The following is a 72,089-nucleotide window of genomic DNA, read 5'->3' as shown; positions in this document are numbered from 1 at the left end:
CACGATATATTTTCTGTTTACTGGAAACAAGTTTTGTGGGAAGCTTCAGGGCAGGATATAACTTGCTGCCAACCTTTTTATCTAGGACTCTTGAGCGGTAAATAGCGCGCGCAATTCAATAGCGATCCCACAATACTGTGAGCCTCTCTCTGTTCAATACATGTTGGCCATTTATATTTTATCAGAGGATTTGAAATAAAAGTGATTTCAGCTAGATGGCTGCAGGTAAAGCAGTGAGTAGGTTATTCGGGAGTGACTATTGTTAGTAGGATGTACCTAACAAAGTCTGAATGATGGAGGATAACAAATGGGACACAGCTAAACAGGTGCCTTGCTGTGTAAAATAATGGCTACAATCAGGTGATCATAGCATGCATGTGCTTGTTCTTCTGTGTCTTTCAATCACCATACTTCAGTTGTAAAACCCAGAGGAGGTGTTGTAGGATCCCTTTAAAAAGTGACCTCCATCAACTTGAGTTGAGAAGGTATATGGTAAAGTGCATAAAGTGAAGACTGGAGTTAAATCCTGGCATCACCATTTAACCAAAGTGTGTGATCCTCGGGAAATCATTTACTCTCATTGGCCCTCATTACGACCCTTGCGGAAAGCGACTGACCGGAGCGCCACAGCGTAAATAGCGTTTCCGCCATTGTACGAAGGAGCAAAGTGCGGCCCATTCCGACCCATCGGGCACGAGCACCACGCCACGGCGGAAGTGCAAAGTCCGCGATGGCGGAAATGACCCCAAAACGGCCCACACCGCCGCCGTACGGCGCCCTAGGTGCAATACCGCCACCCCACTTAGCGGTCACCGCAGTGTGCGCCTACCGGAAAGTACGGTGCCCGGAAATATACGGAAACGGAAGTTAAAACATGGGCCCGGAACGGGAAACATCCCGGCGTACACCTATAAAAACACCAAAACCACACAACCACTAAAATCACTACCCTGAAACACACCCCAACCCGTCAACCACCCTAGCGAAACCACGAAAAATGGGAAAAGTAGCGAAGAAAGCGTGCGACCGCAAGCGGCAGGTCCACTTCTCCCGTGAGGAACTCACCGTGCTAACAGAGACCCTCCAGGAGAATGCAGCCGTCGTCTTCTCCACGCAAATGACCAGGACGGCACTTGCAAACAAGAAGGCCATATGGGCTCTGGTGGCACAGCGGGTAAGTGCGGTGGGGACCGCACCCCGCACCCCACAGCAATGCCGCAAGCGATGGGACGACCTGCGGATAAGCGTCCGCAGCATACTCTCTGCCAACCGCAACATTGCCACAGCCACCGGGGGAGGTCCTGAATCACCCATCAAGTTGACCCCCTGGGAAGAAATCTGTGCCTCCACCATCGGAATGGAGAGCATAGAGGGAGTCGGAGGGATGGAGAAAGGAGTGCAGACATCCGAAGAGTCAGGTAGGTGGGCCAGATAAAACAATGCCAAATCCACAAAGTCCAACCATGTGAAGTACCATGCGTCCACATAGTGCAACAGAAACACATGTCCAGGAGAACGTCCACACACATCGGCCTGAAAGCGCACGTCAAAACCCACAATAAATACATAAATAATTAAAAACCCCTAATACACGCACTACACGTGCAGCAGGCACACCCTAACTGCAGGCTGCCAAACAACTGCACCCTCACTCCACACACAAATCAAAGCACCTCCAAGACCCCGACCCAAATCACCCTCAGGTACCACCCCAATGCATGTGATACAATGCCATTCCAATTCCCACTGACCCATCAATAACCCTCGCCCTCCTTTACTCCACCACAGGGTCCGATCCAAACGACGAGCTACAGGACACCCCTACCAGCACACCTGCAAAGAGGGCCAAGACCAACGGCCAGAGACCCTCCACCTCAGCTGCATGCATCAAGACACGGCAGCAGCACAAATCAGGTGGCAGCACAGAGGAGGGAACATCAACAGGCACCCCAGCAGCCAGCATGGCCACAACACCACCACCACAGGTCCCCCCAATGGATGCCACAGAAGGCACTGCCTCTGGTGGCAGCAGCACCATAGGTGACACCCCATTGATGGCAGCATGCTCGGACACAGAAGACGGGGATGTCGAGGTCAGATCCATCCATGACCTGTCCCAATCCCCCTGTCTGTCCCCTCCCGTACAACATGAGGATACCACGCAGGTGCAGCCACAAGCCCTGTGGCAAGGCAACATGAGGACAACAGCCCCTCTGTGACACCACCGCAAATGGCCATGGCCCAGCAGAGGCAACAGTCCCTCGACAAGTTAATCGTCCAACAGCAGCAAATGGCCACACTCCTCAAGGGCCATGCCGATGAATGTGGGGGCACCAAGGCAGACATAGAAACATCAACAGAGACACTTAGGGCAGAAATGGAGAGAGGTACAGAGACGCTAAGGGCACAAATTGAGAGTAGCACCGAGAGCCTGAGAGTCCAAATGGAGAGTAGCACCGAGAGCCTGAGAGTCCAAATGGAGAGTAGCACCGAGAGCCTGAGGGGGGAACTGCATGCGACGTCCAAAGACGTATGTGCCGAACTTGCCGCAGTGCGCCGTGTGCTCACTGAGCTCTCGCAAACCCTTAGGGACATGCATGGACGTGAGCAGGCAGACACATCATCCGTTGCAAGTTCCGTCCAGGGCAGCCCCCAACGTAGATCTGGAAGGAACCTGCGCTCCACAGGCAGGGGTGCCCCTGATACCCGCAGAGGGGGCATGCAATAGCGACAGCCCACTGACAATGAGCATCTTTGGACACTGGTGTTCGGGTGGGAGGTAGGAGGGTGGAGGGGGTGTGTTGGGCTCACTTGGGTGGCGGGTCGATAGGGTGTTCAACATGATATCACATATGCCATAAAAAGTGCACGATCAACCAATGAGAAGTGTGGACATTGATCTTTGTGTACTAGGCCATCATAGGCGTACAGTCCATATTGTGCATGTCCCAGACACACGCAGTGCCACGAGTCCCGTGTCCATGCATCAGCCACCAGGCGTGAGTGCTAGAAGCATACATCAATGAGATGCTGACGAATGTCACGGCCCTCCGGTGCCTCGCAGACTCCATGAGGTGCTGCCACATCCCCACCCTCATCATGACCATCATCAGGTGCTTGCAGTTCTGCGTCAGGGGGCATGGGCACATTTCTACGTACGCACATGTTGTGGAGCATGACACATGCCATCACCATCTTTGCAACCTTCTCATGGCGGTACAGGAGTGCCCCGCCAGACCTGCTGAGGCAGCGGAAACGGGTCTTCAGTAGGCCGAATGCCTGTTCTATGACTACACGGGTACGTGAGTGGGCATGGTTGTAGTCCTCCTCATGCTGGTCCCGTGGGTTCCGGACTGGTGTGAGGAGCCATCTCTTCAGTGGATATCCAGCATCACCTGTATGTGGACGAGAAACGTATGATGTGGAATGCCATTGATACGTACGCACACCCCCCCCCCCCCTTCCTGGCAGGTCAATGCCAATTCACATACCCCACATCATCATGCATGTAATGAGACTCACCGAGTAGCCAGGATCTGTTCCCTGCGTGTCGTTCCATGTAGCGTGGTATTGTAGAGTTCCTCAAGACCATAGAATCATGGGTTGATCCAGGGAATCGGGCACAACAATGTGTAATGATCCTGTTGGAGTCACACACCATTTGTACATTCAGAGAATGAAATTGTTTTCGGTTGCGGTACTGGGCCTCCATGGCATGTGGGACGACCAATTCAACATGGGTGCAGTCGATGGCACCAATGCAGCCCGGTATGCCGGCAAGTGCATGGAATCCCACTTTTGTGTTGGTTATTTCCTGCTCCAAGCGTGGTAGAGAGATGTAGTCGTCTGCGTGCTTCAGGAGGGCATCGAGCACTTGCAATAGTGTCCGTGAGAACAGTGGCTGAGAAATGCCATGCAACTGTCCGACTGTGTGCTGGTAGGTGCCTGTGGCCAGGAAGTGGAGTACAGACACCACCTTCAGTAGGGGTGGGATGGCGGTTGGGCTATCTATCATGCTGACAAGGTCAGCCTGTGTCATGTCCACAATGGCGGCTATGGTGTCCCGGTCCAGACGGTAGAGGGTGTGGATCTGCTCATCAGTGAGGTTGAACGGATGTGCTCGGAGGCGTTGAATTGCGGGCTGCCTGCGTGGTGGTAGTGGCTGTGCTGGTGGGCCTTGTTGGCCCTGCCTTGGCCTCCTCCTCCTCCTGCGTCTCCTCCGTGCGGCTGGTTGTAGTTGGTGTTCGTCTACTTCTTGGAGTCGGAGCACTTGCAGTGCTATCAGGTCCCCCAGGGCCAACATCGCGAGTCCTGCCGGTAGCATTTCGGTGTGGTTGTGGGAGGAGACTGGCTGTGCAATTTATGTGTTTTCAGGCTGTATGGCCTCCACCTGTGGTGATTGATTCCACCTGTGCAAACTGCTCTCCCCTTTGGCCGAGCACGTCCCGCGCACAACGCTGCAATTCGGGGAATTGTATCTTGCTATTGCAATCATGTATTAGTACCCGATGGCCGTGTAAGATTGGTTGATATGTTCATTCTGCTGTGGTCCCATTGTTTCACATACTATCTGTGCAGTCGCGAACAGATTTGTGAGGGGTCAGTGGGACGTAGTACTCGAGTAACGGTGGGCCCTCATGCATCACTGTACCGAGTTGCAACGACTGGCGGGGCGTCCCATTCGTGGGTGAAGGCAGTTGCCATTTTCACACACAGCCGCACTCGATGGGATGATTAGTGATTTCAAACGGCCACAGATGCCTTTTCGACGTGATGTTGCAAATGAGGAATTCGAAGGGCGGCGCTTTCGGTTTCCAGCTAGCGGCGAGGAGATGCCCACAGGTCTGACTGCAAATGTAACGTTCTATTGTTCTATGTCCTTGAGACAGGGCCCATGGCGAGGGAGCAATGATTGATATGAATAGTTTGGGATGCGCAATAGCTACGTGGGCGATGAGGCCGTCCGTTCCCAAATACATGTTACTTCACAACACTGGAATTACGGGCTGGGGCACTGTGGATTTAGCAGGCTGCATAACGCACAGACTCAATGGATGTTTCTAATGTCATGTGAGTAATTATTCAGGCATTTTGATCCCGGGATGAGGGAATGATGGATGGATGCATGGGCAGGTGATTTGATACAGAGTTAGCCATGTACAGGGCTTCTTGGGATCTATCCGCCTCCCCTACGCTATGTGATGCAGGGCTGCCATAGTGGGACCATCGTCCATCTGGCCTTGTTGAGCCCTCCCTGTCTCGAGGCGCCCTCAGACACTCGTTTGCGATGGTGTTTGCACCTCGATATAGATGGTTATGAGTCGCAAGTGGTTTTGGGGTGGTGATGTTCCTTTGGAGTGGGCTAGCATGCATATGGCTGTGGATTTAGTGTGATCATTGAAGTGAGTTGTTGGTATGTAGTTCTGATGGCCATTCTGTTCTTTTTCTTTTCTTTTGGTTGACAGGTATCTCCTCCCCTTTTGCCACTGCCATCTGTATGCCACTCCTGCAGATGGATTTTACTCCCGACACCTGCTGCTTCGTGTTAATCAGTGGAGCAGCATTACGATCTTATGGGACGATCGCCAATGGGCCACATGCCCTTACGCAGTACTGGTGGCTCGGAGCAACATTTCGGCCTTTCAGCTGGACTAGTGCCTCCCCATTGGGACGGCCCTGCGGTTCTGTGCGCTTCCATGTTGCCTTATCGGACGTGAATGTGGCTCTGTGTACCATGGGGGAACAGGGCGACACACAGGTAGTGGCTGGTCATTTCTTGCGGAAGCAGCCCACAATGGTGATTGGTGTTTTGGATTTCATGGCCTGATGGCTGTATGTGCTTGGTGATTTTGATCTGCATAAATATCTATTCTGATTTGGCCCGTGTAGCGTTTTTCTTTGCAAGTGATGTGGCATATGCCTATTTGGGGGGCGATGTATTGTGAGGAGATCTGCATTGGGTTCCAGCTTCGGGGTTTCGTTGCGTGGTACTGTGCTGTGCGCGTTTGCCTACGAAGCCCAGTGAGGTCAGGGATGGGGGCTGCCAATATGCCAGTTTGAATGTTGTCATGCTCAGGGGCGGGGGATTGGGTTTTGTGTGACAGATGCCGGTCAGCCAGGTGGACTGGTTGAATGATGTGGTTTTCGGTATATTGCTGGTCACAGGTGCCTGTGTTTGCGTGCGTTTCTTGGTGGGGGACTGTGGTCATGTCCATTGGGATGGCTTCTGTATTCGTGCCATCTGTGCCCTGCAGCTCCCATTGGCCCCTGTTGTGTTTCTTTTGTTCGTTGGCATGCATGGGTGACTTGTACATTTCAATGGTTGCATTGTGGCTTCATTGCACCTACGGGGAGTTGTACTTTGTGGGCAGGGAGCGGTGTACAGGCACTCAGTGGGGCCGTTTACGGTTGATTCGCGATGCCGTACTTCTCGCCATGGCGGAATGGTACATTCCGCCATGCCTGATGGCGTTAGGTACATGTCCGCTAGGGTCGGAATTGGCGTACCGTTGCACCATGGTGGTGTTTGCGGTTTGGCATGGCGCGCGCGCGCGTGCTTGGTGCAGTTAGCGTTGGCGTTCACTACGGTGTCGCTAATGGCTTCGTACTTTGCGGTGACGGGTCATAGTCGCACCGAGCGCTATTCGATGGCGGTATTGCATTTCCGCCATCGTTTTTCGATTTCCGCAAGGGTCGTAATGAGGGCCATTGTACCTTATCTGACAAAGAAGTGATTCAGTTAGCCTCTTACTAGCCTTTAGTGTGGTATTGTAAGACTCACACCATGGCTTCTGGATAGTGAACACATTTTCTTTGTTAAAAATGCTCACCATACAAAAAATGTTACTGGCTTCCAAACGTGTGTGTCGGCCTGAGGATCTTAGTTACAGTTATTGATAGTTCAGCTACTAAAAATTGAGTCAATTAAAAATTAGGTGATTTTATATGGGGCAGAGGTTTCTAAAGTTTCCTCCTAGAAACTGCTCCCCCAGAACCTTTTTTATGATCAAATACAACTCTTAATTAAAGCATTTAACTAAAAGGAGCAATGAGTCCCTGTCCAGCACCTTCATGCTTAGTTGGAAAAAGCCCTTTCTTCAACGTGTTCGAAAAAGTGCTTTAAAAGAAGCAGGCACTGCTGAGATTCGAACTCAGGATCTCCTGTTTACTAGACAGGCGCTTTAACCATCTAAGCCACAGCGCCACATGCGCAACTCTTTGTACGTAGTGTTTCAACTCACCTCCGTCCATTTCAGATACAGCGCCAAAGGAAGAGTTGCTGTACAAGTAAGCTGGAAGTATATCACGGAATTCTTTTTGAAAAAACAAAAACGATATTGACCGAAAGCTCTGCACTTTCGTAATGTGAGTACAGAGGAACACAGCTGTCTAAAAAACATTGAAGAAGTTCATTCAGGAAAGTTATTTTTGGAGCCGCTGCCTTCGCCATGTCCCTCTTAGTGAGGCTGCTTACTCCAGTGTCTGCATAAGAACCTGTACATCTCAGCATCCTCTTGTGCTGGTCGCGCGGCATTGGCTGTCTTTTCTCTGGAGCTGTCTCTTCTCTGTGTCTTTGTGGCTCCCTCTCATCATGGGCCCTCTTATTTCAGTAACAGAAGCAGGCGCCCTGATGCCTTATATGAGCATGTTGGCCTGTCACTCACTCGTCCGGATGGGCTGGTTTTGATTCATGAAAACTTGTGACAGTCAGAAAACAAAAGTAGCCATTGAAGGCCCAAAGCAAAACATTCAAGTGTAAGACGATCCTTCGATTGTTGCATTACAATGATTTTTTTATATTTGGATTTGTACATATCTCATAGGGTTGAAGTGCAATATAGAAAAAAAACAGACCCGTAGTCGGCAGGATTCGAACCTGCGCGGGGAAACCCCAATAGATTTCTAGTCTATCGCCTTAACCGCTCGGCCACGACTACCTGTCCGTGATCTCCTGAATGTCCATATGACAGTGTGTGCAAGGTCAGACCATTTTGAACAGTTGGCCATTGAGTTAGGCACTTCACACAGTCATGATATTATCAACATAACTATGATTCACTCATGGTTTTCATCAACGATGGAGACATTCTAGCATTGTCAGACAATGTTACAGGAGCACATTCTCAGGGCGATCACTGTTACCCATACCAAGGTCACTCCTTCTTTTCCCGGAATCTGGTCAAGAGACTTGCCCTTGACAGGGAATGGGAAATCTGCTCCTGCTGTATATGTACACGACTAATGCTGTTGATATGGCCACCCACAATGAAGGTGGATTAGCACACACAAGACGGAGACAGAAGTAGAGTTGGATGGCTGCCTGCTCGTGCTCTAATGTTACACACATATCGTTCTTTATCTTGCTGACAGTTTTGACCTGTTAGTGAGGTTGTGATACAGAGGCTGAGTTGGTGGCAGATTTAAGGCAAAGGGCCCTGTGGTCAAAAAAGAACATAGGGTCCTGTTACGAGGGAGTTGGAGGACCTCAAAGGGTTAAATTAAGTCTGAGGCCGGAGGAGGAAGAGGAGGAGCCCGCCAAGGGAAGTGAGAGCAATTAATGAAATAAATGGTGAAAGAAGCAGACGTGTCATGTCATCCTTCCGTCGCTCCTAAGGGACAAATCCTTCTAACAATTGGCGGCCAGGATAAAGCGAGTCACTAACCTCGTTCTCGCAAGTCACAAACCTCGTTCTCCTTGAACCAGCACTACACTGTCCTTTCTGTGTGAGCTTCACGTACCACACCGCCACCCGGTGTCCTTTGGTCCGCAGGGCTGGCCTTGCAGCCTCCAGCCCTCCCTGCGGCACCCACGACGGAGGAAAGAGAACCGAGAAGAGAAGCAGCGCCGTCCGCAGTACCCTCATGGTGAGCGAGTTCACACGCATGCAGGAGATCACGCAGCATAACTTTGGGAAGCTGGCAGCATTAGCAACACAATGACAAGCCCCGCCCCCTCAGGCCCAAGCAACAGCGACAAGCCCCGCCCCCAGAAACAAGCAAGGCCGGGGAGAAAAGAAAAAAAAACAATACAACAGGGACACTGGCACCTGTAGCAGCACGCTGCCCCCAGAGCAGCCATTAATATTTTTTTAAAAAGACGAACTGGCAGGGCTGCCAGTCCTAGCACCGATAACTGAGGGACAAGACCCCATCAACACTAGGCACCTGTAAGGGGAAAGGAAACAAATGAAAACTAGTCATACACTGTTGTATGGCTCACAAGGCATGTTGTGAGTAAACACCCACCCCAGCTATGACAACCACGCCTGGTCCTGCGCTGGGGTCCTACTCCACTCTGTCCAGGCTCCCTGGGCACAACTAAGTCCCAAATGGAACACAGCCAGAAGGTGCCCATCCTACGGGCTTGAGACGCAAAGAACATGGTGGACCAAGCAGATGGACAAGACGCACCCATGCGCACCGCAAGCAGCTTAGCATTCCTATGGAAACCAGCACCATTCAGCCTCTTATCACAAGCAGAAAGAGGGCCCAGATAGACAATATGGGTCGATGACTTTGCCGGTTTCATCAAGGCAGTGGGGGAAGAAAAGTCTCCAGTACTCAAAGACATTTTCACGAAACTGGCTGGGCAGAGATAAACGGCATCATCAAGGCCATGCCGCCAGGAGACAGAAACACGTACAAGACACTTGTCACCGCATTGGACAGGAAGCTCATTATACATTTGAACAGGTACTATGAGCGATATGTGTTCAACCATTGCTGTCGGGCCTCCCACAAAACGGTGGAGGAGTTTGTAACGCGACTCCGACAGAAACTCGTCCACTGCCAATTTTCTGCTTTCTCGGATGAAGACGTGATCCGACTCCATGTCATAGAAGGTTGTCTGTCATCCGTACTCCGGAAACAACTCCTGAAAAAACCCCTATCGATTAACGAGGTGGTAGATATGGCGAGGATGCATGAGAGAGAGGAAATACAGGCCTCTGCCATTGAGACGCCAAAAAAGAAAATGGACTGAGAAGTGACGGTTGTGGCATTCACCGGAGGCAGAGAAGGGGAGAGAAACACCACAGGCCACCAGACTCTGCCGAAAACGCAGCAGAGAGAGGCATAAACCCAACCGAGAACAGGAACACGGCTCTAGCGGTAGTGTTATCGTTTTGGCTAACTGTTCCAATACACAGGGCCATGCCCGGCGATGACTCAGAGGTGTTCCAGATGTGACAGAGAAGATCACTTCCAGATAGTGTGCCGGTAAGGGAGACCGTTCTCGCCGACGTGCCAGCCACAGGCGACACGACTGAGCTGGAGGATGCCATACAGACCAGCTCAACTGTTCCCACAGTGCAGACAGTGCAAGTCCTACCTGCAACCATCGAGGCGGATGATAAGGTCAATGGTACACAGCGGAGAATACAGTGAAGCCTCCGTGAATGAGACATTATTTCAACTGGAATACTATGAAGAAACACATGGCCACCCCGAGGATCAATATACCAACTGGGACGAGTTCTCCTCCTAGACCCAGAAGTCCCAAACGAGTTTGTGAACTTCATCCAGGGAACTCATAAAGGCAGTGATGCTCCGAAGGTGAGGCTAACGATGGACACAGTCATGCACACATTCCTCATCGATACCGGAGTGACCGTCAACATCATGGGGGAAGAAGATTTTAGACTTACAGGGAACTCGTAAAAGTTGTTGCAGTCCAAAGCAAGAATCTTTCAATGGGGAGCCAGCATACCACCACAGTCAATCAGACAATTTGAGAAATCATTCTTATTCAAAGGGAAAAGGATCAACGCCATCATCCTTGTGCTGCGCTGCCCTGTCCAAGGTAAATGTCTCCTCAGCTACCGTACCGCAGAAGCGCTTGGCCTGATCGACATCCACTTCAACGAACGAGACATGGTGATGTGCACAGGCAGCCAGCCAAGCCGTGGGTCAATCTGCCACCTAGCGGGGTTCCCGCTCACCAAGGAACAGATCAAAGGAATGTTTCACAAACTGTTTCAAAGGCTGGGCAAACTGAAAGGAACAGTGATCATCCTCCACATCAACAGCCAGATCAAGCCCGTCCCACAACACCCGCGCAGAGTGGGCTTCCATTTACAAGCGGCCGTGTCGCAGGAACTGCAGCAGGTCCTGGACAATGACATCATTGAAGGAGCGACAGGGGCCACCCCGTGGATCTCACCACTGGTAGTGGTGCCAAAGGAGGGCAAAAAAACTACGCCTCTATGTTGACATGAGTGTAGCCAACACCGCCATAGAGAAGGAGTGGCACCCAGGGCCCAGAATTGAAGACATGATTGTCAGTCTGAACTGTGCCACAAAATTCTCAAAACTTGAAATCAATCAGGGGTACCACCAGCTCGAGCTGCACCTCGATTGCAGAGGGATAACGACATTCGCATCGCATGACGGCCTCGTTTGGTACAAAAGGCTACATTTTGGTATCTCCTCCGCCGCGGAGATCTTTGAAGGAACTATCAGGCACCTACTCCTCCCAGTCTGGAGAGCATTCAACTACTCAGACAACATCCTGGTTTACATTACCATGCAAGAGGAGCATGCAAAGCTCTCCTGGAAGTTCGTGAAATACTGAGGACAGCAGGACTCATGTTGAACTATGAGAAACGCAACATCAGCAGAGACAAACTTAGGTTCTATGGACATATGTTCTCCGGGGAAGGGATGAAGCCCGACAAGGTACGGGCGATCAACAAGCTCAATGAACCTATCAACATTGGGGAATTTAGATCTTTCCTGGGAATGGCAGGATACTGCGCCCACTATCTGGAAAGGTACACCATTACAGCCGAGCTGCTGCAGCGACTTCTGAGAAAGGACAAACCTTTTAGGTGGTCAGGAGATTGCTAGAGGGAAGTTGATGCAATCAAAAGGGAGCTGGCTAGCGCAAAACACCTAGCATACTTTAACCCAAGCTGGCACACCAAGCTCGTCATAGACACCAGCCGGGTAGGCCTATGGGCCATCCTAGTGCAACGGGAGAAGCCAGACGCTCCAGCGAGATGCGTCGTAGCCTAATTAAGCAGTTATCCCCACAGAGTGCGCATACTCGCAGGCGGTGAATAAAAGCTTAGCAGCGGGGTGGGCATGCCAGTATTTCCAGCACTTTGCAGTAGGAAAAATGTTCATGCCCGTGACGGACCACCAGGCCCTTCCATCATTATTCGGGAAGCCAAGGACAGAATTAGCCCCCGAATAGAGAGGTGGGGTATCCGCCTCCAAGTGTATGACTACTGCATCGGTCACCGACCGGCAGGAGACAACAAGCCGGCCGACTACATCTCGAGGCCCCCGACAAATCATAGGGAGTCGCCACGAGGGAGAGATGCAGATTACCTGTGTTACTTCACGGAGCAGGCTCTACCACCCACACTCACCATTGAAGACATAGCAACACAGGCAGATCCGTCGACTAGGTGGGCTAGGATGCTCACAATTGCAAACAAATGGAAGGACTACAAAAGGCTGTCGCCCCAACGCGAACGAGTTAACAGAAAAGATCTAAATACATGGTAGAAGAGATGGTAAGGAGCTGCCTTCCATGTCAATGCACCGCCATGAGTCATCCGCCACTCCCCCTACAGACGACAAGCATCCCCAAAGAGGTGTGGAAAGCGGTCGCAATGGACTTCTATGGGCCACTCGAAGAGGGGGGCCACCTGCTGGTGATCATAGACGAATTCTCCAGGTTCCCCATCATTAAGCAATCCCAGTCCACAGCCTTCACCCAACTGGTCGGTATCCTGGACGAAGTATTCAGCGAATGGGGCATCCCCACCACAGTAAAGACAGACAATGGATCGCTGTGTAACAGCCACGAATTCCAGAGATTCGCAAGACACCTAGGATTTAACCGCCAGCGGATAACACCGTGATGGCCGCAGGCCAATGGGATAGCACAGCGGTTCATGCAATCAATCAAAGGAACGATATAAAGGGCAGCCATCGAGGAGATACCAATCCAATAGGCCCACCGCTGCATGCTCCGCCACTACCGAAACACACCACATTCTGTGACCAGAGTGCCACCCGAGGACCTACCACATCAAGACACGTCTACCCAAGGGGGCCATCAAGACTCGGATGAGCCTGGAAGACCGAGCAACACTAGAAGACGAGATCAGAGAACGGGATGCTGCGGCAAAGGAAGCAGCCAAAGAAAGGACAGACCAGACCCAGGGAGCAAAGGAGAAAAACTTCGAAGAAGGAGAAGAAGTGCTAGTGAAACAATGCATGCAGAAGAGAAGGGACACACGGTTTGACAGAAATAAAAGGGACAATGATGACGGTCGCCATCGCACAGAAGGCCATCACAAGGAGTGTATCATTCTTTATAGACATTTCAAGCCAGAGGATAACATTGGGCAAGGGACAAACATACCCTGAGGAATGATCGAAGAGGCAGAGTGACATCCTCCAACCTCAGAGGGAGTAGGGAAGGATACCCAGCTTAGGGCCGCACCCAATGACTCATCAAGAGAGCATGCAGACTCATCGAAGAAGTGTAATTTGAATATAAGGAGATATGTGAGGGGGAGTTGTTACGAGGGAGAAGGAGAACTGCAAAGGGTTAAGTTAAGTGTGAGGCGGGAGGAGGAAGAGGAGAAGCCCACCAAGGGAAGTGAGAGCAATTAATTAAATAAATGGTGAAAGAAGCAGATGTGTCCTGTCGTCCTTCCGTCTCTCGTAAGGGACAAATCCTCTAACAGGGCCCAGGTTGGCGGGTCATGGAGGCAGAGCCTAGAGTGGGTGGAGTTACTCAATGAAGAACTTAACGGACAAATGCTTCATTTGTTTTGGCTATTGGGTGGCACTGAAAGCGCTACTTATAAAGCCTAAACTATTGTCATTAAAATAAGAGCGTTAACATGAGAACTTGAATAGGGACTTTAAATGCAGGTGTGTAATGCATTCAATGCAGGTTAACATATGAAGATGGATATATGTAGTTTGGCTGTATGTCCCACCCATTTAACGACCATTGCTAAGTGAAATCTATAGAATTTGCCCGCCATTCCCACCCATTTTCCCTCCAACCACACCGCTTTTCGCACTCTTTAGCTGATTTTCTACTATGTGGTGAATTTGTCAGCTATTTTCCTTCGAAAATGCCGGCTGTTATTTGTTCATGTTATTTAAAAGTAATTTGGCTTGATTGATGATTTTAAAAACATTTACAAAACCTTTTAAGTTATGTCACATATTTATATGCATTTTTTATTAAAAATAAAAAGCAGTGTAATAGTTACATTTCGTTCTGAAAAGGTCCATGGCCTGATTTGTTGGTGTTGGTTTAGTCTGCAGTCTACTAGTGAAGTCACTGTGATTTCATTGGGTCTGTAATAGATGGTTTTTCTGCAAGGTAGCCATTTTCTTTAACCGAATCGTGGTGTAAGTAGCATAGCTGGTTGGCAAGCGCTGCTAACTCCCTCCATCTTCGGGTAAGCATGAAATGGTATACCTGTAAAAATGCGGTGAGCAGTGGCATTCGTATTTCATTACCGTTACTTCGTTTGCAGCGGTTTACCGATTCTATTCTGTTGCAAACAAAGTAACAGTAATTAAAAAAGAATTGAGCCTTCCTTTTAACAGATGTGCGGCCTGCGTACCGTGTGCTGTGCTGTGCAGGCAGGCAGCCACTGGATTCCTTTATCTCTCCGAGGCTGGGCATGGGAGCGGAGCACTCCTGCGCCTTCTGCTGCTCCTACCAGCCGCTGCATGGCTCATAAATATGTCTCCGACTACGAAGAGCACGAAACAGGTTGTGAATTTCAAGGTTGGACCTGCCCTATAACAAAACCTACTTCATCTGATTGAATTAATTTAGACATAAAAAAGTCTATTGTGTTTTGCTAATATTTTGGTGAAGATTTACAATCAGATTTAATCAATTAAATTGGTCTTTAATTCTTAGTGAGTTCATTATCTTTGCCAGGCTTTGGAAAAAGTATCAAAAGGGCTTCAGTAAAAGACCTTAAGAATGTTATGATATGATATGATATGATATAGCATTTATAACGCGCCTATACACAGGTGTTTCACATAAGTGTTCCTATACTATAGAAGTAATTGAACAGCTTAACTGATTTTGGGGCTGAACTAGAAGCAAAATGTGCAAACCAATACATTGTCTGTCCATCAGAACCAGGAACTTTACCCTTATTTAAATCTTTAATGACTTTACGTATGTCTTCAATATGCAGGGGAGTATCTAGGGAACTTAAATCCATATGAGGGTTCGAATTTCTATTCATTTGCACAAAACAACATGTGACGTCAACTCACCTTTCTGTATGCTCTGATGCAAACAGTTTCTGATACTATTTATTGAAGATGTCTAATATATCCTTATCTGAGGAAATCATACGCCCAGAGTCATTCTTAATACCAGATATCCTAGACCATTCCTTTTAAATTTTTAGATACGAAGCAAGACCCCTTCTAGCTTTATTAGACGTTCGATATGTTTGGGATTTGTGTTTAAGTATAACACTGCAAGCTTGTTTGGATAATTAATTTGTAATATTAATACGTAAGGATAAAATATTTTAAAAAATACTATCATCAGGCTTTTCACTGTATTTTATTCAAGCTTATTTAGTTTACTAAATACAGTATATAACTCTTTCTTTTTTTCTTTTTGGCTAAATAGGAGAAAAATATGTTCTCTCAATGCTGCTTCATATGCATCCCAGTTGTTGACAGGAGAAGAGTCAGAGTCTCAGAGTCCTTAATAATTTCAAATAATTGCTGATGAAAGGTATCGAAAGAATCCTCAAATTTTCTGTAATTTACTCAAATGTTTTTAAATCTCCATCTAGTAGAGCCGTTTTCTGTGTTGTCAGTATCAGAAATGGTAATTACTGGAGCATGGTTCGATATAACAGCACTATCAATCGAAGATTCAACTATCATACTAGACTGAGACGTGGACATGCATAGAAAATCAATACAAGAATGGGTTTCATGTAGTGTAGAATGTAGCATATACTCAAGATCAGCAGACGCCAGGAGTCTACTAAACCAAGTGCTGAAATAAAACGTAAGAATTCCTTGTACATTTTATAACTCTTCACCTGACACTCGATTAAAAAGCTGTATACATTGGGATGGGCCTATGTGTAATTGTAATTAATTAAATGAAAATGGTCTGTGTGCTATCAGACTTTATTCTGCTATACCAATTCTCATGACATGTACAATGTTTAAGAGCACGCAAGCACCTTTTTCTCTCAGGATCCTTTCTTGTGGCAGGCAAAGTGAACAGTGGCCTGCTGGCACATGTGCTTTGTGGGAGCAGGGTGAGCTGTTCCCAGCCAGAGTTCAAAGACAAAGTTCTGAGCTAAGGCTGGTGAAGCTCTATTCCTGTTTTTATTCACTTATGTACTTATTTATTTTGATTTGCCTTTCCAGCAAATAGAAAGAAACAGAGAAACTGAGTGACACAGGCTCTGTTCAATACATGAAATTATATTGTGGTTCAGGTGGATCTCTTGCGCTCCAACCATACACTTTTGCTTTAGTAACAGAAATTATTATTTTACAAGTCCAACATCCTTATCCATAGATTCTTTCCAAGTCAATCAAAGAGTCAATTGACATAATGTATCTCAAAAATGAGTGGTTTTAATTCTTCATGTAAACACACAGCCGACCCGTGTTTCGACCTCAGGTCGTTCTCAAGGCCCATATATGCTTCCTATATCTTTTAGATTTTAGTTCTCAATGCCCGGCGATTTCTTTTGAGCATTTATTTCAATCCTGTAGGAATGGTTGTATTGGGTCAGAAATTAGGTGAGTATTGTAAGTTCCCGTAATACAAAGGGCCCTTTGGAGTGTTTTTCAAGATTGGAGCCTGGGATTCAGCCCACTAAATGGTATTTCTTGAACTTTGGAGCTCATAACAATTATAAGATTACGGGAGGATTGAAATAAATGCTCAAAAGAAACCGCCGGGCATTGAGAACTAAAATCTAAAAGATATAGGAAGCATATATGAGCTGAGGTCGAAACACGTGTCGGCTGTGTGTTTGCATGAAGAATTAAAACCACTCATTTTTTAGATACATTATGTCAATTGACTCTTTGATTGACTTGGAAAGAATATATGGATAAGGAGGTTGGACTTGTAAAATAATAATTTTTGTTACTAAAGCAAAAGTGTATGGTTTGAGCGCAAGATATCCACCTGAACCACGATATATTTTCTGTTTACTGGAAACAAGTTTTGTGGGAAGCTTCAGGGCAGGATATAACTTGCTGCCAACCTTTTTATCTAGGACTCTTGAGCGGTAAATAGCGCGCGCAATTCAATAGCGATCCCACAATACTGTGAGCCTCTCTCTGTTCAATACATGTTGGCCATTTATATTTTATCAGAGGATTTGAAATAAAAGTGATTTCAGCTAGATGGCTGCAGGTAAAGCAGTGAGTAGGTTATTCGGGAGTGACTATTGTTAGTAGGATGTACCTAACAAAGTCTGAATGATGGAGGATAACAAATGGGACACAGCTAAACAGGTGCCTTGCTGTGTAAAATAATGGCTACAATCAGGTGATCATAGCATGCATGTGCTTGTTCTTCTGTGTCTTTCAATCACCATACTTCAGTTGTAAAACCCAGAGGAGGTGTTGTAGGATCCCTTTAAAAAGTGACCTCCATCAACTTGAGTTGAGAAGGTATATGGTAAAGTGCATAAAGTGAAGACTGGAGTTAAATCCTGGCATCACCATTTAACCAAAGTGTGTGATCCTCGGGAAATCATTTACTCTCATTGGCCCTCATTACGACCCTTGCGGAAAGCGACTGACCGGAGCGCCACAGCGTAAATAGCGTTTCCGCCATTGTACGAAGGAGCAAAGTGCGGCCCATTCCGACCCATCGGGCACGAGCACCACGCCACGGCGGAAGTGCAAAGTCCGCGATGGCGGAAATGACCCCAAAACGGCCCACACCGCCGCCGTACGGCGCCCTAGGTGCAATACCGCCACCCCACTTAGCGGTCACCGCAGTGTGCGCCTACCGGAAAGTACGGTGCCCGGAAATATACGGAAACGGAAGTTAAAACATGGGCCCGGAACGGGAAACATCCCGGCGTACACCTATAAAAACACCAAAACCACACAACCACTAAAATCACTACCCTGAAACACACCCCAACCCGTCAACCACCCTAGCGAAACCACGAAAAATGGGAAAAGTAGCGAAGAAAGCGTGCGACCGCAAGCGGCAGGTCCACTTCTCCCGTGAGGAACTCACCGTGCTAACAGAGACCCTCCAGGAGAATGCAGCCGTCGTCTTCTCCACGCAAATGACCAGGACGGCACTTGCAAACAAGAAGGCCATATGGGCTCTGGTGGCACAGCGGGTAAGTGCGGTGGGGACCGCACCCCGCACCCCACAGCAATGCCGCAAGCGATGGGACGACCTGCGGATAAGCGTCCGCAGCATACTCTCTGCCAACCGCAACATTGCCACAGCCACCGGGGGAGGTCCTGAATCACCCATCAAGTTGACCCCCTGGGAAGAAATCTGTGCCTCCACCATCGGAATGGAGAGCATAGAGGGAGTCGGAGGGATGGAGAAAGGAGTGCAGACATCCGAAGAGTCAGGTAGGTGGGCCAGATAAAACAATGCCAAATCCACAAAGTCCAACCATGTGAAGTACCATGCGTCCACATAGTGCAACAGAAACACATGTCCAGGAGAACGTCCACACACATCGGCCTGAAAGCGCACGTCAAAACCCACAATAAATACATAAATAATTAAAAACCCCTAATACACGCACTACACGTGCAGCAGGCACACCCTAACTGCAGGCTGCCAAACAACTGCACCCTCACTCCACACACAAATCAAAGCACCTCCAAGACCCCGACCCAAATCACCCTCAGGTACCACCCCAATGCATGTGATACAATGCCATTCCAATTCCCACTGACCCATCAATAACCCTCGCCCTCCTTTACTCCACCACAGGGTCCGATCCAAACGACGAGCTACAGGACACCCCTACCAGCACACCTGCAAAGAGGGCCAAGACCAACGGCCAGAGACCCTCCACCTCAGCTGCACGCATCAAGACACGGCAGCAGCACAAATCAGGTGGCAGCACAGAGGAGGGAACATCAACAGGCACCCCAGCAGCCAGCATGGCCACAACACCACCACCACAGGTCCCCCCAATGGATGCCACAGAAGGCACTGCCTCTGGTGGCAGCAGCACCATAGGTGACACCCCATTGATGGCAGCATGCTCGGACACAGAAGACGGGGATGTCGAGGTCAGATCCATCCATGACCTGTCCCAATCCCCCTGTCTGTCCCCTCCCGTACAACATGAGGATACCACGCAGGTGCAGCCACAAGCCCTGTGGCAAGGCAACATGAGGACAACAGCCCCTCTGTGACACCACCGCAAATGGCCATGGCCCAGCAGAGGCAACAGTCCCTCGACAAGTTAATCGTCCAACAGCAGCAAATGGCCACACTCCTCAAGGGCCATGCCGATGAATGTGGGGGCACCAAGGCAGACATAGAAACATCAACAGAGACACTTAGGGCAGAAATGGAGAGAGGTACAGAGACGCTAAGGGCACAAATTGAGAGTAGCACCGAGAGCCTGAGAGTCCAAATGGAGAGTAGCACCGAGAGCCTGAGAGTCCAAATGGAGAGTAGCACCGAGAGCCTGAGGGGGGAACTGCATGCGACGTCCAAAGACGTATGTGCCGAACTTGCCGCAGTGCGCCGTGTGCTCACTGAGCTCTCGCAAACCCTTAGGGACATGCATGGACGTGAGCAGGCAGACACATCATCCGTTGCAAGTTCCGTCCAGGGCAGCCCCCAACGTAGATCTGGAAGGAACCTGCGCTCCACAGGCAGGGGTGCCCCTGATACCCGCAGAGGGGGCATGCAATAGCGACAGCCCACTGACAATGAGCATCTTTGGACACTGGTGTTCGGGTGGGAGGTAGGAGGGTGGAGGGGGTGTGTTGGGCTCACTTGGGTGGCGGGTCGATAGGGTGTTCAACATGATATCACATATGCCATAAAAAGTGCACGATCAACCAATGAGAAGTGTGGACATTGATCTTTGTGTACTAGGCCATCATAGGCGTACAGTCCATATTGTGCATGTCCCAGACACACGCAGTGCCACGAGTCCCGTGTCCATGCATCAGCCACCAGGCGTGAGTGCTAGAAGCATACATCAATGAGATGCTGACGAATGTCACGGCCCTCCGGTGCCTCGCAGACTCCATGAGGTGCTGCCACATCCCCACCCTCATCATGACCATCATCAGGTGCTTGCAGTTCTGCGTCAGGGGGCATGGGCACATTTCTACGTACGCACATGTTGTGGAGCATGACACATGCCATCACCATCTTTGCAACCTTCTCATGGCGGTACAGGAGTGCCCCGCCAGACCTGCTGAGGCAGCGGAAACGGGTCTTCAGTAGGCCGAATGCCTGTTCTATGACTACACGGGTACGTGAGTGGGCATGGTTGTAGTCCTCCTCATGCTGGTCCCGTGGGTTCCGGACTGGTGTGAGGAGCCATCTCTTCAGTGGATATCCAGCATCACCTGTATGTGGACGAGAAACGTATGATGTGGAATGCCATTGATACGTACGCACACCCCCCCCCCCCCCTTCCTGGCAGGTCAATGCCAATTCACATACCCCACATCATCATGCATGTAATGAGACTCACCGAGTAGCCAGGATCTGTTCCCTGCGTGTCGTTCCATGTAGCGTGGTATTGTAGAGTTCCTCAAGACCATAGAATCATGGGTTGATCCAGGGAATCGGGCACAACAATGTGTAATGATCCTGTTGGAGTCACACACCATTTGTACATTCAGAGAATGAAATTGTTTTCGGTTGCGGTACTGGGCCTCCATGGCATGTGGGACGACCAATTCAACATGGGTGCAGTCGATGGCACCAATGCAGCCCGGTATGCCGGCAAGTGCATGGAATCCCACTTTTGTGTTGGTTATTTCCTGCTCCAAGCGTGGTAGAGAGATGTAGTCGTCTGCGTGCTTCAGGAGGGCATCGAGCACTTGCAATAGTGTCCGTGAGAACAGTGGCTGAGAAATGCCATGCAACTGTCCGACTGTGTGCTGGTAGGTGCCTGTGGCCAGGAAGTGGAGTACAGACACCACCTTCAGTAGGGGTGGGATGGCGGTTGGGCTATCTATCATGCTGACAAGGTCAGCCTGTGTCATGTCCACAATGGCGGCTATGGTGTCCCGGTCCAGACGGTAGAGGGTGTGGATCTGCTCATCAGTGAGGTTGAACGGATGTGCTCGGAGGCGTTGAATTGCGGGCTGCCTGCGTGGTGGTAGTGGCTGTGCTGGTGGGCCTTGTTGGCCCTGCCTTGGCCTCCTCCTCCTCCTGCGTCTCCTCCGTGCGGCTGGTTGTAGTTGGTGTTCGTCTACTTCTTGGAGTCGGAGCACTTGCAGTGCTATCAGGTCCCCCAGGGCCAACATCGCGAGTCCTGCCGGTAGCATTTCGGTGTGGTTGTGGGAGGAGACTGGCTGTGCAATTTATGTGTTTTCAGGCTGTATGGCCTCCACCTGTGGTGATTGATTCCACCTGTGCAAACTGCTCTCCCCTTTGGCCGAGCACGTCCCGCGCACAACGCTGCAATTCGGGGAATTGTATCTTGCTATTGCAATCATGTATTAGTACCCGATGGCCGTGTAAGATTGGTTGATATGTTCATTCTGCTGTGGTCCCATTGTTTCACATACTATCTGTGCAGTCGCGAACAGATTTGTGAGGGGTCAGTGGGACGTAGTACTCGAGTAACGGTGGGCCCTCATGCATCACTGTACCGAGTTGCAACGACTGGCGGGGCGTCCCATTCGTGGGTGAAGGCAGTTGCCATTTTCACACACAGCCGCACTCGATGGGATGATTAGTGATTTCAAACGGCCACAGATGCCTTTTCGACGTGATGTTGCAAATGAGGAATTCGAAGGGCGGCGCTTTCGGTTTCCAGCTAGCGGCGAGGAGATGCCCACAGGTCTGACTGCAAATGTAACGTTCTATTGTTCTATGTCCTTGAGACAGGGCCCATGGCGAGGGAGCAATGATTGATATGAATAGTTTGGGATGCGCAATAGCTACGTGGGCGATGAGGCCGTCCGTTCCCAAATACATGTTACTTCACAACACTGGAATTACGGGCTGGGGCACTGTGGATTTAGCAGGCTGCATAACGCACAGACTCAATGGATGTTTCTAATGTCATGTGAGTAATTATTCAGGCATTTTGATCCCGGGATGAGGGAATGATGGATGGATGCATGGGCAGGTGATTTGATACAGAGTTAGCCATGTACAGGGCTTCTTGGGATCTATCCGCCTCCCCTACGCTATGTGATGCAGGGCTGCCATAGTGGGACCATCGTCCATCTGGCCTTGTTGAGCCCTCCCTGTCTCGAGGCGCCCTCAGACACTCGTTTGCGATGGTGTTTGCACCTCGATATAGATGGTTATGAGTCGCAAGTGGTTTTGGGGTGGTGATGTTCCTTTGGAGTGGGCTAGCATGCATATGGCTGTGGATTTAGTGTGATCATTGAAGTGAGTTGTTGGTATGTAGTTCTGATGGCCATTCTGTTCTTTTTCTTTTCTTTTGGTTGACAGGTATCTCCTCCCCTTTTGCCACTGCCATCTGTATGCCACTCCTGCAGATGGATTTTACTCCCGACACCTGCTGCTTCGTGTTAATCAGTGGAGCAGCATTACGATCTTATGGGACGATCGCCAATGGGCCACATGCCCTTACGCAGTACTGGTGGCTCGGAGCAACATTTCGGCCTTTCAGCTGGACTAGTGCCTCCCCATTGGGACGGCCCTGCGGTTCTGTGCGCTTCCATGTTGCCTTATCGGACGTGAATGTGGCTCTGTGTACCATGGGGGAACAGGGCGACACACAGGTAGTGGCTGGTCATTTCTTGCGGAAGCAGCCCACAATGGTGATTGGTGTTTTGGATTTCATGGCCTGATGGCTGTATGTGCTTGGTGATTTTGATCTGCATAAATATCTATTCTGATTTGGCCCGTGTAGCGTTTTTCTTTGCAAGTGATGTGGCATATGCCTATTTGGGGGGCGATGTATTGTGAGGAGATCTGCATTGGGTTCCAGCTTCGGGGTTTCGTTGCGTGGTACTGTGCTGTGCGCGTTTGCCTACGAAGCCCAGTGAGGTCAGGGATGGGGGCTGCCAATATGCCAGTTTGAATGTTGTCATGCTCAGGGGCGGGGGATTGGGTTTTGTGTGACAGATGCCGGTCAGCCAGGTGGACTGGTTGAATGATGTGGTTTTCGGTATATTGCTGGTCACAGGTGCCTGTGTTTGCGTGCGTTTCTTGGTGGGGGACTGTGGTCATGTCCATTGGGATGGCTTCTGTATTCGTGCCATCTGTGCCCTGCAGCTCCCATTGGCCCCTGTTGTGTTTCTTTTGTTCGTTGGCATGCATGGGTGACTTGTACATTTCAATGGTTGCATTGTGGCTTCATTGCACCTACGGGGAGTTGTACTTTGTGGGCAGGGAGCGGTGTACAGGCACTCAGTGGGGCCGTTTACGGTTGATTCGCGATGCCGTACTTCTCGCCATGGCGGAATGGTACATTCCGCCATGCCTGATGGCGTTAGGTACATGTCCGCTAGGGTCGGAATTGGCGTACCGTTGCACCATGGTGGTGTTTGCGGTTTGGCATGGCGCGCGCGCGCGTGCTTGGTGCAGTTAGCGTTGGCGTTCACTACGGTGTCGCTAATGGCTTCGTACTTTGCGGTGACGGGTCATAGTCGCACCGAGCGCTATTCGATGGCGGTATTGCATTTCCGCCATCGTTTTTCGATTTCCGCAAGGGTCGTAATGAGGGCCATTGTACCTTATCTGACAAAGAAGTGATTCAGTTAGCCTCTTACTAGCCTTTAGTGTGGTATTGTAAGACTCACACCATGGCTTCTGGATAGTGAACACATTTTCTTTGTTAAAAATGCTCACCATACAAAAAATGTTACTGGCTTCCAAACGTGTGTGTCGGCCTGAGGATCTTAGTTACAGTTATTGATAGTTCAGCTACTAAAAATTGAGTCAATTAAAAATTAGGTGATTTTATATGGGGCAGAGGTTTCTAAAGTTTCCTCCTAGAAACTGCTCCCCCAGAACCTTTTTTATGATCAAATACAACTCTTAATTAAAGCATTTAACTAAAAGGAGCAATGAGTCCCTGTCCAGCACCTTCATGCTTAGTTGGAAAAAGCCCTTTCTTCAACGTGTTCGAAAAAGTGCTTTAAAAGAAGCAGGCACTGCTGAGATTCGAACTCAGGATCTCCTGTTTACTAGACAGGCGCTTTAACCATCTAAGCCACAGCGCCACATGCGCAACTCTTTGTACGTAGTGTTTCAACTCACCTCCGTCCATTTCAGATACAGCGCCAAAGGAAGAGTTGCTGTACAAGTAAGCTGGAAGTATATCACGGAATTCTTTTTGAAAAAACAAAAACGATATTGACCGAAAGCTCTGCACTTTCGTAATGTGAGTACAGAGGAACACAGCTGTCTAAAAAACATTGAAGAAGTTCATTCAGGAAAGTTATTTTTGGAGCCGCTGCCTTCGCCATGTCCCTCTTAGTGAGGCTGCTTACTCCAGTGTCTGCATAAGAACCTGTACATCTCAGCATCCTCTTGTGCTGGTCGCGCGGCATTGGCTGTCTTTTCTCTGGAGCTGTCTCTTCTCTGTGTCTTTGTGGCTCCCTCTCATCATGGGCCCTCTTATTTCAGTAACAGAAGCAGGCGCCCTGATGCCTTATATGAGCATGTTGGCCTGTCACTCACTCGTCCGGATGGGCTGGTTTTGATTCATGAAAACTTGTGACAGTCAGAAAACAAAAGTAGCCATTGAAGGCCCAAAGCAAAACATTCAAGTGTAAGACGATCCTTCGATTGTTGCATTACAATGATTTTTTTATATTTGGATTTGTACATATCTCATAGGGTTGAAGTGCAATATAGAAAAAAAACAGACCCGTAGTCGGCAGGATTCGAACCTGCGCGGGGAAACCCCAATAGATTTCTAGTCTATCGCCTTAACCGCTCGGCCACGACTACCTGTCCGTGATCTCCTGAATGTCCATATGACAGTGTGTGCAAGGTCAGACCATTTTGAACAGTTGGGCATTGAGTTAGGCACTTCACACAGTCATGATATTATCAACATAACTATGATTCACTCATGGTTTTCATCAACGATGGAGACATTCTAGCATTGTCAGACAATGTTACAGGAGCACATTCTCAGGGCTATCACTGTTACCCATACCAAGGTCACTCCTTCTTTTCCCGGAATCTGGTCAAGAGACTTGCCCTTGACAGGGAATGGGAAATCTGCTCCTGCTGTATATGTACACGACTAATGCTGTTGATATGGCCACCCACAATGAAGGTGGATTAGCACACACAAGACGGAGACAGAAGTAGAGTTGGATGGCTGCCTGCTCGTGCTCTAATGTTACACACATATCGTTCTTTATCTTGCTGACAGTTTTGACCTGTTAGTGAGGTTGTGATACAGAGGCTGAGTTGGTGGCAGATTTAAGGCAAAGGGCCCTGTGGTCAAAAAAGAACATAGGGTCCTGTTACGAGGGAGTTGGAGGACCTCAAAGGGTTAAATTAAGTCTGAGGCCGGAGGAGGAAGAGGAGGAGCCCGCCAAGGGAAGTGAGAGCAATTAATGAAATAAATGGTGAAAGAAGCAGACGTGTCATGTCATCCTTCCGTCGCTCCTAAGGGACAAATCCTTCTAACAATTGGCGGCCAGGATAAAGCGAGTCACTAACCTCGTTCTCGCAAGTCACAAACCTCGTTCTCCTTGAACCAGCACTACACTGTCCTTTCTGTGTGAGCTTCACGTACCACACCGCCACCCGGTGTCCTTTGGTCCGCAGGGCTGGCCTTGCAGCCTCCAGCCCTCCCTGCGGCACCCACGACGGAGGAAAGAGAACCGAGAAGAGAAGCAGCGCCGTCCGCAGTACCCTCATGGTGAGCGAGTTCACACGCATGCAGGAGATCACGCAGCATAACTTTGGGAAGCTGGCAGCATTAGCAACACAATGACAAGCCCCGCCCCCTCAGGCCCAAGCAACAGCGACAAGCCCCGCCCCCAGAAACAAGCAAGGCCGGGGAGAAAAGAAAAAAAAACAATACAACAGGGACACTGGCACCTGTAGCAGCACGCTGCCCCCAGAGCAGCCATTAATATTTTTTTAAAAAGACGAACTGGCAGGGCTGCCAGTCCTAGCACCGATAACTGAGGGACAAGACCCCATCAACACTAGGCACCTGTAAGGGGAAAGGAAACAAATGAAAACTAGTCATACACTGTTGTATGGCTCACAAGGCATGTTGTGAGTAAACACCCACCCCAGCTATGACAACCACGCCTGGTCCTGCGCTGGGGTCCTACTCCACTCTGTCCAGGCTCCCTGGGCACAACTAAGTCCCAAATGGAACACAGCCAGAAGGTGCCCATCCTACGGGCTTGAGACGCAAAGAACATGGTGGACCAAGCAGATGGACAAGACGCACCCATGCGCACCGCAAGCAGCTTAGCATTCCTATGGAAACCAGCACCATTCAGCCTCTTATCACAAGCAGAAAGAGGGCCCAGATAGACAATATGGGTCGATGACTTTGCCGGTTTCATCAAGGCAGTGGGGGAAGAAAAGTCTCCAGTACTCAAAGACATTTTCACGAAACTGGCTGGGCAGAGATAAACGGCATCATCAAGGCCATGCCGCCAGGAGACAGAAACACGTACAAGACACTTGTCACCGCATTGGACAGGAAGCTCATTATACATTTGAACAGGTACTATGAGCGATATGTGTTCAACCATTGCTGTCGGGCCTCCCACAAAACGGTGGAGGAGTTTGTAACGCGACTCCGACAGAAACTCGTCCACTGCCAATTTTCTGCTTTCTCGGATGAAGACGTGATCCGACTCCATGTCATAGAAGGTTGTCTGTCATCCGTACTCCGGAAACAACTCCTGAAAAAACCCCTATCGATTAACGAGGTGGTAGATATGGCGAGGATGCATGAGAGAGAGGAAATACAGGCCTCTGCCATTGAGACGCCAAAAAAGAAAATGGACTGAGAAGTGACGGTTGTGGCATTCACCGGAGGCAGAGAAGGGGAGAGAAACACCACAGGCCACCAGACTCTGCCGAAAACGCAGCAGAGAGAGGCATAAACCCAACCGAGAACAGGAACACGGCTCTAGCGGTAGTGTTATCGTTTTGGCTAACTGTTCCAATACACAGGGCCATGCCCGGCGATGACTCAGAGGTGTTCCAGATGTGACAGAGAAGATCACTTCCAGATAGTGTGCCGGTAAGGGAGACCGTTCTCGCCGACGTGCCAGCCACAGGCGACACGACTGAGCTGGAGGATGCCATACAGACCAGCTCAACTGTTCCCACAGTGCAGACAGTGCAAGTCCTACCTGCAACCATCGAGGCGGATGATAAGGTCAATGGTACACAGCGGAGAATACAGTGAAGCCTCCGTGAATGAGACATTATTTCAACTGGAATACTATGAAGAAACACATGGCCACCCCGAGGATCAATATACCAACTGGGACGAGTTCTCCTCCTAGACCCAGAAGTCCCAAACGAGTTTGTGAACTTCATCCAGGGAACTCATAAAGGCAGTGATGCTCCGAAGGTGAGGCTAACGATGGACACAGTCATGCACACATTCCTCATCGATACCGGAGTGACCGTCAACATCATGGGGGAAGAAGATTTTAGACTTACAGGGAACTCGTAAAAGTTGTTGCAGTCCAAAGCAAGAATCTTTCAATGGGGAGCCAGCATACCACCACAGTCAATCAGACAATTTGAGAAATCATTCTTATTCAAAGGGAAAAGGATCAACGCCATCATCCTTGTGCTGCGCTGCCCTGTCCAAGGTAAATGTCTCCTCAGCTACCGTACCGCAGAAGCGCTTGGCCTGATCGACATCCACTTCAACGAACGAGACATGGTGATGTGCACAGGCAGCCAGCCAAGCCGTGGGTCAATCTGCCACCTAGCGGGGTTCCCGCTCACCAAGGAACAGATCAAAGGAATGTTTCACAAACTGTTTCAAAGGCTGGGCAAACTGAAAGGAACAGTGATCATCCTCCACATCAACAGCCAGATCAAGCCCGTCCCACAACACCCGCGCAGAGTGGGCTTCCATTTACAAGCGGCCGTGTCGCAGGAACTGCAGCAGGTCCTGGACAATGACATCATTGAAGGAGCGACAGGGGCCACCCCGTGGATCTCACCACTGGTAGTGGTGCCAAAGGAGGGCAAAAAAACTACGCCTCTATGTTGACATGAGTGTAGCCAACACCGCCATAGAGAAGGAGTGGCACCCAGGGCCCAGAATTGAAGACATGATTGTCAGTCTGAACTGTGCCACAAAATTCTCAAAACTTGAAATCAATCAGGGGTACCACCAGCTCGAGCTGCACCTCGATTGCAGAGGGATAACGACATTCGCATCGCATGACGGCCTCGTTTGGTACAAAAGGCTACATTTTGGTATCTCCTCCGCCGCGGAGATCTTTGAAGGAACTATCAGGCACCTACTCCTCCCAGTCTGGAGAGCATTCAACTACTCAGACAACATCCTGGTTTACATTACCATGCAAGAGGAGCATGCAAAGCTCTCCTGGAAGTTCGTGAAATACTGAGGACAGCAGGACTCATGTTGAACTATGAGAAACGCAACATCAGCAGAGACAAACTTAGGTTCTATGGACATATGTTCTCCGGGGAAGGGATGAAGCCCGACAAGGTACGGGCGATCAACAAGCTCAATGAACCTATCAACATTGGGGAATTTAGATCTTTCCTGGGAATGGCAGGATACTGCGCCCACTATCTGGAAAGGTACACCATTACAGCCGAGCTGCTGCAGCGACTTCTGAGAAAGGACAAACCTTTTAGGTGGTCAGGAGATTGCTAGAGGGAAGTTGATGCAATCAAAAGGGAGCTGGCTAGCGCAAAACACCTAGCATACTTTAACCCAAGCTGGCACACCAAGCTCGTCATAGACGCCAGCCGGGTAGGCCTATGGGCCATCCTAGTGCAACGGGAGAAGCCAGACGCTCCAGCGAGATGCGTCGTAGCCTAATTAAGCAGTTATCCCCACAGAGTGCGCATACTCGCAGGCGGTGAATAAAAGCTTAGCAGCGGGGTGGGCATGCCAGTATTTCCAGCACTTTGCAGTAGGAAAAATGTTCATGCCCGTGACGGACCACCAGGCCCTTCCATCATTATTCGGGAAGCCAAGGACAGAATTAGCCCCCGAATAGAGAGGTGGGGTATCCGCCTCCAAGTGTATGACTACTGCATCGGTCACCGACCGGCAGGAGACAACAAGCCGGCCGACTACATCTCGAGGCCCCCGACAAATCATAGGGAGTCGCCACGAGGGAGAGATGCAGATTACCTGTGTTACTTCACGGAGCAGGCTCTACCACCCACACTCACCATTGAAGACATAGCAACACAGGCAGATCCGTCGACTAGGTGGGCTAGGATGCTCACAATTGCAAACAAATGGAAGGACTACAAAAGGCTGTCGCCCCAACGCGAACGAGTTAACAGAAAAGATCTAAATACATGGTAGAAGAGATGGTAAGGAGCTGCCTTCCATGTCAATGCACCGCCATGAGTCATCCGCCACTCCCCCTACAGACGACAAGCATCCCCAAAGAGGTGTGGAAAGCGGTCGCAATGGACTTCTATGGGCCACTCGAAGAGGGGGGCCACCTGCTGGTGATCATAGACGAATTCTCCAGGTTCCCCATCATTAAGCAATCCCAGTCCACAGCCTTCACCCAACTGGTCGGTATCCTGGACGAAGTATTCAGCGAATGGGGCATCCCCACCACAGTAAAGACAGACAATGGATCGCTGTGTAACAGCCACGAATTCCAGAGATTCGCAAGACACCTAGGATTTAACCGCCAGCGGATAACACCGTGATGGCCGCAGGCCAATGGGATAGCACAGCGGTTCATGCAATCAATCAAAGGAACGATATAAAGGGCAGCCATCGAGGAGATACCAATCCAATAGGCCCACCGCTGCATGCTCCGCCACTACCGAAACACACCACATTCTGTGACCAGAGTGCCACCCGAGGACCTACCACATCAAGACACGTCTACCCAAGGGGGCCATCAAGACTCGGATGAGCCTGGAAGACCGAGCAACACTAGAAGACGAGATCAGAGAACGGGATGCTGCGGCAAAGGAAGCAGCCAAAGAAAGGACAGACCAGACCCAGGGAGCAAAGGAGAAAAACTTCGAAGAAGGAGAAGAAGTGCTAGTGAAACAATGCATGCAGAAGAGAAGGGACACACGGTTTGACAGAAATAAAAGGGACAATGATGACGGTCGCCATCGCACAGAAGGCCATCACAAGGAGTGTATCATTCTTTATAGACATTTCAAGCCAGAGGATAACATTGGGCAAGGGACAAACATACCCTGAGGAATGATCGAAGAGGCAGAGTGACATCCTCCAACCTCAGAGGGAGTAGGGAAGGATACCCAGCTTAGGGCCGCACCCAATGACTCATCAAGAGAGCATGCAGACTCATCGAAGAAGTGTAATTTGAATATAAGGAGATATGTGAGGGGGAGTTGTTACGAGGGAGAAGGAGAACTGCAAAGGGTTAAGTTAAGTGTGAGGCGGGAGGAGGAAGAGGAGAAGCCCACCAAGGGAAGTGAGAGCAATTAATTAAATAAATGGTGAAAGAAGCAGATGTGTCCTGTCGTCCTTCCGTCTCTCGTAAGGGACAAATCCTCTAACAGGGCCCAGGTTGGCGGGTCATGGAGGCAGAGCCTAGAGTGGGTGGAGTTACTCAATGAAGAACTTAACGGACAAATGCTTCATTTGTTTTGGCTATTGGGTGGCACTGAAAGCGCTACTTATAAAGCCTAAACTATTGTCATTAAAATAAGAGCGTTAACATGAGAACTTGAATAGGGACTTTAAATGCAGGTGTGTAATGCATTCAATGCAGGTTAACATATGAAGATGGATATATGTAGTTTGGCTGTATGTCCCACCCATTTAACGACCATTGCTAAGTGAAATCTATAGAATTTGCCCGCCATTCCCACCCATTTTCCCTCCAACCACACCGCTTTTCGCACTCTTTAGCTGATTTTCTACTATGTGGTGAATTTGTCAGCTATTTTCCTTCGAAAATGCCGGCTGTTATTTGTTCATGTTATTTAAAAGTAATTTGGCTTGATTGATGATTTTAAAAACATTTACAAAACCTTTTAAGTTATGTCACATATTTATATGCATTTTTTATTAAAAATAAAAAGCAGTGTAATAGTTACATTTCGTTCTGAAAAGGTCCATGGCCTGATTTGTTGGTGTTGGTTTAGTCTGCAGTCTACTAGTGAAGTCACTGTGATTTCATTGGGTCTGTAATAGATGGTTTTTCTGCAAGGTAGCCATTTTCTTTAACCGAATCGTGGTGTAAGTAGCATAGCTGGTTGGCAAGCGCTGCTAACTCCCTCCATCTTCGGGTAAGCATGAAATGGTATACCTGTAAAAATGCGGTGAGCAGTGGCATTCGTATTTCATTACCGTTACTTCGTTTGCAGCGGTTTACCGATTCTATTCTGTTGCAAACAAAGTAACAGTAATTAAAAAAGAATTGAGCCTTCCTTTTAACAGATGTGCGGCCTGCGTACCGTGTGCTGTGCTGTGCAGGCAGGCAGCCACTGGATTCCTTTATCTCTCCGAGGCTGGGCATGGGAGCGGAGCACTCCTGCGCCTTCTGCTGCTCCTACCAGCCGCTGCATGGCTCATAAATATGTCTCCGACTACGAAGAGCACGAAACAGGTTGTGAATTTCAAGGTTGGACCTGCCCTATAACAAAACCTACTTCATCTGATTGAATTAATTTAGACATAAAAAAGTCTATTGTGTTTTGCTAATATTTTGGTGAAGATTTACAATCAGATTTAATCAATTAAATTGGTCTTTAATTCTTAGTGAGTTCATTATCTTTGCCAGGCTTTGGAAAAAGTATCAAAAGGGCTTCAGTAAAAGACCTTAAGAATGTTATGATATGATATGATATGATATAGCATTTATAACGCGCCTATACACAGGTGTTTCACATAAGTGTTCCTATACTATAGAAGTAATTGAACAGCTTAACTGATTTTGGGGCTGAACTAGAAGCAAAATGTGCAAACCAATACATTGTCTGTCCATCAGAACCAGGAACTTTACCCTTATTTAAATCTTTAATGACTTTACGTATGTCTTCAATATGCAGGGGAGTATCTAGGGAACTTAAATCCATATGAGGGTTCGAATTTCTATTCATTTGCACAAAACAACATGTGACGTCAACTCACCTTTCTGTATGCTCTGATGCAAACAGTTTCTGATACTATTTATTGAAGATGTCTAATATATCCTTATCTGAGGAAATCATACGCCCAGAGTCATTCTTAATACCAGATATCCTAGACCATTCCTTTTAAATTTTTAGATACGAAGCAAGACCCCTTCTAGCTTTATTAGACGTTCGATATGTTTGGGATTTGTGTTTAAGTATAACACTGCAAGCTTGTTTGGATAATTAATTTGTAATATTAATACGTAAGGATAAAATATTTAAAAAAATACTATCATCAGGCTTTTCACTGTATTTTATTCAAGCTTATTTAGTTTACTAAATACAGTATATAACTCTTTCTTTTTTTCTTTTTGGCTAAATAGGAGAAAAATATGTTCTCTCAATGCTGCTTCATATGCATCCCAGTTGTTGACAGGAGAAGAGTCAGAGTCTCAGAGTCCTTAATAATTTCAAATAATTGCTGATGAAAGGTATCGAAAGAATCCTCAAATTATCTGTAATTTACTCAAATGTTTTTAAATCTCCATCTAGTAGAGCCGTTTTCTGTGTTGTCAGTATCAAAAATGGTAATTACTGGAGCATGGTTCGATATAACAGCACTATCAATCGAAGATTCAACTATCATACTAGACTGAGACGTGGACATGCATAGAAAATCAATACAAGAATGGGTTTCATGTAGTGTAGAATGTAGCATATACTCAAGATCAGCAGACGCCAGGAGTCTACTAAACCAAGTGCTGAAATAAAACGTAAGAATTCCTTGTACATTTTATAACTCTTCACCTGACACTCGATTAAAAAGCTGTATACATTGGGATGGGCCTATGTGTAATTGTAATTAATTAAATGAAAATGGTCTGTGTGCTATCAGACTTTATTCTGCTATACCAATTCTCATGACATGTACAATGTTTAAGAGCACGCAAGCACCTTTTTCTCTCAGGATCCTTTCTTGTGGCAGGCAAAGTGAACAGTGGCCTGCTGGCACATGTGCTTTGTGGGAGCAGGGTGAGCTGTTCCCAGCCAGAGTTCAAAGACAAAGTTCTGAGCTAAGGCTGGTGAAGCTCTATTCCTGTTTTTATTCACTTATGTACTTATTTATTTTGATTTGCCTTTCCAGCAAATAGAAAGAAACAGAGAAACTGAGTGACACAGGCTCTGTTCAATACATGAAATTATATTGTGGTTCAGGTGGATCTCTTGCGCTCCAACCATACACTTTTGCTTTAGTAACAGAAATTATTATTTTACAAGTCCAACATCCTTATCCATAGATTCTTTCCAAGTCAATCAAAGAGTCAATTGACATAATGTATCTCAAAAATGAGTGGTTTTAATTCTTCATGTAAACACACAGCCGACCCGTGTTTCGACCTCAGGTCGTTCTCAAGGCCCATATATGCTTCCTATATCTTTTAGATTTTAGTTCTCAATGCCCGGCGATTTCTTTTGAGCATTTATTTCAATCCTGTAGGAATGGTTGTATTGGGTCAGAAATTAGGTGAGTATTGTAAGTTCCCGTAATACAAAGGGCCCTTTGGAGTGTTTTTCAAGATTGGAGCCTGGGATTCAGCCCACTAAATGGTATTTCTTGAACTTTGGAGCTCATAACAATTATAAGATTACGGGAGGATTGAAATAAATGCTCAAAAGAAACCGCCGGGCATTGAGAACTAAAATCTAAAAGATATAGGAAGCATATATGAGCTGAGGTCGAAACACGTGTCGGCTGTGTGTTTGCATGAAGAATTAAAACCACTCATTTTTTAGATACATTATGTCAATTGACTCTTTGATTGACTTGGAAAGAATATATGGATAAGGAGGTTGGACTTGTAAAATAATAATTTTTGTTACTAAAGCAAAAGTGTATGGTTTGAGCGCAAGATATCCACCTGAACCACGATATATTTTCTGTTTACTGGAAACAAGTTTTGTGGGAAGCTTCAGGGCAGGATATAACTTGCTGCCAACCTTTTTATCTAGGACTCTTGAGCGGTAAATAGCGCGCGCAATTCAATAGCGATCCCACAATACTGTGAGCCTCTCTCTGTTCAATACATGTTGGCCATTTATATTTTATCAGAGGATTTGAAATAAAAGTGATTTCAGCTAGATGGCTGCAGGTAAAGCAGTGAGTAGGTTATTCGGGAGTGACTATTGTTAGTAGGATGTACCTAACAAAGTCTGAATGATGGAGGATAACAAATGGGACACAGCTAAACAGGTGCCTTGCTGTGTAAAATAATGGCTACAATCAGGTGATCATAGCATGCATGTGCTTGTTCTTCTGTGTCTTTCAATCACCATACTTCAGTTGTAAAACCCAGAGGAGGTGTTGTAGGATCCCTTTAAAAAGTGACCTCCATCAACTTGAGTTGAGAAGGTATATGGTAAAGTGCATAAAGTGAAGACTGGAGTTAAATCCTGGCATCACCATTTAACCAAAGTGTGTGATCCTCGGGAAATCATTTACTCTCATTGTACCTTATCTGACAAAGAAGTGATTCAGTTAGCCTCTTACTAGCCTTTAGTGTGGTATTGTAAGACTCACACCATGGCTTCTGGATAGTGAACACATTTTCTTTGTTAAAAATGCTCACCATACAAAAAATGTTACTGGCTTCCAAACGTGTGTGTCGGCCTGAGGATCTTAGTTACAGTTATTGATAGTTCAGCTACTAAAAATTGAGTCAATTAAAAATTAGGTGATTTTATATGGGGCAGAGGTTTCTAAAGTTTCCTCCTAGAAACTGCTCCCCCAGAACCTTTTTTATGATCAAATACAACTCTTAATTAAAGCATTTAACTAAAAGGAGCAATGAGTCCCTGTCCAGCACCTTCATGCTTAGTTGGAAAAAGCCCTTTCTTCAACGTGTTCGAAAAAGTGCTTTAAAAGAAGCAGGCACTGCTGAGATTCGAACTCAGGATCTCCTGTTTACTAGACAGGCGCTTTAACCATCTAAGCCACAGCGCCACATGCGCAACTCTTTGTACGTAGTGTTTCAACTCACCTCCGTCCATTTCAGATACAGCGCCAAAGGAAGAGTTGCTGTACAAGTAAGCTGGAAGTATATCACGGAATTCTTTTTGAAAAAACAAAAACGATATTGACCGAAAGCTCTGCACTTTCGTAATGTGAGTACAGAGGAACACAGCTGTCTAAAAAACATTGAAGAAGTTCATTCAGGAAAGTTATTTTTGGAGCCGCTGCCTTCGCCATGTCCCTCTTAGTGAGGCTGCTTACTCCAGTGTCTGCATAAGAACCTGTACATCTCAGCATCCTCTTGTGCTGGTCGCGCGGCATTGGCTGTCTTTTCTCTGGAGCTGTCTCTTCTCTGTGTCTTTGTGGCTCCCTCTCATCATGGGCCCTCTTATTTCAGTAACAGAAGCAGGCGCCCTGATGCCTTATATGAGCATGTTGGCCTGTCACTCACTCGTCCGGATGGGCTGGTTTTGATTCATGAAAACTTGTGACAGTCAGAAAACAAAAGTAGCCATTGAAGGCCCAAAGCAAAACATTCAAGTGTAAGACGATCCTTCGATTGTTGCATTACAATGATTTTTTTATATTTGGATTTGTACATATCTCATAGGGTTGAAGTGCAATATAGAAAAAAAACAGACCCGTAGTCGGCAGGATTCGAACCTGCGCGGGGAAACCCCAATAGATTTCTAGTCTATCGCCTTAACCGCTCGGCCACGACTACCTGTCCGTGATCTCCTGAATGTCCATATGACAGTGTGGCAAGGTCAGACCATTTTGAACAGTTGGGCATTGAGTTAGGCACTTCACACAGTCATGATATTATCAACATAACTATGATTCACTCATGGTTTTCATCAACGATGGAGACATTCTAGCATTGTCAGACAATGTTACAGGAGCACATTCTCAGGGCTATCACTGTTACCCATACCAAGGTCACTCCTTCTTTTCCCGGAATCTGGTCAAGAGACTTGCCCTTGACAGGGAATGGGAAATCTGCTCCTGCTGTATATGTACACGACTAATGCTGTTGATATGGCCACCCACAATGAAGGTGGATTAGCACACACAAGACGGAGACAGAAGTAGAGTTGGATGGCTGCCTGCTCGTGCTCTAATGTTACACACATATCGTTCTTTATCTTGCTGACAGTTTTGACCTGTTAGTGAGGTTGTGATACAGAGGCTGAGTTGGTGGCAGATTTAAGGCAAAGGGCCCTGTGGTCAAAAAAGAACATAGGGTCCTGTTACGAGGGAGTTGGAGGACCTCAAAGGGTTAAATTAAGTCTGAGGCCGGAGGAGGAAGAGGAGGAGCCCGCCAAGGGAAGTGAGAGCAATTAATGAAATAAATGGTGAAAGAAGCAGACGTGTCATGTCATCCTTCCGTCGCTCCTAAGGGACAAATCCTTCTAACAATTGGCGGCCAGGATAAAGCGAGTCACTAACCTCGTTCTCGCAAGTCACAAACCTCGTTCTCCTTGAACCAGCACTACACTGTCCTTTCTGTGTGAGCTTCACGTACCACACCGCCACCCGGTGTCCTTTGGTCCGCAGGGCTGGCCTTGCAGCCTCCAGCCCTCCCTGCGGCACCCACGACGGAGGAAAGAGAACCGAGAAGAGAAGCAGCGCCGTCCGCAGTACCCTCATGGTGAGCGAGTTCACACGCATGCAGGAGATCACGCAGCATAACTTTGGGAAGCTGGCAGCATTAGCAACACAATGACAAGCCCCGCCCCCTCAGGCCCAAGCAACAGCGACAAGCCCCGCCCCCAGAAACAAGCAAGGCCGGGGAGAAAAGAAAAAAAAACAATACAACAGGGACACTGGCACCTGTAGCAGCACGCTGCCCCCAGAGCAGCCATTAATATTTTTTTAAAAAGACGAACTGGCAGGGCTGCCAGTCCTAGCACCGATAACTGAGGGACAAGACCCCATCAACACTAGGCACCTGTAAGGGGAAAGGAAACAAATGAAAACTAGTCATACACTGTTGTATGGCTCACAAGGCATGTTGTGAGTAAACACCCACCCCAGCTATGACAACCACGCCTGGTCCTGCGCTGGGGTCCTACTCCACTCTGTCCAGGCTCCCTGGGCACAACTAAGTCCCAAATGGAACACAGCCAGAAGGTGCCCATCCTACGGGCTTGAGACGCAAAGAACATGGTGGACCAAGCAGATGGACAAGACGCACCCATGCGCACCGCAAGCAGCTTAGCATTCCTATGGAAACCAGCACCATTCAGCCTCTTATCACAAGCAGAAAGAGGGCCCAGATAGACAATATGGGTCGATGACTTTGCCGGTTTCATCAAGGCAGTGGGGGAAGAAAAGTCTCCAGTACTCAAAGACATTTTCACGAAACTGGCTGGGCAGAGATAAACGGCATCATCAAGGCCATGCCGCCAGGAGACAGAAACACGTACAAGACACTTGTCACCGCATTGGACAGGAAGCTCATTATACATTTGAACAGGTACTATGAGCGATATGTGTTCAACCATTGCTGTCGGGCCTCCCACAAAACGGTGGAGGAGTTTGTAACGCGACTCCGACAGAAACTCGTCCACTGCCAATTTTCTGCTTTCTCGGATGAAGACGTGATCCGACTCCATGTCATAGAAGGTTGTCTGTCATCCGTACTCCGGAAACAACTCCTGAAAAAACCCCTATCGATTAACGAGGTGGTAGATATGGCGAGGATGCATGAGAGAGAGGAAATACAGGCCTCTGCCATTGAGACGCCAAAAAAGAAAATGGACTGAGAAGTGACGGTTGTGGCATTCACCGGAGGCAGAGAAGGGGAGAGAAACACCACAGGCCACCAGACTCTGCCGAAAACGCAGCAGAGAGAGGCATAAACCCAACCGAGAACAGGAACACGGCTCTAGCGGTAGTGTTATCGTTTTGGCTAACTGTTCCAATACACAGGGCCATGCCCGGCGATGACTCAGAGGTGTTCCAGATGTGACAGAGAAGATCACTTCCAGATAGTGTGCCGGTAAGGGAGACCGTTCTCGCCGACGTGCCAGCCACAGGCGACACGACTGAGCTGGAGGATGCCATACAGACCAGCTCAACTGTTCCCACAGTGCAGACAGTGCAAGTCCTACCTGCAACCATCGAGGCGGATGATAAGGTCAATGGTACACAGCGGAGAATACAGTGAAGCCTCCGTGAATGAGACATTATTTCAACTAGAATACTATGAAGAAACACATGGCCACCCCGAGGATCAATATACCAACTGGGACGAGTTCTCCTCCTAGACCCAGAAGTCCCAAACGAGTTTGTGAACTTCATCCAGGGAACACATAAAGGCAGTGATGCTCCGAAGGTGAGGCTAACGATGGACACAGTAATGCACACATTCCTCATCGATACCGGAGTGACCGTCAACATCATGGGGGAAGAAGATTTTAGACTTACAGGGAACTCGTAAAAGTTGTTGCAGTCCAAAGCAAGAATCTTTCAATGGGGAGCCAGCATACCACCACAGTCAATCAGACAATTTGAGAAATCATTCTTATTCAAAGGGAAAAGGATCAACGCCATCATCCTTGTGCTGCGCTGCCCTGTCCAAGGTAAATGTCTCCTCAGCTACCGTACCGCAGAAGCGCTTGGCCTGATCGACATCCACTTCAACGAACGAGACATGGTGATGTGCACAGGCAGCCAGCCAAGCCGTGGGTCAATCTGCCACCTAGCGGGGTGCCCGCTCACCAAGGAACAGATCAAAGGAATGTTTCACAAACTGTTTCAAAGGCTGGGCAAACTGAAAGGAACAGTGATCATCCTCCACATCAACAGCCAGATCAAGCCCGTCCCACAACACCCGCGCAGAGTGGGCTTCCATTTACAAGCGGCCGTGTCGCAGGAACTGCAGCAGGTCCTGGACAATGACATCATTGAAGGAGCGACAGGGGCCACCCCGTGGATCTCACCACTGGTAGTGGTGCCAAAGGAGGGCAAAAAAACTACGCCTCTATGTTGACATGAGTGTAGCCAACACCGCCATAGAGAAGGAGTGGCACCCAGGGCCCAGAATTGAAGACATGATTGTCAGTCTGAACTGTGCCACAAAATTCTCAAAACTTGAAATCAATCAGGGGTACCACCAGCTCGAGCTGCACCTCGATTGCAGAGGGATAACGACATTCGCATCGCATGACGGCCTCGTTTGGTACAAAAGGCTACATTTTGGTATCTCCTCCGCCGCGGAGATCTTTGAAGGAACTATCAGGCACCTACTCCTCCCAGTCTGGAGAGCATTCAACTACTCAGACAACATCCTGGTTTACATTACCATGCAAGAGGAGCATGCAAAGCTCTCCTGGAAGTTCGTGAAATACTGAGGACAGCAGGACTCATGTTGAACTATGAGAAACGCAACATCAGCAGAGACAAACTTAGGTTCTATGGACATATGTTCTCCGGGGAAGGGATGAAGCCCGACAAGGTACGGGCGATCAACAAGCTCAATGAACCTATCAACATTGGGGAATTTAGATCTTTCCTGGGAATGGCAGGATACTGCGCCCACTATCTGGAAAGGTACACCATTACAGCCGAGCTGCTGCAGCGACTTCTGAGAAAGGACAAACCTTTTAGGTGGTCAGGAGATTGCTAGAGGGAAGTTGATGCAATCAAAAGGGAGCTGGCTAGCGCAAAACACCTAGCATACTTTAACCCAAGCTGGCACACCAAGCTCGTCATAGACGCCAGCCGGGTAGGCCTATGGGCCATCCTAGTGCAACGGGAGAAGCCAGACGCTCCAGCGAGATGCGTCGTAGCCTAATTAAGCAGTTATCCCCACAGAGTGCGCATACTCGCAGGCGGTGAATAAAAGCTTAGCAGCGGGGTGGGCATGCCAGTATTTCCAGCACTTTGCAGTAGGAAAAATGTTCATGCCCGTGACGGACCACCAGGCCCTTCCATCATTATTCGGGAAGCCAAGGACAGAATTAGCCCCCGAATAGAGAGGTGGGGTATCCGCCTCCAAGTGTATGACTACTGCATCGGTCACCGACCGGCAGGAGACAACAAGCCGGCCGACTACATCTCAAGGCCCCCGACAAATCATAGGGAGTCGCCACGAGGGAGAGATGCAGATTACCTGTGTTACTTCACGGAGCAGGCTCTACCACCCACACTCACCATTGAAGACATAGCAACACAGGCAGATCCGTCGACTAGGTGGGCTAGGATGCTCACAATTGCAAACAAATGGAAGGACTACAAAAGGCTGTCGCCCCAACGCGAACGAGTTAACAGAAAAGATCTAAATACATGGTAGAAGAGATGGTAAGGAGCTGCCTTCCATGTCAATGCACCGCCATGAGTCATCCGCCACTCCCCCTACAGACGACAAGCATCCCCAAAGAGGTGTGGAAAGCGGTCGCAATGGACTTCTATGGGCCACTCGAAGAGGGGGGCCACCTGCTGGTGATCATAGACGAATTCTCCAGGTTCCCCATCATTAAGCAATCCCAGTCCACAGCCTTCACCCAACTGGTCGGTATCCTGGACGAAGTATTCAGCGAATGGGGCATCCCCACCACAGTAAAGACAGACAATGGATCGCTGTGTAACAGCCACGAATTCCAGAGATTCGCAAGACACCTAGGATTTAACCGCCAGCGGATAACACCGTGATGGCCGCAGGCCAACGGGATAGCACAGCGGTTCATGCAATCAATCAAAGGAACGATATAAAGGGCAGCCATCGAGGAGATACCAATCCAATAGGCCCACCGCTGCATGCTCCGCCACTACCGAAACACACCACATTCTGTGACCAGAGTGCCACCCGAGGACCTACCACATCAAGACACGTCTACCCAAGGGGGCCATCAAGACTCGGATGAGCCTGGAAGACCGAGCAACACTAGAAGACGAGATCAGAGAACGGGATGCTGCGGCAAAGGAAGCAGCCAAAGAAAGGACAGACCAGACCCAGGGAGCAAAGGAGAAAAACTTCGAAGAAGGAGAAGAAGTGCTAGTGAAACAATGCATGCAGAAGAGAAGGGACACACGGTTTGACAGAAATAAAAGGGACAATGATGACGGTCGCCATCGCACAGAAGGCCATCACAAGGAGTGTATCATTCTTTATAGACATTTCAAGCCAGAGGATAACATTGGGCAAGGGACAAACATACCCTGAGGAATGATCGAAGAGGCAGAGTGACATCCTCCAACCTCAGAGGGAGTAGGGAAGGATACCCAGCTTAGGGCCGCACCCAATGACTCATCAAGAGAGCATGCAGACTCATCGAAGAAGTGTAATTTGAATATAAGGAGATATGTGAGGGGGAGTTGTTACGAGGGAGAAGGAGAACTGCAAAGGGTTAAGTTAAGTGTGAGGCGGGAGGAGGAAGAGGAGAAGCCCACCAAGGGAAGTGAGAGCAATTAATTAAATAAATGGTGAAAGAAGCAGATGTGTCCTGTCGTCCTTCCGTCTCTCGTAAGGGACAAATCCTCTAACAGGGCCCAGGTTGGCGGGTCATGGAGGCAGAGCCTAGAGTGGGTGGAGTTACTCAATGAAGAACTTAACGGACAAATGCTTCATTTGTTTTGGCTATTGGGTGGCACTGAAAGCGCTACTTATAAAGCCTAAACTATTGTCATTAAAATAAGAGCGTTAACATGAGAACTTGAATAGGGACTTTAAATGCAGGTTTGTAATGCATTCAATGCAGGTTAACATATGAAGATGGATATATGTAGTTTGGCTGTATGTCCCACCCATTTAACGACCATTGCTAAGTGAAATCTATAGAATTTGCCCGCCATTCCCACCCATTTTCCCTCCAACCACACCGCTTTTCGCACTCTTTAGCTGATTTTCTACTATGTGGTGAATTTGTCAGCTATTTTCCTTCGAAAATGCCGGCTGTTATTTGTTCATGTTATTTAAAAGTAATTTGGCTTGATTGATGATTTTAAAAACATTTACAAAACCTTTTAAGTTATGTCACATATTTATATGCATTTTTTATTAAAAATAAAAAGCAGTGTAATAGTTACATTTCGTTCTGAAAAGGTCCATGGCCTGATTTGTTGGTGTTGGTTTAGTCTGCAGTCTACTAGTGAAGTCACTGTGATTTCATTGGGTCTGTAATAGATGATTTTTCTGCAAGGTAGCCATTTTCTTTAACCGAATCGTGGTGTAAGTAGCATAGCTGGTTGGCAAGCGCTGCTAACTCCCTCCATCTTCGGGTAAGCATGAAATGGTATACCTGTAAAAATGCTGTGAGCAGTGGCATTCGTATTTCATTACCGTTACTTCGTTTGCAGCGGTTTACCGATTCTATTCTGTTGCAAACAAAGTAACAGTAATTAAAAAAGAATTGAGCCTTCCTTTTAACAGATGTGCGGCCTGCGTACCGTGTGCTGTGCTGTGCAGGCAGGCAGCCACTGGATTCCTTTATCTCTCCGAGGCTGGGCATGGGAGCGGAGCACTCCTGCGCCTTCTGCTGCTCCTACCAGCCGCTGCATGGCTCATAAATATGTCTCCGACTACGAAGAGCACGAAACAGGTTGTGAATTTCAAGGTTGGACCTGCCCTATAACAAAACCTACTTCATCTGATTGAATTAATTTAGACATAAAAAAGTCTATTGTGTTTTGCTAATATTTTGGTGAAGATTTACAATTAGATTTAATCAATTAAATTGGTCTTTAATTCTTAGTGAGTTCATTATCTTTGCCAGGCTTTGGAAAAAGTATCAAAAGGGCTTCAGTAAAAGACCTTAAGAATGTTATGATATGATATGATATGATATAGCATTTATAACGCGCCTATACACAGGTGTTTCACATAAGTGTTCCTATACTATAGAAGTAATTGAACAGCTTAACTGATTTTGGGGCTGAACTAGAAGCAAAATGTGCAAACCAATACATTGTCTGTCCATCAGAACCAGGAACTTTACCCTTATTTAAATCTTTAATGACTTTACGTATGTCTTCAATATGCAGGGGAGTATCTAGGGAACTTAAATCCATATGAGGGTTCGAATTTCTATTCATTTGCACAAAACAACATGTGACGTCAACTCACCTTTCTGTATGCTCTGATGCAAACAGTTTCTGATACTATTTATTGAAGATGTCTAATATATCCTTATCTGAGGAAATCATACGCCCAGAGTCATTCTTAATACCAGATATCCTAGACCATTCCTTTTAAATTTTTAGATACGAAGCAAGACCCCTTCTAGCTTTATTAGACGTTCGATATGTTTGGGATTTGTGTTTAAGTATAACACTGCAAGCTTGTTTGGATAATTAATTTGTAATATTAATACGTAAGGATAAAATATTTAAAAAAATACTATCATCAGGCTTTTCACTGTATTTTATTCAAGCTTATTTAGTTTACTAAATACAGTATATAACTCTTTCTTTTTTTCTTTTTGGCTAAATAGGAGAAAAATATGTTCTCTCAATGCTGCTTCATATGCATCCCAGTTGTTGACAGGAGAAGAGTCAGAGTCTCAGAGTCCTTAATAATTTCAAATAATTGCTGATGAAAGGTATCGAAAGAATCCTCAAATTTTCTGTAATTTACTCAAATGTTTTTAAATCTCCATCTAGTAGAGCCGTTTTCTGTGTTGTCAGTATCAAAAATGGTAATTACTGGAGCATGGTTCGATATAACAGCACTATCAATCGAAGATTCAACTATCATACTAGACTGAGACGTGGACATGCATAGAAAATCAATACAAGAATGGGTTTCATGTAGTGTAGAATGTAGCATATACTCAAGATCAGCAGACGCCAGGAGTCTACTAAACCAAGTGCTGAAATAAAACGTAAGAATTCCTTGTACATTTTATAACTCTTCACCTGACACTCGATTAAAAAGCTGTATACATTGGGATGGGCCTATGTGTAATTGTAATTAATTAAATGAAAATGGTCTGTGTGCTATCAGACTTTATTCTGCTATACCAATTCTCATGACATGTACAATGTTTAAGAGCACGCAAGCACCTTTTTCTCTCAGGATCCTTTCTTGTGGCAGGCAAAGTGAACAGTGGCCTGCTGGCACATGTGCTTTGTGGGAGCAGGGTGAGCTGTTCCCAGCCAGAGTTCAAAGACAAAGTTCTGAGCTAAGGCTGGTGAAGCTCTATTCCTGTTTTTATTCACTTATGTACTTATTTATTTTGATTTGCCTTTCCAGCAAATAGAAAGAAACAGAGAAACTGAGTGACACAGGCTCTGTTCAATACATGAAATTATATTGTGGTTCAGGTGGATCTCTTGCGCTCCAACCATACACTTTTGCTTTAGTAACAGAAATTATTATTTTACAAGTCCAACATCCTTATCCATAGATTCTTTCCAAGTCAATCAAAGAGTCAATTGACATAATGTATCTCAAAAATGAGTGGTTTTAATTCTTCATGTAAACACACAGCCGACACGTGTTTCGACCTCAGGTCGTTCTCAAGGCCCATATATGCTTCCTATATCTTTTAGATTTTAGTTCTCAATGCCCGGCGATTTCTTTTGAGCATTTATTTCAATCCTGTAGGAATGGTTGTATTGGGTCAGAAATTAGGTGAGTATTGTAAGTTCCCGTAATACAAAGGGCCCTTTGGAGTGTTTTTCAAGATTGGAGCCTGGGATTCAGCCCACTAAATGGTATTTCTTGAACTTTGGAGCTCATAACAATTATAAGATTACGGGAGGATTGAAATAAATGCTCAAAAGAAACCGCCGGGCATTGAGAACTAAAATCTAAAAGATATAGGAAGCATATATGAGCTGAGGTCGAAACACGTGTCGGCTGTGTGTTTGCATGAAGAATTAAAACCACTCATTTTTTAGATACATTATGTCAATTGACTCTTTGATTGACTTGGAAAGAATATATGGATAAGGAGGTTGGACTTGTAAAATAATAATTTTTGTTACTAAAGCAAAAGTGTATGGTTTGAGCGCAAGATATCCACCTGAACCACGATATATTTTCTGTTTACTGGAAACAAGTTTTGTGGGAAGCTTCAGGGCAGGATATAACTTGCTGCCAACCTTTTTATCTAGGACTCTTGAGCGGTAAATAGCGCGCGCAATTCAATAGCGATCCCACAATACTGTGAGCCTCTCTCTGTTCAATACATGTTGGCCATTTATATTTTATCAGAGGATTTGAAATAAAAGTGATTTCAGCTAGATGGCTGCAGGTAAAGCAGTGAGTAGGTTATTCGGGAGTGACTATTGTTAGTAGGATGTACCTAACAAAGTCTGAATGATGGAGGATAACAAATGGGACACAGCTAAACAGGTGCCTTGCTGTGTAAAATAATGGCTACAATCAGGTGATCATAGCATGCATGTGCTTGTTCTTCTGTGTCTTTCAATCACCATACTTCAGTTGTAAAACCCAGAGGAGGTGTTGTAGGATCCCTTTAAAAAGTGACCTCCATCAACTTGAGTTGAGAAGGTATATGGTAAAGTGCATAAAGTGAAGACTGGAGTTAAATCCTGGCATCACCATTTAACCAAAGTGTGTGATCCTCGGGAAATCATTTACTCTCATTGTACCTTATCTGACAAAGAAGTGATTCAGTTAGCCTCTTACTAGCCTTTAGTGTGGTATTGTAAGACTCACACCATGGCTTCTGGATAGTGAACACATTTTCTTTGTTAAAAATGCTCACCATACAAAAAATGTTACTGGCTTCCAAACGTGTGTGTCGGCCTGAGGATCTTAGTTACAGTTATTGATAGTTCAGCTACTAAAAATTGAGTCAATTAAAAATTAGGTGATTTTATATGGGGCAGAGGTTTCTAAAGTTTCCTCCTAGAAACTGCTCCCCCAGAACCTTTTTTATGATCAAATACAACTCTTAATTAAAGCATTTAACTAAAAGGAGCAATGAGTCCCTGTCCAGCACCTTCATGCTTAGTTGGAAAAAGCCCTTTCTTCAACGTGTTCGAAAAAGTGCTTTAAAAGAAGCAGGCACTGCTGAGATTCGAACTCAGGATCTCCTGTTTACTAGACAGGCGCTTTAACCATCTAAGCCACAGCGCCACATGCGCAACTCTTTGTACGTAGTGTTTCAACTCACCTCCGTCCATTTCAGATACAGCGCCAAAGGAAGAGTTGCTGTACAAGTAAGCTGGAAGTATATCACGGAATTCTTTTTGAAAAAACAAAAACGATATTGACCGAAAGCTCTGCACTTTCGTAATGTGAGTACAGAGGAACACAGCTGTCTAAAAAACATTGAAGAAGTTCATTCAGGAAAGTTATTTTTGGAGCCGCTGCCTTCGCCATGTCCCTCTTAGTGAGGCTGCTTACTCCAGTGTCTGCATAAGAACCTGTACATCTCAGCATCCTCTTGTGCTGGTCGCGCGGCATTGGCTGTCTTTTCTCTGGAGCTGTCTCTTCTCTGTGTCTTTGTGGCTCCCTCTCATCATGGGCCCTCTTATTTCAGTAACAGAAGCAGGCGCCCTGATGCCTTATATGAGCATGTTGGCCTGTCACTCACTCGTCCGGATGGGCTGGTTTTGATTCATGAAAACTTGTGACAGTCAGAAAACAAAAGTAGCCATTGAAGGCCCAAAGCAAAACATTCAAGTGTAAGACGATCCTTCGATTGTTGCATTACAATGATTTTTTTATATTTGGATTTGTACATATCTCATAGGGTTGAAGTGCAATATAGAAAAAAAACAGACCCGTAGTCGGCAGGATTCGAACCTGCGCGGGGAAACCCCAATAGATTTCTAGTCTATCGCCTTAACCGCTCGGCCACGACTACTTGACTGTGATCACCTGAATGTGCATATGACAGTGTGTGCAAGGTCAGACCATTTTGAACAGTTGGGCATTGAGTTAGGCACTTCACACAGTCATGATATTATCAACATAACTATGATTCACTCATGGTTTTCATCAACGATGGAGACATTCTAGCATTGTCAGACAATGTTACAGGAGCACATTCTCAGGGCGATCACTGTTACCCATACCAAGGTCACTCCTTCTTTTCCCGGAATCTGGTCAAGAGACTTGCCCTTGACAGGGAATGGGAAATCTGCTCCTGCTGTATATGTACACGACTACTGCTGTTGATATGGCCACCCACAATGAAGGTGGATTAGCACACACAAGACGGAGACAGAAGTAGAGTTGGATGGCTGCCTGCTCGTGCTCTAATGTTACACACATATCGTTCTTTATCTTGCTGACAGTTTTGACCTGTTAGTGAGGTTGTGATACAGAGGCTGAGTTGGTGGCAGATTTAAGGCAAAGGGCCCTGTGGTCAAAAAAGAACATAGGGTCCTGTTACGAGGGAGTTGGAGGACCTCAAAGGGTTAAATTAAGTCTGAGGCCGGAGGAGGAAGAGGAGGAGCCCGCCAAGGGAAGTGAGAGCAATTAATGAAATAAATGGTGAAAGAAGCAGACGTGTCATGTCATCCTTCCGTCGCTCCTAAGGGACAAATCCTTCTAACAATTGGCGGCCAGGATAAAGCGAGTCACTAACCTCGTTCTCGCAAGTCACAAACCTCGTTCTCCTTGAACCAGCACTACACTGTCCTTTCTGTGTGAGCTTCACGTACCACACCGCCACCCGGTGTCCTTTGGTCCGCAGGGCTGGCCTTGCAGCCTCCAGCCCTCCCTGCGGCACCCACGACGGAGGAAAGAGAACCGAGAAGAGAAGCAGCGCCGTCCGCAGTACCCTCATGGTGAGCGAGTTCACACGCATGCAGGAGATCACGCAGCATAACTTTGGGAAGCTGGCAGCATTAGCAACACAATGACAAGCCCCGCCCCCTCAGGCCCAAGCAACAGCGACAAGCCCCGCCCCCAGAAACAAGCAAGGCCGGGGAGAAAAGAAAAAAAAACAATACAACAGGGACACTGGCACCTGTAGCAGCACGCTGCCCCCAGAGCAGCCATTAATATTTTTTTAAAAAGACGAACTGGCAGGGCTGCCAGTCCTAGCACCGATAACTGAGGGACAAGACCCCATCAACACTAGGCACCTGTAAGGGGAAAGGAAACAAATGAAAACTAGTCATACACTGTTGTATGGCTCACAAGGCATGTTGTGAGTAAACACCCACCCCAGCTATGACAACCACGCCTGGTCCTGCGCTGGGGTCCTACTCCACTCTGTCCAGGCTCCCTGGGCACAACTAAGTCCCAAATGGAACACAGCCAGAAGGTGCCCATCCTACGGGCTTGAGACGCAAAGAACATGGTGGACCAAGCAGATGGACAAGACGCACCCATGCGCACCGCAAGCAGCTTAGCATTCCTATGGAAACCAGCACCATTCAGCCTCTTATCACAAGCAGAAAGAGGGCCCAGATAGACAATATGGGTCGATGACTTTGCCGGTTTCATCAAGGCAGTGGGGGAAGAAAAGTCTCCAGTACTCAAAGACATTTTCACGAAACTGGCTGGGCAGAGATAAACGGCATCATCAAGGCCATGCCGCCAGGAGAACGAAACACGTACAAGACACTTGTCACCGCATTGGACAGGAAGCTCATTATACATTTGAACAGGTACTATGAGCGATATGTGTTCAACCATTGCTGTCGGGCCTCCCACAAAACGGTGGAGGAGTTTGTAACGCGACTCCGACAGAAACTCGTCCACTGCCAATTTTCTGCTTTCTCGGATGAAGACGTGATCCGACTCCATGTCATAGAAGGTTGTCTGTCATCCGTACTCCGGAAACAACTCCTGAAAAAACCCCTATCGATTAACGAGGTTGTAGATATGGCGAGGATGCATGAGAGAGAGGAAATACAGGCCTCTGCCATTGAGACGCCAAAAAAGAAAATGGACTGAGAAGTGACGGTTGTGGCATTCACCGGAGGCAGAGAAGGGGAGAGAAACACCACAGGCCACCAGACTCTGCCGAAAACGCAGCAGAGAGAGGCATAAACCCAACCGAGAACAGGAACACGGCTCTAGCGGTAGTTTTATCGTTTTGGCTAACTGTTCCAATACACAGGGCCATGCCCGGCGATGACTCAGAGGTGTTCCAGATGTGACAGAGAAGATCACTTCCAGATAGTGTGCCGGTAAGGGAGACCGTTCTCGCCGACGTGCCAGCCACAGGCGACACGACTGAGCTGGAGGATGCCATACAGACCAGCTCAACTGTTCCCACAGTGCAGACAGTGCAAGTCCTACCTGCAACCATCGAGGCGGATGATAAGGTCAATGGTACACAGCGGAGAATACAGTGAAGCCTCCGTGAATGAGACATTATTTCAACTGGAATACTATGAAGAAACACATGGCCACCCCGAGGATCAATATACCAACTGGGACGAGTTCTCCTCCTAGACCCAGAAGTCCCAAACGAGTTTGTGAACTTCATCCAGGGAACACATAAAGGCAGTGATGCTCCGAAGGTGAGGCTAACGATGGACACAGTCATGCACACATTCCTCATCGATACCGGAGTGACCGTCAACATCATGGGGGAAGAAGATTTTAGACTTACAGGGAACTCGTAAAAGTTGTTGCAGTCCAAAGCAAGAATCTTTCAATGGGGAGCCAGCATACCACCACAGTCAATCAGACAATTTGAGAAATCATTCTTATTCAAAGGGAAAAGGATCAACGCCATCATCCTTGTGCTGCGCTGCCCTGTCCAAGGTAAATGTCTCCTCAGCTACCGTACCGCAGAAGCGCTTGGCCTGATCGACATCCACTTCAACGAACGAGACATGGTGATGTGCACAGGCAGCCAGCCAAGCCGTGGGTCAATCTGCCACCTAGCGGGGTGCCCGCTCACCAAGGAACAGATCAAAGGAATGTTTCACAAACTGTTTCAAAGGCTGGGCAAACTGAAAGGAACAGTGATCATCCTCCACATCAACAGCCAGATCAAGCCCGTCCCACAACACCCGCGCAGAGTGGGCTTCCATTTACAAGCGGCCGTGTCGCAGGAACTGCAGCAGGTCCTGGACAATGACATCATTGAAGGAGCGACAGGGGCCACCCCGTGGATCTCACCACTGGTAGTGGTGCCAAAGGAGGGCAAAAAAACTACGCCTCTATGTTGACATGAGTGTAGCCAACACCGCCATAGAGAAGGAGTGGCACCCAGGGCCCAGAATTGAAGACATGATTGTCAGTCTGAACTGTGCCACAAAATTCTCAAAACTTGAAATCAATCAGGGGTACCACCAGCTCGAGCTGCACCTCGATTGCAGAGGGATAACGACATTCGCATCGCATGACGGCCTCATTTGGTACAAAAGGCTACATTTTGGTATCTCCTCCGCCGCGGAGATCTTTGAAGGAACTATCAGGCACCTACTCCTCCCAGTCTGGAGAGCATTCAACTACTCAGACAGCATCCTGGTTTACATTACCATGCAAGAGGAGCATGCAAAGCTCTCCTGGAAGTTCGTGAAATACTGAGGACAGCAGGACTCATGTTGAACTATGAGAAACGCAACATCAGCAGAGACAAACTTAGGTTCTATGGACATATGTTCTCCGGGGAAGGGATGAAGCCCGACCCCGACAAGGTACGGGCGATCAACAAGCTCAATGAACCTATCAACATTGGGGAATTTAGATCTTTCCTGGGAATGGCAGGATACTGCGCCCACTATCTGGAAAGGTACACCATTACAGCCGAGCTGCTGCAGCGACTTCTGAGAAAGGACAAACCTTTTAGGTGGTCAGGAGATTGCTAGAGGGAAGTTGATGCAATCAAAAGGGAGCTGGCTAGCGCAAAACACCTAGCATACTTTAACCCAAGCTGGCACACCAAGCTCGTCATAGACGCCAGCCGGGTAGGCCTATGGGCCATCCTAGTGCAACGGGAGAAGCCAGACGCTCCAGCGAGATGCGTCATAGCCTAATTAAGCAGTTATCCCCACAGAGTGCGCATACTCGCAGGCGGTGAATAAAAGCTTAGCAGCGGGGTGGGCATGCCAGTATTTCCAGCACTTTGCAGTAGGAAAAATGTTCATGCCCGTGACGGACCACCAGGCCCTTCCATCATTATTCGGGAAGCCAAGGACAGAATTAGCCCCCGAATAGAGAGGTGGGGTATCCGCCTCCAAGTGTATGACTACTGCATCGGTCACCGACCGGCAGGAGACAACAAGCCGGCCGACTACATCTCGAGGCCCCCGACAAATCATAGGGAGTCGCCACGAGGGAGAGATGCAGATTACCTGTGTTACTTCACGGAGCAGGCTCTACCACCCACACTCACCATTGAAGACATAGCAACACAGGCAGATCCGTCGACTAGGTGGGCTAGGATGCTCACAATTGCAAACAAATGGAAGGACTACAAAAGGCTGTCGCCCCAACGCGAACGAGTTAACAGAAAATATCTAAATACATGGTAGAAGAGATGGTAAGGAGCTGCCTTCCATGTCAATGCACCGCCATGAGTCATCCGCCACTCCCCCTACAGACGACAAGCATCCCCAAAGAGGTGTGGAAAGCGGTCGCAATGGACTTCTATGGGCCACTCGAAGAGGGGGGCCACCTGCTGGTGATCATAGACGAATTCTCCAGGTTCCCCATCATTAAACAATCCCAGTCCACAGCCTTCACCCAACTGGTCGGTATCCTGGACGAAGTATTCAGCGAATGGGGCATCCCCACCACAGTAAAGACAGACAATGGATCGCTGTGTAACAGCCACGAATTCCAGAGATTCGCAAGACACCTAGGATTTAACCGCCAGCGGATAACACCGTGATGGCCGCAGGCCAACGGGATAGCACAGCGGTTCATGCAATCAATCAAAGGAACGATATAAAGGGCAGCCATCGAGGAGATACCAATCCAATAGGCCCACCGCTGCATGCTCCGCCACTACCGAAACACACCACATTCTGTGACCAGAGTGCCACCCGAGGACCTACCACATCAAGACACGTCTACCCAAGGGGGCCATCAAGACTCGGATGAGCCTGGAAGACCGAGCAACACTAGAAGACGAGATCAGAGAACGGGATGCTGCGGCAAAGGAAGCAGCCAAAGAAAGGACAGACCAGACCCAGGGAGCAAAGGAGAAAAACTTCGAAGAAGGAGAAGAAGTGCTAGTGAAACAATGCATGCAGAAGAGAAGGGACACACGGTTTGACAGAAATAAAAGGGACAATGATGACGGTCGCCATCGCACAGAAGGCCATCACAAGGAGTGTATCATTCTTTATAGACATTTCAAGCCAGAGGATAACATTGGGCAAGGGACAAACATACCCTGAGGAATGATCGAAGAGGCAGAGTGACATCCTCCAACCTCAGAGGGAGTAGGGAAGGATACCCAGCTTAGGGCCGCACCCAATGACTCATCAAGAGAGCATGCAGACTCATCGAAGAAGTGTAATTTGAATATAAGGAGATATGTGAGGGGGAGTTGTTACGAGGGAGAAGGAGAACTGCAAAGGGTTAAGTTAAGTGTGAGGCGGGAGGAGGAAGAGGAGAAGCCCACCAAGGGAAGTGAGAGCAATTAATTAAATAAATGGTGAAAGAAGCAGATGTGTCCTGTCGTCCTTCCGTCTCTCGTAAGGGACAAATCCTCTAACAGGGCCCAGGTTGGCGGGTCATGGAGGCAGAGCCTAGAGTGGGTGGAGTTACTCAATGAAGAACTTAACGGACAAATGCTTCATTTGTTTTGGCTATTGGGTGGCACTGAAAGCGCTACTTATAAAGCCTAAACTATTGTCATTAAAATAAGAGCGTTAACATGAGAACTTGAATAGGGACTTTAAATGCAGGTTTGTAATGCATTCAATGCAGGTTAACATATGAAGATGGATATATGTAGTTTGGCTGTATGTCCCACCCATTTAACGACCATTGCTAAGTGAAATCTATAGAATTTGCCCGCCATTCCCACCCATTTTCCCTCCAACCACACCGCTTTTCGCACTCTTTAGCTGATTTTCTACTATGTGGTGAATTTGTCAGCTATTTTCCTTCGAAAATGCCGGCTGTTATTTGTTCATGTTATTTAAAAGTAATTTGGCTTGATTGATGATTTTAAAAACATTTACAAAACCTTTTAAGTTATGTCACATATTTATATGCATTTTTTATTAAAAATAAAAAGCAGTGTAATAGTTACATTTCGTTCTGAAAAGGTCCATGGCCTGATTTGTTGGTGTTGGTTTAGTCTGCAGTCTACTAGTGAGGTCACTGTGATTTCATTGGGTCTGTAATAGATGATGTTTCTGCAAGGTAGCCATTTTCTTTAACCGAATCGTGGTGTAAGTAGCATAGCTGGTTGGCAAGCGCTGCTAACTCCCTCCATCTTCGGGTAAGCATGAAATGGTATACCTGTAAAAATGCGGTGAGCAGTGGCATTCGTATTTCATTACCGTTACTTCGTTTGCAGCGGTTTACCGATTCTATTCTGTTGCAAACAAAGTAACAGTAATTAAAAAAGAATTGAGCCTTCCTTTTAACAGATGTGCGGCCGGCGCACCGTGTGCTGTGCTGTGCAGGCAGGCAGCCACTGGATTCCTTTATCTCTCCGAGGCTGGGCATGGGAGCGGAGCACTCCTGCGCCTTCTGCTGCTCCTACCAGCCGCTGCATGGCTCATAAATATGTCTCCGACTACGAAGAGCACGAAACAGGTTGTGAATTTCAAGGTTGGACCTGCCCTATAACAAAACCTACTTCATCTGATTGAATTAATTTAGACATAAAAAAGTCTATTGTGTTTTGCTAATATTTTGGTGAAGATTTACAATCAGATTTAATCAATTAAATTGGTCTTTAATTCTTAGTGAGTTCATTATCTTTGCCAGGCTTTGGAAAAAGTATCAAAAGGGCTTCAGTAAAAGACCTTAAGAATGTTATGATATGATATGATATGATATGATATAGCATTTATAACGCGCCTATACACAGGTGTTTCACATAAGTGTTCCTATACTATAGAAGTAATTGAACAGCTTAACTGATTTTGGGGCTGAACTAGAAGCAAAATGTGCAAACCAATACATTGTCTGTCCATCAGAACCAGGAACTTTACCCTTATTTAAATCTTTAATGACTTTACGTATGTCTTCAATATGCAGGGGAGTATCTAGGGAACTTAAATCCATATGAGGGTTCGAATTTCTATTCATTTGCACAAAACAACATGTGACGTCAACTCACCTTTCTGTATGCTCTGATGCAAACAGTTTCTGATACTATTTATTGAAGATGTCTAATATATCCTTATCTGAGGAAATCATACGCCCAGAGTCATTCTTAATACCAGATATCCTAGACCATTCCTTTTAAATTTTTAGATACGAAGCAAGACCCCTTCTAGCTTTATTAGACGTTCGATATGTTTGGGATTTGTGTTTAAGTATAACACTGCAAGCTTGTTTGGATAATTAATTTGTAATATTAATACGTAAGGATAAAATATTTAAAAAATACTATCATCAGGCTTTTCACTGTATTTTATTCAAGCTTATTTAGTTTACTAAATACAGTATATAACTCTTTCTTTTTTTCTTTTTGGCTAAATAGGAGAAAAATATGTTCTCTCAATGCTGCTTCATATGCATCCCAGTTGTTGACAGGAGAAGAGTCAGAGTCTCAGAGTCCTTAATAATTTCAAATAATTGCTGATGAAAGGTATCGAAAGAATCCTCAAATTTTCTGTAATTTACTCAAATGTTTTTAAATCTCCATCTAGTAGAGCCGTTTTCTGTGTTGTCAGTATCAAAAATGGTAATTACTGGAGCATGGTTCGATATAACAGCACTATCAATCGAAGATTCAACTATCATACTAGACTGAGACGTGGACATGCATAGAAAATCAATACAAGAATGGGTTTCATGTAGTGTAGAATGTAGCATATACTCAAGATCAGCAGACGCCAGGAGTCTACTAAACCAAGTGCTGAAATAAAACGTAAGAATTCCTTGTACATTTTATAACTCTTCACCTGACACTCGATTAAAAAGCTGTATACATTGGGATGGGCCTATGTGTAATTGTAATTAATTAAATGAAAATGGTCTGTGTGCTATCAGACTTTATTCTGCTATACCAATTCTCATGACATGTACAATGTTTAAGAGCACGCAAGCACCTTTTTCTCTCAGGATCCTTTCTTGTGGCAGGCAAAGTGAACAGTGGCCTGCTGGCACATGTGCTTTGTGGGAGCAGGGTGAGCTGTTCCCAGCCAGAGTTCAAAGACAAAGTTCTGAGCTAAGGCTGGTGAAGCTCTATTCCTGTTTTTATTCACTTATGTACTTATTTATTTTGATTTGCCTTTCCAGCAAATAGAAAGAAACAGAGAAACTGAGTGACACAGGCTCTGTTCAATACATGAAATTATATTGTGGTTCAGGTGGATCTCTTGCGCTCCAACCATACACTTTTGCTTTAGTAACAGAAATTATTATTTTACAAGTCCAACATCCTTATCCATAGATTCTTTCCAAGTCAATCAAAGAGTCAATTGACATAATGTATCTCAAAAATGAGTGGTTTTAATTCTTCATGTAAACACACAGCCGACACGTGTTTCGACCTCAGGTCGTTCTCAAGGCCCATATATGCTTCCTATATCTTTTAGATTTTAGTTCTCAATGCCCGGCGATTTCTTTTGAGCATTTATTTCAATCCTGTAGGAATGGTTGTATTGGGTCAGAAATTAGGTGAGTATTGTAAGTTCCCGTAATACAAAGGGCCCTTTGGAGTGTTTTTCAAGATTGGAGCCTGGGATTCAGCCCACTAAATGGTATTTCTTGAACTTTGGAGCTCATAACAATTATAAGATTACGGGAGGATTGAAATAAATGCTCAAAAGAAACCGCCGGGCATTGAGAACTAAAATCTAAAAGATATAGGAAGCATATATGAGCTGAGGTCGAAACACGTGTCGGCTGTGTGTTTGCATGAAGAATTAAAACCACTCATTTTTTAGATACATTATGTCAATTGACTCTTTGATTGACTTGGAAAGAATATATGGATAAGGAGGTTGGACTTGTAAAATAATAATTTTTGTTACTAAAGCAAAAGTGTATGGTTTGAGCGCAAGATATCCACCTGAACCACGATATATTTTCTGTTTACTGGAAACAAGTTTTGTGGGAAGCTTCAGGGCAGGATATAACTTGCTGCCAACCTTTTTATCTAGGACTCTTGAGCGGTAAATAGCGCGCGCAATTCAATAGCGATCCCACAATACTGTGAGCCTCTCTCTGTTCAATACATGTTGGCCATTTATATTTTATCAGAGGATTTGAAATAAAAGTGATTTCAGCTAGATGGCTGCAGGTAAAGCAGTGAGTAGGTTATTCGGGAGTGACTATTGTTAGTAGGATGTACCTAACAAAGTCTGAATGATGGAGGATAACAAATGGGACACAGCTAAACAGGTGCCTTGCTGTGTAAAATAATGGCTACAATCAGGTGATCATAGCATGCATGTGCTTGTTCTTCTGTGTCTTTCAATCACCATACTTCAGTTGTAAAACCCAGAGGAGGTGTTGTAGGATCCCTTTAAAAAGTGACCTCCATCAACTTGAGTTGAGAAGGTATATGGTAAAGTGCATAAAGTGAAGACTGGAGTTAAATCCTGGCATCACCATTTAACCAAAGTGTGTGATCCTCGGGAAATCATTTACTCTCATTGTACCTTATCTGACAAAGAAGTGATTCAGTTAGCCTCTTACTAGCCTTTAGTGTGGTATTGTAAGACTCACACCATGGCTTCTGGATAGTGAACACATTTTCTTTGTTAAAAATGCTCACCATACAAAAAATGTTACTGGCTTCCAAACGTGTGTGTCGGCCTGAGGATCTTAGTTACAGTTATTGATAGTTCAGCTACTAAAAATTGAGTCAATTAAAAATTAGGTGATTTTATATGGGGCAGAGGTTTCTAAAGTTTCCTCCTAGAAACTGCTCCCCCAGAACCTTTTTTATGATCAAATACAACTCTTAATTAAAGCATTTAACTAAAAGGAGCAATGAGTCCCTGTCCAGCACCTTCATGCTTAGTTGGAAAAAGCCCTTTCTTCAACGTGTTCGAAAAAGTGCTTTAAAAGAAGCAGGCACTGCTGAGATTCGAACTCAGGATCTCCTGTTTACTAGACAGGCGCTTTAACCATCTAAGCCACAGCGCCACATGCGCAACTCTTTGTACGTAGTGTTTCAACTCACCTCCGTCCATTTCAGATACAGCGCCAAAGGAAGAGTTGCTGTACAAGTAAGCTGGAAGTATATCACGGAATTCTTTTTGAAAAAACAAAAACGATATTGACCGAAAGCTCTGCACTTTCGTAATGTGAGTACAGAGGAACACAGCTGTCTAAAAAACATTGAAGAAGTTCATTCAGGAAAGTTATTTTTGGAGCCGCTGCCTTCGCCATGTCCCTCTTAGTGAGGCTGCTTACTCCAGTGTCTGCATAAGAACCTGTACATCTCAGCATCCTCTTGTGCTGGTCGCGCGGCATTGGCTGTCTTTTCTCTGGAGCTGTCTCTTCTCTGTGTCTTTGTGGCTCCCTCTCATCATGGGCCCTCTTATTTCAGTAACAGAAGCAGGCGCCCTGATGCCTTATATGAGCATGTTGGCCTGTCACTCACTCGTCCGGATGGGCTGGTTTTGATTCATGAAAAGTTGTGACAGTCAGAAAACAAAAGTAGCCATTGAAGGCCCAAAGCAAAACATTCAAGTGTAAGACGATCCTTCGATTGTTGCATTACAATGATTTTTTTATATTTGGATTTGTACATATCTCATAGGGTTGAAGTGCAATATAGAAAAAAAACAGACCCGTAGTCGGCAGGATTCGAACCTGCGCGGGGAAACCCCAATAGATTTCTAGTCTATCGCCTTAACCGCTCGGCCACGACTACTTGTCTGTGATCACCTGAATGTGCATATGACAGTGTGTGCAAGGTCAGACCATGTTGAACAGTTGGGCATTGAGTTAGGCACTTCACACAGTCATGATATTATCAACATAACTATGATTCACTCATGGTTTTCATCAACGATGGAGACATTCTAGCATTGTCAGACAATGTTACAGGAGCACATTCTCAGGGCGATCACTGTTACCCATACCAAGGTCACTCCTTCTTTTCCCGGAATCTGGTCAAGAGACTTGCCCTTGACAGGGAATGGGAAATCTGCTCCTGCTGTATATGTACACGACTAATGCTGTTGATATGGCCACCCACAATGAAGGTGGATTAGCACACACAAGACGGAGACAGAAGTAGAGTTGGATGGCTGCCTGCTCGTGCTCTAATGTTACACACATATCGTTCTTTATCTTGCTGACAGTTTTGACCTGTTAGTGAGGTTGTGATACAGAGGCTGAGTTGGTGGCAGATTTAAGGCAAAGGGCCCTGTGGTCAAAAAAGAACATAGGGTCCTGTTACGAGGGAGTTGGAGGACCTCAAAGGGTTAAATTAAGTCTGAGGCCGGAGGAGGAAGAGGAGGAGCCCGCCAAGGGAAGTGAGAGCAATTAATGAAATAAATGGTGAAAGAAGCAGACGTGTCATGTCATCCTTCCGTCGCTCCTAAGGGACAAATCCTTCTAACAATTGGCGGCCAGGATAAAGCGAGTCACTAACCTCGTTCTCGCAAGTCACAAACCTCGTTCTCCTTGAACCAGCACTACACTGTCCTTTCTGTGTGAGCTTCACGTACCACACCGCCACCCGGTGTCCTTTGGTCCGCAGGGCTGGCCTTGCAGCCTCCAGCCCTCCCTGCGGCACCCACGACGGAGGAAAGAGAACCGAGAAGAGAAGCAGCGCCGTCCGCAGTACCCTCATGGTGAGCGAGTTCACACGCATGCAGGAGATCACGCAGCATAACTTTGGGAAGCTGGCAGCATTAGCAACACAATGACAAGCCCCGCCCCCTCAGGCCCAAGCAACAGCGACAAGCCCCGCCCCCAGAAACAAGCAAGGCCGGGGAGAAAAGAAAAAAAAACAATACAACAGGGACACTGGCACCTGTAGCAGCACGCTGCCCCCAGAGCAGCCATTAATATTTTTTTAAAAAGACGAACTGGCAGGGCTGCCAGTCCTAGCACCGATAACTGAGGGACAAGACCCCATCAACACTAGGCACCTGTAAGGGGAAAGGAAACAAATGAAAACTAGTCATACACTGTTGTATGGCTCACAAGGCATGTTGTGAGTAAACACCCACCCCAGCTATGACAACCACGCCTGGTCCTGCGCTGGGGTCCTACTCCACTCTGTCCAGGCTCCCTGGGCACAACTAAGTCCCAAATGGAACACAGCCAGAAGGTGCCCATCCTACGGGCTTGAGACGCAAAGAACATGGTGGACCAAGCAGATGGACAAGACGCACCCATGCGCACCGCAAGCAGCTTAGCATTCCTATGGAAACCAGCACCATTCAGCCTCTTATCACAAGCAGAAAGAGGGCCCAGATAGACAATATGGGTCGATGACTTTGCCGGTTTCATCAAGGCAGTGGGGGAAGAAAAGTCTCCAGTACTCAAAGACATTTTCACGAAACTGGCTGGGCAGAGATAAACGGCATCATCAAGGCCATGCCGCCAGGAGACAGAAACACGTACAAGACACTTGTCACCGCATTGGACAGGAAGCTCATTATACATTTGAACAGGTACTATGAGCGATATGTGTTCAACTATTGCTGTCGGGCCTCCCACAAAACGGTGGAGGAGTTTGTAACGCGACTCCGACAGAAACTCGTCCACTGCCAATTTTCTGCTTTCTCGGATGAAGACGTGATCCGACTCCATGTCATAGAAGGTTGTCTGTCATCCGTACTCCGGAAACAACTCCTGAAAAAACCCCTATCGATTAACGAGGTGGTAGATATGGCGAGGATGCATGAGAGAGAGGAAATACAGGCCTCTGCCATTGAGACGCCAAAAAAGAAAATGGACTGAGAAGTGACGGTTGTGGCATTCACCGGAGGCAGAGAAGGGGAGAGAAACACCACAGGCCACCAGACTCTGCCGAAAACGCAGCAGAGAGAGGCATAAACCCAACCGAGAACAGGAACACGGCTCTAGCGGTAGTTTTATCGTTTTGGCTAACTGTTCCAATACACAGGGCCATGCCCGGCGATGACTCAGAGGTGTTCCAGATGTGACAGAGAAGATCACTTCCAGATAGTGTGCCGGTAAGGGAGACCGTTCTCGCCGACGTGCCAGCCACAGGCGACACGACTGAGCTGGAGGATGCCATACAGACCAGCTCAACTGTTCCCACAGTGCAGACAGTGCAAGTCCTACCTGCAACCATCGAGGCGGATGATAAGGTCAATGGTACACAGCGGAGAATACAGTGAAGCCTCCGTGAATGAGACATTATTTCAACTGGAATACTATGAAGAAACACATGGCCACCCCGAGGATCAATATACCAACTGGGACGAGTTCTCCTCCTAGACCCAGAAGTCCCAAACGAGTTTGTGAACTTCATCCAGGGAACACATAAAGGCAGTGATGCTCCGAAGGTGAGGCTAACGATGGACACAGTCATGCACACATTCCTCATCGATACCGGAGTGACCGTCAACATCATGGGGGAAGAAGATTTTAGACTTACAGGGAACTCGTAAAAGTTGTTGCAGTCCAAAGCAAGAATCTTTCAATGGGGAGCCAGCATACCACCACAGTCAATCAGACAATTTGAGAAATCATTCTTATTCAAAGGGAAAAGGATCAACGCCATCATCCTTGTGCTGCGCTGCCCTGTCCAAGGTAAATGTCTCCTCAGCTACCGTACCGCAGAAGCGCTTGGCCTGATCGACATCCACTTCAACGAACGAGACATGGTGATGTGCACAGGCAGCCAGCCAAGCCGTGGGTCAATCTGCCACCTAGCGGGGTGCCCGCTCACCAAGGAACAGATCAAAGGAATGTTTCACAAACTGTTTCAAAGGCTGGGCAAACTGAAAGGAACAGTGATCATCCTCCACATCAACAGCCAGATCAAGCCCGTCCCACAACACCCGCGCAGAGTGGGCTTCCATTTACAAGCGGCCGTGTCGCAGGAACTGCAGCAGGTCCTGGACAATGACATAATTGAAGGAGCGACAGGGGCCACCCCGTGGATCTCACCACTGGTAGTGGTGCCAAAGGAGGGCAAAAAAACTACGCCTCTATGTTGACATGAGTGTAGCCAACACCGCCATAGAGAAGGAGTGGCACCCAGGGCCCAGAATTGAAGACATGATTGTCAGTCTGAACTGTGCCACAAAATTCTCAAAACTTGAAATCAATCAGGGGTACCACCAGCTCGAGCTGCACCTCGATTGCAGAGGGATAACGACATTCGCATCGCATGACGGCCTCGTTTGGTACAAAAGGCTACATTTTGGTATCTCCTCCGCCGCGGAGATCTTTGAAGGAACTATCAGGCACCTACTCCTCCCAGTCTGGAGAGCATTCAACTACTCAGACAACATCCTGGTTTACATTACCATGCAAGAGGAGCATGCAAAGCTCTCCTGGAAGTTCGTGAAATACTGAGGACAGCAGGACTCATGTTGAACTATGAGAAACGCAACATCAGCAGAGACAAACTTAGGTTCTATGGACATATGTTCTCCGGGGAAGGGATGAAGCCCGACCCCGACAAGGTACGGTCGATCAACAAGCTCAATGAACCTATCAACATTGGGGAATTTAGATCTTTCCTGGGAATGGCAGGATACTGCGCCCACTATCTGGAAAGGTACACCATTACAGCCGAGCTGCTGCAGCGACTTCTGAGAAAGGACAAACCTTTTAGGTGGTCAGGAGATTGCTAGAGGGAAGTTGATGCAATCAAAAGGGAGCTGGCTAGCGCAAAACACCTAGCATACTTTAACCCAAGCTGGCACACCAAGCTCGTCATAGACGCCAGCCGGGTAGGCCTATGGGCCATCCTAGTGCAACGGGAGAAGCCAGACGCTCCAGCGAGATGCGTCGTAGCCTAATTAAGCAGTTATCCCCACAGAGTGCGCATACTCGCAGGCGGTGAATAAAAGCTTAGCAGCGGGGTGGGCATGCCAGTATTTCCAGCACTTTGCAGTAGGAAAAATGTTCATGCCCGTGACGGACCACCAGGCCCTTCCATCATTATTCGGGAAGCCAAGGACAGAATTAGCCCCCGAATAGAGAGGTGGGGTATCCGCCTCCAAGTGTATGACTACTGCATCGGTCACCGACCGGCAGGAGACAACAAGCCGGCCGACTACATCTCGAGGCCCCCGACAAATCATAGGGAGTCGCCACGAGGGAGAGATGCAGATTACCTGTGTTACTTCACGGAGCAGGCTCTACCACCCACACTCACCATTGAAGACATAGCAACACAGGCAGATCCGTCGACTAGGTGGGCTAGGATGCTCACAATTGCAAACAAATGGAAGGACTACAAAAGGCTGTCGCCCCAACGCGAACGAGTTAACAGAAAAGATCTAAATACATGGTAGAAGAGATGGTAAGGAGCTGCCTTCCATGTCAATGCACCGCCATGAGTCATCCGCCACTCCCCCTACAGACGACAAGCATCCCCAAAGAGGTGTGGAAAGCGGTCGCAATGGACTTCTATGGGCCACTCGAAGAGGGGGGCCACCTGCTGGTGATCATAGACGAATTCTCCAGGTTCCCCATCATTAAACAATCCCAGTCCACAGCCTTCACCCAACTGGTCGGTATCCTGGACGAAGTATTCAGCGAATGGGGCATCCCCACCACAGTAAAGACAGACAATGGATCGCTGTGTAACAGCCACGAATTCCAGAGATTCGCAAGACACCTAGGATTTAACCGCCAGCGGATAACACCGTGATGGCCGCAGGCCAACGGGATAGCACAGCGGTTCATGCAATCAATCAAAGGAACGATATAAAGGGCAGCCATCGAGGAGATACCAATCCAATAGGCCCACCGCTGCATGCTCCGCCACTACCGAAACACACCACATTCTGTGACCAGAGTGCCACCCGAGGACCTACCACATCAAGACACGTCTACCCAAGGGGGCCATCAAGACTCGGATGAGCCTGGAAGACCGAGCAACACTAGAAGACGAGATCAGAGAACGGGATGCTGCGGCAAAGGAAGCAGCCAAAGAAAGGACAGACCAGACCCAGGGAGCAAAGGAGAAAAACTTCGAAGAAGGAGAAGAAGTGCTAGTGAAACAATGCATGCAGAAGAGAAGGGACACACGGTTTGACAGAAATAAAAGGGACAATGATGACGGTCGCCATCGCACAGAAGGCCATCACAAGGAGTGTATCATTCTTTATAGACATTTCAAGCCAGAGGATAACATTGGGCAAGGGACAAACATACCCTGAGGAATGATCGAAGAGGCAGAGTGACATCCTCCAAACCTCAGAGGGAGTAGGGAAGGATACCCAGCTTAGGGCCGCACCCAATGACTCATCAAGAGAGCATGCAGACTCATCGAAGAAGTGTAATTTGAATATAAGGAGATATGTGAGGCGGAGTTGTTACGAGGGAGAAGGAGGACTGCAAAGGGTTAAGTTAAGTGTGAGGCGGGAGGAGGAAGAGGAGAAGCCCACCAAGGGAAGTGAGTGCAATTAATTAAATAAATGGTGAAAGAAGCAGATGTGTCCTGTCGTCCTTCCGTCTCTCGTAAGGGACAAATCCTCTAACAGGGCCCAGGTTGGCGGGTCATGGAGGCAGAGCCTAGAGTGGGTGGAGTTACTCAATGAAGAACTTAACGGACAAATGCTTCATTTGTTTTGGCTATTGGGTGGCACTGAAAGCGCTACTTATAAAGCCTAAACTATTGTCATTAAAATAAGAGCGTTAACATGAGAACTTGAATAGGGACTTTGAATGCAGGTTTGTAATGCATTCAATGCAGGTTAACATATGAAGATGGATATATGTAGTTTGGCTGTATGTCCCACCCATTTAACGACCATTGCTAAGTGAAATCTATAGAATTTGCCCGCCATTCCCACCCATTTTCCCTCCAACCACACCGCTTTTCGCACTCTTTAGCTGATTTTCTACTATGTGGTGAATTTGTCAGCTATTTTCCTTCGAAAATGCCGGCTGTTATTTGTTCATGTTATTTAAAAGTAATTTGGCTTGATTGATGATTTTAAAAACATTTACAAAACCTTTTAAGTTATGTCACATATTTATATGCATTTTTTATTAAAAATAAAAAGCAGTGTAATAGTTACATTTCGTTCTGAAAAGGTCCATGGCCTGATTTGTTGGTGTTGGTTTAGTCTGCAGTCTACTAGTGCGGTCACTGTGATTTCATTGGGTCTGTAATAGATGATTTTTCTGCAAGGTAGCCATTTTCTTTAACCGAATCGTGGTGTAAGTAGCATAGCTGGTTGGCAAGCGCTGCTAACTCCCTCCATCTTCGGGTAAGCATGAAATGGTATACCTGTAAAAATGCGGTGAGCAGTGGCATTCGTATTTCATTACCGTTACTTCGTTTGCAGCGGTTTACCGATTCTATTCTGTTGCAAACAAAGTAACAGTAATTAAAAAAGAATTGAGCCTTCCTTTTAACAGATGTGCGGCCTGCGTACCGTGTGCTGTGCTGTGCAGGCAGGCAGCCACTGGATTCCTTTATCTCTCCGAGGCTGGGCATGGGAGCGGAGCACTCCTGCGCCTTCTGCTGCTCCTACCAGCCGCTGCATGGCTCATAAATATGTCTCCGACTACGAAGAGCACGAAACAGGTTGTGAATTTCAAGGTTGGACCTGCCCTATAACAAAACCTACTTCATCTGATTGAATTAATTTAGACATAAAAAAGTCTATTGTGTTTTGCTAATATTTTGGTGAAGATTTACAATCAGATTTAATCAATTAAATTGGTCTTTAATTCTTAGTGAGTTCATTATCTTTGCCAGGCTTTGGAAAAAGTATCAAAAGGGCTTCAGTAAAAGACCTTAAGAATGTTATGATATGATATGATATGATATAGCATTTATAACGCGCCTATACACAGGTGTTTCACATAAGTGTTCCTATACTATAGAAGTAATTGAACAGCTTAACTGATTTTGGGGCTGAACTAGAAGCAAAATGTGCAAACCAATACATTGTCTGTCCATCAGAACCAGGAACTTTACCCTTATTTAAATCTTTAATGACTTTACGTATGTCTTCAATATGCAGGGGAGTATCTAGGGAACTTAAATCCATATGAGGGTTCGAATTTCTATTCATTTGCACAAAACAACATGTGACGTCAACTCACCTTTCTGTATGCTCTGATGCAAACAGTTTCTGATACTATTTATTGAAGATGTCTAATATATCCTTATCTGAGGAAATCATACGCCCAGAGTCATTCTTAATACCAGATATCCTAGACCATTCCTTTTAAATTTTTAGATACGAAGCAAGACCCCTTCTAGCTTTATTAGACGTTCGATATGTTTGGGATTTGTGTTTAAGTATAACACTGCAAGCTTGTTTGGATAATTAATTTGTAATATTAATACGTAAGGATAAAATATTTAAAAAAATACTATCATCAGGCTTTTCACTGTATTTTATTCAAGCTTATTTAGTTTACTAAATACAGTATATAACTCTTTCTTTTTTTCTTTTTGGCTAAATAGGAGAAAAATATGTTCTCTCAATGCTGCTTCATATGCATCCCAGTTGTTGACAGGAGAAGAGTCAGAGTCTCAGAGTCCTTAATAATTTCAAATAATTGCTGATGAAAGGTATCGAAAGAATCCTCAAATTTTCTGTAATTTACTCAAATGTTTTTAAATCTCCATCTAGTAGAGCCGTTTTCTGTGTTGTCAGTATCAAAAATGGTAATTACTGGAGCATGGTTCGATATAACAGCACTATCAATCGAAGATTCAACTATCATACTAGACTGAGACGTGGACATGCATAGAAAATCAATACAAGAATGGGTTTCATGTAGTGTAGAATGTAGCATATACTCAAGATCAGCAGACGCCAGGAGTCTACTAAACCAAGTGCTGAAATAAAACGTAAGAATTCCTTGTACATTTTATAACTCTTCACCTGACACTCGATTAAAAAGCTGTATACATTGGGATGGGCCTATGTGTAATTGTAATTAATTAAATGAAAATGGTCTGTGTGCTATCAGACTTTATTCTGCTATACCAATTCTCATGACATGTACAATGTTTAAGAGCACGCAAGCACCTTTTTCTCTCAGGATCCTTTCTTGTGGCAGGCAAAGTGAACAGTGGCCTGCTGGCACATGTGCTTTGTGGGAGCAGGGTGAGCTGTTCCCAGCCAGAGTTCAAAGACAAAGTTCTGAGCTAAGGCTGGTGAAGCTCTATTCCTGTTTTTATTCACTTATGTACTTATTTATTTTGATTTGCCTTTCCAGCAAATAGAAAGAAACAGAGAAACTGAGTGACACAGGCTCTGTTCAATACATGAAATTATATTGTGGTTCAGGTGGATCTCTTGCGCTCCAACCATACACTTTTGCTTTAGTAACAGAAATTATTATTTTACAAGTCCAACATCCTTATCCATAGATTCTTTCCAAGTCAATCAAAGAGTCAATTGACATAATGTATCTCAAAAATGAGTGGTTTTAATTCTTCATGTAAACACACAGCCGACACGTGTTTCGACCTCAGGTCGTTCTCAAGGCCCATATATGCTTCCTATATCTTTTAGATTTTAGTTCTCAATGCCCGGCGATTTCTTTTGAGCATTTATTTCAATCCTGTAGGAATGGTTGTATTGGGTCAGAAATTAGGTGAGTATTGTAAGTTCCCGTAATACAAAGGGCCCTTTGGAGTGTTTTTCAAGATTGGAGCCTGGGATTCAGCCCACTAAATGGTATTTCTTGAACTTTGGAGCTCATAACAATTATAAGATTACGGGAGGATTGAAATAAATGCTCAAAAGAAACCGCCGGGCATTGAGAACTAAAATCTAAAAGATATAGGAAGCATATATGAGCTGAGGTCGAAACACGTGTCGGCTGTGTGTTTGCATGAAGAATTAAAACCACTCATTTTTTAGATACATTATGTCAATTGACTCTTTGATTGACTTGGAAAGAATATATGGATAAGGAGGTTGGACTTGTAAAATAATAATTTTTGTTACTAAAGCAAAAGTGTATGGTTTGAGCGCAAGATATCCACCTGAACCACGATATATTTTCTGTTTACTGGAAACAAGTTTTGTGGGAAGCTTCAGGGCAGGATATAACTTGCTGCCAACCTTTTTATCTAGGACTCTTGAGCGGTAAATAGCGCGCGCAATTCAATAGCGATCCCACAATACTGTGAGCCTCTCTCTGTTCAATACATGTTGGCCATTTATATTTTATCAGAGGATTTGAAATAAAAGTGATTTCAGCTAGATGGCTGCAGGTAAAGCAGTGAGTAGGTTATTCGGGAGTGACTATTGTTAGTAGGATGTACCTAACAAAGTCTGAATGATGGAGGATAACAAATGGGACACAGCTAAACAGGTGCCTTGCTGTGTAAAATAATGGCTACAATCAGGTGATCATAGCATGCATGTGCTTGTTCTTCTGTGTCTTTCAATCACCATACTTCAGTTGTAAAACCCAGAGGAGGTGTTGTAGGATCCCTTTAAAAAGTGACCTCCATCAACTTGAGTTGAGAAGGTATATGGTAAAGTGCATAAAGTGAAGACTGGAGTTAAATCCTGGCATCACCATTTAACCAAAGTGTGTGATCCTCGGGAAATCATTTACTCTCATTGTACCTTATCTGACAAAGAAGTGATTCAGTTAGCCTCTTACTAGCCTTTAGTGTGGTATTGTAAGACTCACACCATGGCTTCTGGATAGTGAACACATTTTCTTTGTTAAAAATGCTCACCATACAAAAAATGTTACTGGCTTCCAAACGTGTGTGTCGGCCTGAGGATCTTAGTTACAGTTATTGATAGTTCAGCTACTAAAAATTGAGTCAATTAAAAATTAGGTGATTTTATATGGGGCAGAGGTTTCTAAAGTTTCCTCCTAGAAACTGCTCCCCCAGAACCTTTTTTATGATCAAATACAACTCTTAATTAAAGCATTTAACTAAAAGGAGCAATGAGTCCCTGTCCAGCACCTTCATGCTTAGTTGGAAAAAGCCCTTTCTTCAACGTGTTCGAAAAAGTGCTTTAAAAGAAGCAGGCACTGCTGAGATTCGAACTCAGGATCTCCTGTTTACTAGACAGGCGCTTTAACCATCTAAGCCACAGCGCCACATGCGCAACTCTTTGTACGTAGTGTTTCAACTCACCTCCGTCCATTTCAGATACAGCGCCAAAGGAAGAGTTGCTGTACAAGTAAGCTGGAAGTATATCACGGAATTCTTTTTGAAAAAACAAAAACGATATTGACCGAAAGCTCTGCACTTTCGTAATGTGAGTACAGAGGAACACAGCTGTCTAAAAAACATTGAAGAAGTTCATTCAGGAAAGTTATTTTTGGAGCCGCTGCCTTCGCCATGTCCCTCTTAGTGAGGCTGCTTACTCCAGTGTCTGCATAAGAACCTGTACATCTCAGCATCCTCTTGTGCTGGTCGCGCGGCATTGGCTGTCTTTTCTCTGGAGCTGTCTCTTCTCTGTGTCTTTGTGGCTCCCTCTCATCATGGGCCCTCTTATTTCAGTAACAGAAGCAGGCGCCCTGATGCCTTATATGAGCATGTTGGCCTGTCACTCACTCGTCCGGATGGGCTGGTTTTGATTCATGAAAACTTGTGACAGTCAGAAAACAAAAGTAGCCATTGAAGGCCCAAAGCAAAACATTCAAGTGTAAGACGATCCTTCGATTGTTGCATTACAATGATTTTTTTATATTTGGATTTGTACATATCTCATAGGGTTGAAGTGCAATATAGAAAAAAAAACAGACCCGTAGTCGGCAGGATTCGAACCTGCGCGGGGAAACCCCAATAGATTTCTAGTCTATCGCCTTAACCGCTCGGCCACGACTACTTGACTGTGATCACCTGAATGTGCATATGACAGTGTGTGCAAGGTCAGACCATTTTGAACAGTTGGGCATTGAGTTAGGCACTTCACACAGTCATGATATTATCAACATAACTATGATTCACTCATGGTTTTCATCAACGATGGAGACATTCTAGCATTGTCAGACAATGTTACAGGAGCACATTCTCAGGGCTATCACTGTTACCCATACCAAGGTCACTCCTTCTTTTCCCGGAATCTGGTCAAGAGACTTGCCCTTGACAGGGAATGGGAAATCTGCTCCTGCTGTATATGTACACGACTAATGCTGTTGATATGGCCACCCACAATGAAGGTGGATTAGCACACACAAGACGGAGACAGAAGTAGAGTTGGATGGCTGCCTGCTCGTGCTCTAATGTTACACACATATCGTTCTTTATCTTGCTGACAGCTTTGACCTGTTAGTGAGGTTGTGATACAGAGGCTGAGTTGGTGGCAGATTTAAGGCAAAGGGCCCTGTGGTCAAAAAAGAACATAGGGTCCTGTTACGAGGGAGTTGGAGGACCTCAAAGGGTTAAATTAAGTCTGAGGCCGGAGGAGGAAGAGGAGGAGCCCGCCAAGGGAAGTGAGAGCAATTAATGAAATAAATGGTGAAAGAAGCAGACGTGTCATGTCATCCTTCCGTCGCTCCTAAGGGACAAATCCTTCTAACAATTGGCGGCCAGGATAAAGCGAGTCACTAACCTCGTTCTCGCAAGTCACAAACCTCGTTCTCCTTGAACCAGCACTACACTGTCCTTTCTGTGTGAGCTTCACGTACCACACCGCCACCCGGTGTCCTTTGGTCCGCAGGGCTGGCCTTGCAGCCTCCAGCCCTCCCTGCGGCACCCACGACGGAGGAAAGAGAACCGAGAAGAGAAGCAGCGCCGTCCGCAGTACCCTCATGGTGAGCGAGTTCACACGCATGCAGGAGATCACGCAGCATAACTTTGGGAAGCTGGCAGCATTAGCAACACAATGACAAGCCCCGCCCCCTCAGGCCCAAGCAACAGCGACAAGCCCCGCCCCCAGAAACAAGCAAGGCCGGGGAGAAAAGAAAAAAAAACAATACAACAGGGACACTGGCACCTGTAGCAGCACGCTGCCCCCAGAGCAGCCATTAATATTTTTTTAAAAAGACGAACTGGCAGGGCTGCCAGTCCTAGCACCGATAACTGAGGGACAAGACCCCATCAACACTAGGCACCTGTAAGGGGAAAGGAAACAAATGAAAACTAGTCATACACTGTTGTATGGCTCACAAGGCATGTTGTGAGTAAACACCCACCCCAGCTATGACAACCACGCCTGGTCCTGCGCTGGGGTCCTACTCCACTCTGTCCAGGCTCCCTGGGCACAACTAAGTCCCAAATGGAACACAGCCAGAAGGTGCCCATCCTACGGGCTTGAGACGCAAAGAACATGGTGGACCAAGCAGATGGACAAGACGCACCCATGCGCACCGCAAGCAGCTTAGCATTCCTATGGAAACCAGCACCATTCAGCCTCTTATCACAAGCAGAAAGAGGGCCCAGATAGACAATATGGGTCGATGACTTTGCCGGTTTCATCAAGGCAGTGGGGGAAGAAAAGTCTCCAGTACTCAAAGACATTTTCACGAAACTGGCTGGGCAGAGATAAACGGCATCATCAAGGCCATGCCGCCAGGAGACAGAAACACGTACAAGACACTTGTCACCGCATTGGACAGGAAGCTCATTATACATTTGAACAGGTACTATGAGCGATATGTGTTCAACCTTTGCTGTCGGGCCTCCCACAAAACGGTGGAGGAGTTTGTAACGCGACTCCGACAGAAACTCGTCCACTGCCAATTTTCTGCTTTCTCGGATGAAGACGTGATCCGACTCCATGTCATAGAAGGTTGTCTGTCATCCGTACTCCGGAAACAACTCCTGAAAAAACCCCTATCGATTAACGAGGTGGTAGATATGGCGAGGATGCATGAGAGAGAGGAAATACAGGCCTCTGCCATTGAGACGCCAAAAAAGAAAATGGACTGAGAAGTGACGGTTGTGGCATTCACCGGAGGCAGAGAAGGGGAGAGAAACACCACAGGCCACCAGACTCTGCCGAAAACGCAGCAGAGAGAGGCATAAACCCAACCGAGAACAGGAACACGGCTCTAGCGGTAGTGTTATCGTTTTGGCTAACTGTTCCAATACACAGGGCCATGCCCGGCGATGACTCAGAGGTGTTCCAGATGTGACAGAGAAGATCACTTCCAGATAGTGTGCCGGTAAGGGAGACCGTTCTCGCCGACGTGCCAGCCACAGGCGACACGACTGAGCTGGAGGATGCCATACAGACCAGCTCAACTGTTCCCACAGTGCAGACAGTGCAAGTCCTACCTGCAACCATCGAGGCGGATGATAAGGTCAATGGTACACAGCGGAGAATACAGTGAAGCCTCCGTGAATGAGACATTATTTCAACTGGAATACTATGAAGAAACACATGGCCACCCCGAGGATCAATATACCAACTGGGACGAGTTCTCCTCCTAGACCCAGAAGTCCCAAACGAGTTTGTGAACTTCATCCAGGGAACACATAAAGGCAGTGATGCTCCGAAGGTGAGGCTAACGATGGACACAGTCATGCACACATTCCTCATCGATACCGGAGTGACCGTCAACATCATGGGGGA

At 46.8% G+C, this 72,089-nt stretch overlaps 6 non-coding genes across 6 annotated transcripts; all 6 read right to left on the bottom strand.

Moving 5' to 3' along the window:
* Positions 1-7,855: 7,855 nt before the first annotated feature.
* Positions 7,856-7,937, bottom strand: TRNAS-AGA (transfer RNA serine (anticodon AGA)). The gene has a single exon. It is a non-coding gene; the product is annotated as a tRNA-Ser (tRNA).
* Positions 7,938-25,047: 17,110 nt separating this feature from the next.
* On the bottom strand, positions 25,048-25,129 carry TRNAS-AGA (transfer RNA serine (anticodon AGA)). Its single transcript has one exon. It is a non-coding gene; the product is annotated as a tRNA-Ser (tRNA).
* A 10,981-nt stretch (positions 25,130-36,110) lies between these two features.
* On the bottom strand, positions 36,111-36,192 carry TRNAS-AGA (transfer RNA serine (anticodon AGA)). Its single transcript has one exon. It is a non-coding gene; the product is annotated as a tRNA-Ser (tRNA).
* Positions 36,193-47,172: 10,980 nt separating this feature from the next.
* TRNAS-AGA (transfer RNA serine (anticodon AGA)) lies at positions 47,173-47,254 on the bottom strand. Its single transcript has one exon. It is a non-coding gene; the product is annotated as a tRNA-Ser (tRNA).
* A 10,991-nt stretch (positions 47,255-58,245) lies between these two features.
* On the bottom strand, positions 58,246-58,327 carry TRNAS-AGA (transfer RNA serine (anticodon AGA)). Its single transcript has one exon. It is a non-coding gene; the product is annotated as a tRNA-Ser (tRNA).
* A 10,989-nt stretch (positions 58,328-69,316) lies between these two features.
* Positions 69,317-69,398, bottom strand: TRNAS-AGA (transfer RNA serine (anticodon AGA)). The gene has a single exon. It is a non-coding gene; the product is annotated as a tRNA-Ser (tRNA).
* Between the last annotated feature and the right edge of the window lie 2,691 nt (positions 69,399-72,089).

Source organism: Ambystoma mexicanum, chromosome 1p (assembly GCF_040938575.1).
Source record: "Ambystoma mexicanum isolate Mex_15411 chromosome 1p, UKY_AmexF1_1, whole genome shotgun sequence".
NCBI classification, from domain to species: Eukaryota; Metazoa; Chordata; class Amphibia; order Caudata; family Ambystomatidae; genus Ambystoma; species Ambystoma mexicanum.
This window is presented reverse-complemented; position numbering and strand designations above follow the sequence as displayed.